The 60,948-nt window shown below is 41.4% G+C and overlaps 3 protein-coding genes across 6 annotated transcripts; 1 reads left to right on the top strand and 2 right to left on the bottom strand.

The window, feature by feature from the left end:
- Positions 1-5,266: 5,266 nt before the first annotated feature.
- On the bottom strand, positions 5,267-8,477 carry gcsha (glycine cleavage system protein H (aminomethyl carrier), a). Its single transcript, XM_083916554.1, has 5 exons — positions 8,324-8,477; positions 8,045-8,127; positions 7,495-7,558; positions 6,418-6,549; positions 5,267-5,803 (listed from the first exon to the last, which is right to left on the bottom strand). The coding sequence occupies exons 1-5, from the start codon at positions 8,472-8,474 to the stop codon at positions 5,706-5,708; spliced, it is 528 nt and encodes a 175-aa protein (XP_083772680.1). The 5' UTR covers positions 8,475-8,477; the 3' UTR covers positions 5,267-5,705.
- A 2,582-nt stretch (positions 8,478-11,059) lies between these two features.
- fam107b (family with sequence similarity 107 member B) lies at positions 11,060-29,704 on the bottom strand. 4 transcript variants are annotated; one of them, XM_083916767.1, is made up of 4 exons: positions 29,519-29,704; positions 15,137-15,308; positions 12,242-12,398; positions 11,060-12,024 (listed from the first exon to the last, which is right to left on the bottom strand). In XM_083916767.1, the coding sequence occupies exons 2-4, from the start codon at positions 15,262-15,264 to the stop codon at positions 11,905-11,907; spliced, it is 405 nt and encodes a 134-aa protein (XP_083772893.1). In that variant the 5' UTR covers positions 15,265-15,308; positions 29,519-29,704; the 3' UTR covers positions 11,060-11,904. The 4 variants fall into 4 exon arrangements, with proteins under 4 accessions (XP_083772893.1, XP_083772892.1, XP_083772894.1 ...); XM_083916766.1 differs by having other exon boundaries at positions 29,523-29,700; XM_083916768.1 differs by lacking the exon at positions 29,519-29,704 and adding an exon at positions 24,707-24,729.
- A 14,117-nt stretch (positions 29,705-43,821) lies between these two features.
- elapor2a (endosome-lysosome associated apoptosis and autophagy regulator family member 2a) lies at positions 43,822-55,616 on the top strand. Its single transcript, XM_083916267.1, has 22 exons — positions 43,822-44,050; positions 45,402-45,522; positions 46,798-46,987; positions 47,065-47,212; positions 47,958-48,047; positions 48,727-48,832; positions 48,952-49,104; positions 50,027-50,115; positions 50,212-50,392; positions 50,492-50,620; positions 50,999-51,089; positions 51,204-51,306; positions 51,397-51,534; positions 52,729-52,992; positions 53,094-53,267; positions 53,365-53,551; positions 53,747-53,843; positions 53,941-54,042; positions 54,153-54,279; positions 54,558-54,736; positions 55,013-55,181; positions 55,271-55,616. The coding sequence occupies exons 1-22, from the start codon at positions 43,952-43,954 to the stop codon at positions 55,337-55,339; spliced, it is 3,006 nt and encodes a 1,001-aa protein (XP_083772393.1). The 5' UTR covers positions 43,822-43,951; the 3' UTR covers positions 55,340-55,616.
- The last annotated feature ends 5,332 nt before the right edge of the window (positions 55,617-60,948 follow it).

Below are 60,948 nucleotides of genomic sequence, written 5' to 3'. Positions count from 1 at the left end.
GTTAGAAAGACGCTCAGGGAAGTTCTGGTGGGCAGAGAGGATCCAGAGGGGTTTTTTGCGATGTGCGTGTCGGCTCTGGGGCACCAGGAGACCCGCTCCCGGTTTCCGTCCCTCATTCAACCCCTGTCCACCGCCAACAGCTCCCTCCACTCCATCCTCACCTCCATCCACAAGGATTATTTCTCTAAGGTCAGTGGGTGTTTGTGGTGGAAATAACGTTGGAGCAAGTTCTTAAGTCTGGGTTACGAAGTGGTTTAAAAATACCTAAAAGAAGAGAATGTGTGTTATTTATATAAATGCAAAAAGTTGGTCTGATGTGTCTTACTTACCCCAAAACTGCATTTAGGGTTTCTTGACCACTACGGGAGGCAAAAAGGCTCAAAAAGCCAAACTTGTGAGTGAAGTTGTCATCGTGGCTAACATGTTAGCAAACGACTAACATTAGCTATTTAACGTAAACATTAAGTAGCTATATGAGGGATATTGGTGTTCAGCGTTGCTTCAGGACCTCCTGAAGATTGTTTGGTCACTTTTTTAAAAGTTGTTTTTTTCTCTTCCAAACGTGAAAATATGCATGACTGAATCCAACATATTCGTTGTAAAAATAAATCGTCATATTTGTGAAAATAAGAAACATTTCATTTACACAACATTGATGTCAGGCTTACTGGCTATTGGGTAAGGGGTAAGGTAGCCACACCTCTGTGCCTTCCACATGTAGGCCCGTGTTTAACATATAAATAAATATGTTTTAATATATGAATTTGTCAATATTATTATTTGAATAGCTTATTATATGTGTGTATACAAGCTTACCACCAACCAGTGTTCTTACAATATCATTAGAAAAAAAAATACCAATGCTTAATGTCACTAATTACAAACTGTTTAAACTTATTCTGGTGGATTAGAACTCTGCTCACCAGGATTTTGATAAGAATTACTTGTCATAATAATATTTATAAGTACTAATTTGTGTACTAATAAAAATGGTTTGGTGACTTGTCATCGCTAGCCCAATGATTATAGACCAGGGCTGCCCAATCCTGCTCCTGGAGGACAGTGGCCCTCCAGGAGCAGGATTGGGCAGCCCTGCTATAGACAGTTGTTTTAACAGTAATAATAATAATAATGGGTTGTTCTAATTAAATTTTAGACTCAAGATGACGAACTGGAACTTGCATTGGCTCTCTCTCTACTGGAAGTGAAAGAACCCCAGCTGTCCACCTCTCAACCAGAGTCCCGAGTTCAGCAGCATGGAGACGGGCGTAATCAGAGGAGCTCTGTTCAACTGACCTCTGTATCTCAGCCTCAGGCGAGCAGCCACATCCAGCTAGCAGATGTAGTTGGCAGGAGAAAAAACACCAACTCACCACAAACTGGACCCTGGGTCAAGGCGAGCCCACCACAGACAACCCAAAAGACTGAGAGTCAGAAAAGCACACATGTTAACAAATATAAAAAGGAGTCACCAGAGGCAAATCAGACTCTGTATGTTTCCAGATTGCCTGGTTCATTTTCCAAACAAGACATGGTTGAAGAAGGTGACCAAATGATGAATGAGGGAGATTTGACTCAATCAGAGAAACCAAAATGCTCTAAGAACAGGCGCCAGCGGCGTAAAGGCGCTGGCCACAGAAGCCAGCAGGTTGTAGGTTTGCCCCGCTCTCCATCAGCATCGCCACCTGTTCTGCTGTGGTTCAGGAGGGACTTGCGACTCGGGGATAACCCTGCTCTCATTGGCTCATTGGAGGTTGGTGCACCTGTCATCCCTGTCTTCATCTGGAGCCCCGAAGAGGAGGAGGGACCTGGGATCACAGTAGCTATGGGTGGAGCTTGTAAGTTGAAATAGGAATCAGTGATTGTGGCAATCTGTCAAAGCACAGTGTATCACTGGTCGCTGTGCTTGCTAATACCTTTTCATAAAGGAATAAAGCTTATTACTACTTATTGGAAGGTTCCTGACACATCTTTTCTCTTAACAGGTAAATACTGGCTTCATCAAGCCTTGTCTTGTTTCTCTTCATCTCTGGAGAGAATTGGCAGCAATCTTGTCTTCCTCGAGGCAAATGGATCTTCTCTGAGTACCCTTAAGGAGCTACTAAAGGAGACCGGGGCTAGAACAGTCTTGGCAAATGCCCTCTATGAGCCCTGGCTGAAGGAGAGGGATGATGGGGTGGTGTCAGTCCTTCAGAAAGATGGTGTTGAATGCAGGATGTTCCACTCGTACTGTCTCAGAGACCCTTACTCTGTCAGCACAGAGGGTGTGGGACTAAGAGGTTAGTCACAAAATTAATTTGGTGCTCTGAGCTTGTGTTAATATTTTGCGGTAAATATGAAAGCTTAAAATCTGTATACTCATAAAAACTGATTGGCAATAATGTAATTTTACAGTGACCTGTGTTTTCTTCTCTTGATTTAGGAATAGGTTCAGTGTCTCACTTCATGAGCTGCTGTAAACAGAACCCAGGGTCTACATTAGGGGTGCCCCTGGACTCTCCTGCATCTCTCCCCACACCTGCTCAATGGCCTCAGGGTGTCTCTTTGGGCACGCTAGGCCTGGCACGCATGCCCCGCAGGAAGGATGGCACAACGGTCAGTAACCACAGCAGAGCATTCCTGTAGGGCCAGGCTATATAGATCATAAAGTCCTCAATATTTTCTTGTGTTTGTTGTGGCATTCAGATTGACTGGGCAGCTAACATCCGACAATCCTGGGATTTCAGTGAAGAAGGAGCATGTGCTCGACTAGAGGCTTTTCTGAATGATGGTGAGACACCTTGCGTGCATATCTTAAAACATATCATACACTGTTTGGAGGAACGTATGGCATTGATCTAACAGTATTGTATGATTCTTCCTTGTGTCCTAGGTGTGTATAGATATGAAAAAGAGTCAGGCAGGGCAGATGCCCCAAATACCAGCTGTTTGTCTCCCTACCTTCACTTTGGTCAGCTCAGTCCACGCTGGCTGTTGTGGGATGCCAAAGGGGCACGCTGTCGACCCCCAAAGTTCCAACGCAAACTGGCGTGGAGAGATTTGGCTTACTGGCAGCTGACATTGTTTCCAGACCTCCCCTGGGAGTCCCTCAGACCTCCATACAAGGTAGGTATTGGGAACTGACACCTCATTGACGCTTAAGCATAACATACACTATATGTTACGCATAAATGCAAAAAAAGAATTGTATAGAGTTGAACTAGCCTTGACTTTCTTCATCAAGATTTAAAAACCTATATCACACTATGAAGAACCATGTTTATTACAAAGCATTATCTATCCACTGGTATTTGCAGGCTCTGCATTGGAGCAGTGATCGTGGCCACCTTAAGGCCTGGCAGCGAGGGCAAACAGGCTACCCACTGGTGGATGCAGCCATGAGGCAGCTGTGGCTGACAGGCTGGATGAACAACTACATGAGACATGTGGTGGCATCTTTTCTCATAGCATATCTCTATCTGCCCTGGCAAGAAGGCTATCGCTGGTTCCAGGTGAGACGTGCAGGGATACAAGCACAAAATGCGCTAACGTATCATTATCATATAGCAGCAGCACAGTATAATCAGTACTACTTACTGAATGTATTTAACATTTACATGTGTTCAGGACACTCTAGTGGATGCAGATGTTGCCATAGATGCCATGATGTGGCAGAATGGGGGCATGTGTGGCCTGGATCACTGGAACTTTGTCATGCACCCCGTCGATGCAGCAATGACCTGCGATCCCTACGGCAGCTATGTTAGGAAATGGTGTCCTGAACTTGGGGATCTGCCCGATGAGCTTATTCACAAACCCTGGAAATGTCCCGCATCCATGCTTAGACGTGCCGGTGAGGAAGCTATCATGTGCTGTCCCAAAAAAAAAAAGAATTTTCATTTGAAATATGCTACCCACATTATACAGTACCACACCATAACATACAAATCTCCTTTCCTTGCTATTTTCGCTACTTAGGTGTGGTGTTTGGCCAGACATATCCTGAGCGAATAGTTACAGACCTGGAGGAGCGGAGGAGTCGATCTCTGCAAGATGTAACTCTGGTGCGGAAAGAGTTTGGACAGTATGTGGACAAGCGCTCAGGCTGTGACTTGGTACCTTTGCCGCCACGCCTGGTCTCTGAGGCTTTGGGCGTATCACACAGGGATGGGGGTGTGGTGACAGAAGGGAAGCAGTTCCTGTTGCCCGTTATCACCCGCATGGAATTTAAACACCAGCTAGAAGATCCAGATTCAGATGCCGCCTCTAATCCCTACAATGCTGTTCTAAAAGGATACGTGAGCCGCAAGAGGGATGAGACCATTGCCTTCCTTAATGAGAGAGACTTTACTGCCAGCGTGATGTTCGAGGGAATTCAGAGAAAGGAGAGGCTGGAGAGCGATTATCACAGAATCGAGGGTCTCCCTCGGCCTCCTGCACCTCGGGGCAGGGCCAGACGAACTCCAACAGCCAAGGACAGGTTTTCTATAGTACCTGGTGGGGCAGTCTCCTCTCTTAAGTGACGCAGATAGAGACTGAAAGTTTACAGGTTCTAAGGGACCAGAACAATTGTCTTTAAGTGCAAAGATAAAGAACACTACTACTGTGGACACTGTGGATGGAGTTAGGATAAAGTATTCGTTTCAAGACATCTGATACAATGGCATTTTACCAACCCATGTAAAAAAACATTGGTCCGCATCAGCCAATATGCTGTATTACAATACAGCTTATTCTCTTCATTGCCTATAGTCTGCATGTTTGAACACACACATCTGAGGTCTTTTATAAATATACAAGTACATTGTTGGGTTTGAGTTGTAAGTGAGGGAAAGGGCATTTGGTGTGTCTTAGCAGATCATTTTAAATTGAAGCCTATTTTACAGTGTGTTCAAACTGATGTATACAGCATCAGGAAAACGTAGTTGTCAATGTTTGTTTCCAAATACTTCCGTCAGGTTGAAGGTGGTTTCAGGCTCCAATCTTGTTTTAAATTTTGGTTCAGGGTCTACCTTTTTCTTTTTTATATAATAGGTGACTATTGTGGAAATGTGTGTGGAATGAACAGGTGGGTTGACTGAAATGGTTTTCAAATAATGCAAATGACTAAATTTGCATATAGCATTTATATTATGACGCTCTGACAGAGTAAATTACCCTTCCTATGTCTGTGTTATACCAAAGATATTGTGTAGATATGAGTGAAACTACATGACAAGCAGTATTTAAAAAAATCTGTCCACAAAGTCTAAAATGGGAAATAAAACATTACAAAGAAAACACAATGTCTCAGGAAATGTTTATTTTCTAATTTACAGATGTCAAACATGCAGTGTAGACCAACATGATTATTAATACCATAAAGACCAAAGTGCTTTTTAAAGTATAACAATGTCCTACGACATAAATTCAAGTTATCCTTTAACTGAAATGTGCGCAGACCTTTCTTAGTCTCTTCTGTTTGGGGTTTTGAGGCTGCAACAACTCAACATTGGATGTCAGTCCAGATTGACAGACCCCTAAAGTCAGTCTTTAATGGTAGATAAAATGATTCCTAATGATCACAGTTCTACAACACTGGCAGGTCAGCAATCTAGAGCTCTTCAGATCCACTAGTAGGTGCTAAGCATTGTGTTGTAGCTGACACAGGCACAACTTATGGATCTCCCTGCCAGTGGTGTTTGAAAAGGGAGGAGGGAGCATAGCACTTATTAGAAGCTGTTAGGTTAGTCCTCAATGGAGCGGATGTATCTCTCATAGGCGGCTTCATCCATTAGAGTATCAAGCTCGGCAGGGTTGCCTATGGTCATCTTCATCAGCCAACCTATATTGAATATAGATTTAAGGTCCATATTAGTGTTTTTAGGTACTTTCTAAGACAAAAGATATCTCCTATTTCACTGCAAGCCCATTCTCAGTGTATGTTCAGTGGCGGCTTCACGTTTCTACATCACACTTGTAAACATTGAATACTGGACTAGGATTTGTGACACCACAACTAGTTTGGAAGTCAATCCTTTCAGCAGTGAGATGTGGAAATAGTTTTCTCCTATCAAACTCTGCACATAAATCATTCAGGAGGAACAAGATTTGACTGGAGGGGGGCTTCAAGCCCTGTGTTAAAACTCTCACATTAGACTAAAATACACTTTCACTTTCCAATTCCCTTTTGAAATAACAGAAGGATCTAAATCAGGAGTCTCAATTTAATCCAGTAAAGGGCTGCTGTGGCTGCAGGATTTCCTTCCAACCAAGCAAGATCACAGCTGATCCAACAAATCCAACTGTGTGAAGGCGATTCGGTTGATTGAATAAGTCTAGTCACGTGTGTTCTTGCTTGGTTGGAATGAAATCCTGCAGCCATAGCGGCCCTTTACTGGATCAGTTTGAGACACCTGATCTAAATGGACTGGACGATGTATCTGTATGTGTGCTTACCATCTTTGTAGCAAGATTTGTTCACTAGACCCGGGTTGTCTGCCAGTAGTGCATTGACCTCTACAACTTCTCCAGTCAAGGGGGAATAGAGCTCACTGGCAGCCTTCACACTTTCCAGAGCTCCAAACTCATCTGTGACAGTAGATGTTAGAAAAAAAAGAACAAAATCAGGTCATTTCACAAGCAAACATTATTACTAAGTTATGTTGACCTTAAGATAGGTGTTTTGTGGCTCGATGACAAACACCAGTGCTACAGTGCTGCATTCATTGTACAAACAGGTGGCAGAGCTCAACACAAGGAGGTAAAGATGATGTAGCTCTCTCTACAGCCTGTTGGATAAATATATTTATGTCTTTAAACCAACAGGTAAAATAACCTAACTTTCTGCATGTGATATTTGATACCCTTACGTTGAACTAAAACATTTGATTTTAAACTGGCAGAATAAAAGAAAACAGTTTATACAATTCACGCTTGTGCATTAAAAGCAAGCGTAGGGACCTTATTGTCATCAGTTGAGCAATAACTGTAGCGACAATGAAAAAAAAATCACAATCAAGCATTACTATGTTGATCAAGAAAGTAGACATATTTTAAATGCTCACTGGTGTGATACCTTCTGAAAATTGTATTGCATCATGACCATACAGTTATAAAAAAAAAAAAGTGCAAATCCAATAACATGCATGTTAGGCATGCACATAGTGCGGGGCGACTGGTGGAAGAGTGGGTCGTCCTCCATTCGATAGATCGGCGGTTCGCTCCCCCGCTCCGCATGTCAAAGTGTCCTTGAGCAAGACACGGAACCTCGAATTGCTCCCCGAGCTGTGCATGGGTGTGTAAATGTGGTGTGAATGGTTAGATTAGATGGTATGTAGATGTCTGTGTGAATGTGTGAATGTGACAAGTAGTGTGAAAGCGCCTTGAGTAGTCAGAAGACTAGAAAGGCGCTATATAAGTACAAGTCCATTTACCATTTGCACAAGAGCAAGCTTCATTCCTTTAAATTCATACTTTGCAAGTGTGCAGGCTACTGTAATGTTAGCCTGAGCCACACTGCCCTGTACTTCATACCTTGCTGAGCCAGCTGTGTTCCCACCTCTGGCAGTCCACAGTAAACTACATCTCCCAGAGCCTCCTGCAAGAGGTAGAAAGCAAGGTCAAAAGGTAGTGGCATCTTCAGTAGATGAAACTGACATAACTAATTTGATCATTATCATAGCAAAATACTATATCCATAAAAGGATTTGGCTTAACAAACTACCCTCCTTATATATGTTTAAAGATTCAGATTTTAAATCATATTTTACCACTATTGAAAACTTAAAACTCAAAAATAATAAAGTGGTACAAACTATTAGATTATTGGGGCATTTCAGATTTACTATCTCGGTTTAGCAGACCCCATACATTTATGTTTTTTTTTATTATTCTATTATTGCCACATTTATAAATACAATGTTGGTACTGTGTATAACTCTGGCACATGTAAGAAAAGTAAACTTTATATTGAATATGTTCAATTAAAAAACCCTAAACAGATAAACAAAGAAAACGTGTGCATGTGCGTGCGCAAGTGCGTGTCCGTGTGTGAACCACGAACGCGCACAACCCGTGAACTTACTTGCGCAAACTTGCTTATACCGACGGTCCCAATCCCGTCGTCTTCTACTCGAATCCATTCGTGCTTGTCTGTGAATTTAAGTGCTGCAAGATAACACAACAGACTCAGAACACAAAGAGCCTCCCACTAGAAAAGTTTGACAACCGGAAGCAAACACGGACAGACATGCAGCAGCAGAGTCGCCAGATTCCGTGTCCTTTTCTCTAGCTAATGTTACCCTCTAGCTGCCGAAAACGTGAGCTAACATGGTACAATCAAACACATCCACGGAGGGAATACCTGCTGTCAATCGACTAGAGGTGGCTAGTGTTCTTCCAAAGTAAGGTGTAGATGCCAGCCGCAACGGTGAAAGTGTTGCCGAGCGAGTAAATAAAGGCAAAGCAGTGAAAAAGTTCGAAGACAGGGAGCGGAATAGCCCACAGGCCGCCATCTTTGTCGCTTGCTGATGAGAGCACGGGTCATTTCTTCTTCTGTGGGGTTTAATGGCATGCGGCATCAACGGTGTTGCATCACTGCCATCTTGTGGAGTTAGTCCTACAATGACTGTTGTTTTTTTGTTTTGTTTTCTTCTACTGAGTACTGAAAAGTTGAATTCACACTCCCCACATTGATCAACTTGATTGGTATCTTCTTGAATTTTTTTATACCTATTTTTTCTGTTTTATACTGTTAAAACAGACACTTAACAGACACTTAACTGTCATTCGTTATATTAATGACATCACACGTTATATTAACGTACCCAAATCACAGGTGTTATATTAACCCCCCCCCCCCCCTTTTCACTGGACACTTGCACATTACCACCTGCACATTACCACCTGCACTGGTCATACAAATAGTCACTTATATTTCATGTTTATAATTCAATGCCATATGTTTAGTTTGCTAGTGTTCATGTTTATATTTATGTAGGCACTGTCAAATCAAGTCAAATTCCTTGCAATGAAAATTGTCTGAAAAATAAACCTGATTCTGATTCTGATTCTGATTAACATAGTCTAATATTGTATTTTGCCTCTGTTATTGATGCTTTTGTTATTTGCACCACACTGTTATGCTGCTGTAAACACTGTCAATTTCCCCACTGTGGGACTAATAAAGGATTATCTTATCTTATCTCACACTTCCCTGAGATGTCCCATTTTCTACCTCATAGGTCTAGTTATTGGATGTTTAAGATCCTACTTTTACCACATTGAAAAAGTCCATTATCCAATTAAAAACTCTTCCTCCAATTCCCATTAAATGTAACTTTAATCAGAAGCCCCTCCTTACGTAGCATATCATATGGTTTTCCTACATTAAAGAATGCTGCGGCTACTGTTTCTTTACTATACAGTCCATAATTAATTAAATCCTTCTGCAATTAAATGCATATTTCATCTCGTCCTGGCACCATTCTAGCTTTAGCAAGCACTATTTTTTCCTCTCCCAAAGCCAAATCTTTCTGGCTCTTCTTCCCAACACAGACAAATAATTACAACTGTGTACTTTTTAGCTACGCTTACGGGATGGATCTATGTGCGGATGTTCTTATATATTCCCATAGTCTATTATCAAGAGTTTCTGTGGTCATATAACGATTACCCTGACTTAGATATTCATCAGTCTTTCTTAAACTTCTCCCAGTTACCTTCCCCAATCACCTTTTTTTCCCTACCCATGTCCACTTCAGCCACTGATACATGAATGTTTATTTTACATACGACTGGATAATGGTCACTACCTACAGTTCCTTCTTAGTAGCTACTTTCCAGTCAAATAGTTGCATAATGGTCAGTCTTCTGACCACTCAAGGCACTTTATCACTACTAACCCATTCATACAGTCATGCATACATTGATAATCTAATAATTCAAACCACATTCACACACCTATGTGCAGCAATTTGGGGTTCAGTTTCTTGCTCAAGGACACTTCGACATGCACAATGGAGAAGCCAGGGATCGAACCAGCAAGTTAATCTTGGACCACAATCAGGTCACCACAGTGCACCACTCTCTCTTTTATACACACACTCCTGACGTCTCCTTGCCCACAAACACGTGCCGCTGGTTTTTAGGTGGTCCATCTCTTTCGGGGTGTTCTCCTGTTCCTCCTTAAATCAATTTTATCTAGCGAATCTCCTATTCCCTGACCTGTTTTCTCACCCCCCCACAAATAGTCATGTGCACTGAAGTCCCCACACCACACAATGCATGCCCTACTTTGCCCTCCTGTTAAGCCTAACCCAGTTTTTGTTTCAAATACAGATTGATATCTGACTGTTGCAGTCTGTGAGCAAAATCAACATCATCTCCAGACTAAGTAAGCAGATCTTATCACATAAGCTGTTTTGATAGGCGTACTGCTGTTCTGTTACTTTTGCATCATATTCCATTTAGAATATAAAGACCACTTAAGACTAGTTAGATAAGTCCACAGACTCCGGCAGCACACAAAATAAAGAAAAAATAAATGGAACATGTTAAAATTTTGTTTATTTAAAAGAAGATTCTTGAGAAGAACACTGTTATGTTGTTAGAAATCTGATTCTTCCCATTAAAATAATAGCTTTCACCTCTCAAGGGACCCACATACCATCATTTTAGACCCATATTATTGTGTGTGATATTTAAATAACCACTACACATGCACTCAACATCCAAAGTTACATGGTTTCTCACATTGTGTAACCACTTTGGAATGTGTGTATGTTAATGCCTACAAAAGCTAGTTAAATTGTTTTGCAGATAATGGCCACTTTACTTCAGATTCACTGATTTCAATGATCCATCTGCACTTCTATGGCTCCATTGTAAATACAAACAAAATACTGCAGTGATTAAGTTCCAGGACACTTATCAAGAGTTGTTTAAGGAACTACGCAGATATCTCAAGAACTACTAATCAATTATAGATTTTATGACCGGTGGCCTACATGTGTACGCTTACTACCAACTCCTTTGTTCATAAACACACAAAGACTGATCAGACAGGGTTCAAGGCTTATTCTTATTGACCACCCTAACAAAAACTTAAATTATTTATTAAGTAACACTTTTATTCATACAAAACAACAGAATATATAAAGAAAAGGTCACTCTCATGCCTGGGAGTTCAAAATTGCATTAGCTGAGGAAATAGCATGTTTGGAATTGAAAAACAAAAAAGCAAACGTGAGTGTTTCACACAACCATACACTCCCTTTGTCCTGTTCTGGCTTCATAAACTATGCTGTAAAACGAACTAAAATACAGAACGACTAAAGAGTGTCCTCTCTATACCTGGGCTAAAAGCTACAAACATAAATAACAAAAGCACATTTGTTTGGCTTTTACATTACACAGCTTCAAGAGTCCATCCAGTGTCCACTTTTCCTTAACTGATTCTGAAGATGAGAACAAACAAAACAACAATGGTAACGACATCGATAACAGTAAAGAGAATCGACAGCTTGCTGTGGAGATAGGAGTGAAAACAAAGGGGATGAAAAACTCCTGTGTGTATGTGTGTTTGGTTGTTTCTCCATCAGCGCTCATTGGAAGCCTATTCGCCCTCGTTGAAAGGCGTTTAACATGTAACATGTCTGTGTTAGGTCCCTCCTGCAGGGGGTGCTGTGTCCTGCTGGATGGGTGTGAGGGGCAGAGGCGGTCTGTGGCAGGCAGACTGAGGGGGGTCTTTAGTCTGTAAAGTCTCTCTCCTCACTGTGGGAAGGAACAGCTAGGTTGGGAAAGCCAGGAAGTTCATCTTGGACCACGGTCAGGTCACCACCGTGCACCACAGACAACACACTCTCTTTTGTACACACACTCCTGACGCCTCTGTGCCCACAAACACGTGCACAATCAGCCAGACCCAGACACCCCTGCTGGTTTTTAGGTGGTCCGTTCCTCCCCGTCTGTTTCCTGCTTGGTCCTGCGCAGGTTGCTCTTCATCTTCACAAACTCGGGGGTGTTCTCCTGTTCCTCCTCATTTTTCTGTTGCTCTAGTTCCAGCTGCAAGAACACAGGCATTGGCAAATTCAGATAAAACAAATTATAGAGGTGACAATCTGTTTATAGCATCTATAACCACCAGCTTGTTTCAGCTCTCAAGGTGCAAAACAGGGTTGGATAACTTTAATCCTTGTCTTCTTTTGTGATCAAAAACTGTAACAATATACATCCATCAAAGTGCTAGTGACAGTTTCTTTGTATGCTGTCAATCATTTACCTGCTCTAGTTTCTGTTGTCTTTTCATGAGCTCTATCTCCAGGTCACTCCTCTTCTTGTGGGCCTCCTGCTCCTCCTTCTGAGCCTTTAGAACTTGCTCCCTCTTTCTCTTCTCCAGAACCTTCTGGAGCTCAGGTTTGTTCTGAGGAGCCAAACCCCTGTGTAGAATCAGTGAGACAGCATGTTACTAAAATAAAGCATAATGAACAACCTCTGATGACACGGCAGGGCCCCACTAAGAGGGAGATTATTACATTCATATTCCTGCGTAGCAGATTATGACCATGACCTCATTCTAGTTTGACATGCAGATCTGTAGTGGATGTTCTGGATTACAGATGTCAGCCGTGTTTCAGGAAAGTTTGGATTTTGAGGCCGATCACAGATTGTTCTACATTTACAAATTTGTACATGTGATGATAGCCAGCATTGGAACTGACTTTGCAAGAGGGTTGGAACCAAAGGCCTTTCCTCCTTTTCTCTCCCTTTTCTAAGTAGCAAGAACAATCCCAATATATCAACCGCTATCTTAAATTACCTAATATATTTATCATATGGAAGCTGTCTTTGGGTGATAAGTCATTGGGAAACCATATCTATTGTTACTTCACTGCCTTGGTTTGTACAGCAACAGTAAAAAGGGGAATTCTTTGTGTGAGCTAAAGTGTGAGCCAAAGTGTGAGCTAAAGTTTGAGCGTGTCTTGTGATGAAGAACAAAAATACCACATGTTATGTAATGCTCCAAACTCCTCCAAATTACGAGAAGGATGGGGGCTGAGGATGAGGCTTGGGGGAAGGGGTACTTATGACAGAGGGGGAACAGAGAAACAGCAGAAGCCAATAAACAGCAAAGCCCACAAATTATTAGGGAGGCACAATAAAGTGCACACAAAAAACAGAGCAGTGAAATCAGAAGCTATCAGGTCAAAAATGCATTGTTCATGCCATTCATTCATTCATTAATTCAATTTAAAGAACCATACTATCCATATTACTTAATCTCCTCTAGTTACTAATGTTCTTTTCGCTATGAAAGCCTGACTCTGCACAGGCTGGGTCTGCTCTTCAAAGAAAACACAGCGTGCCAAGCTGACTGCAGTTCAATAACACCGCCTTAATTCAATGCATTATTAAATTCTGAAGATTGCATAACCAAGCCCCCGGTGTTCTAAGGAGTGGGAGTTAATTAACAACAAGGCAGTACTTTACCTCTGATAACTGTTGCTGTTAAATGTCCCTTTTTTCTGACAGTGAGGGTCTTATGACAGCACTTAACAGGCTGATGCAGAGCAGCAGGTAAAAGACGTGACCGGAGGGAGGAGGGTCAAGGTCACCGAGAGCAATAAGACAGGCTATAAAAATGCGTGCTCATCTCTCCTTTCACTGTTTGCACAGTTTACATAATAACTGACCCTCCTATCCATGACCGCCTCCCATGAGCTCACCCTCTAGCAGACTAGGAAGAATGTGTGTTCAAAATCCCACACATCAATACCCCCATCTGCTCTAATGCTTCGCCAGTCTCTGTGGCTGAAGTTCTGAAATTTCTCACGTGTGTTTGTGAGTGTGTGTGTGTGTTTGTGTGTAGGATGGGTCACCACAGCTGAGGTAGCAAAGGCAGAGAACGGCCCTCAGCTAGAGACTGTTTTGTAATCTTGATTACATAACACATTTTTTTTCTCTTCATGCAGCCAATCCATCCATCCATGCATTCATCCACCCATCCCACCCTCCCCGCTCTCATCAGCGTGACTAATCCACTATGCAGGCAAGCTTTCTATACTTTTAGTGCACGACAGAAAGCCCAATCATAACAAGTATATCCCCCCAAAAGCCCACTAGATTTATCCCCCAGCCTCCAACTGATACTCCAGGATGTTCTCCGTCTAGACGACCCGTAACAATATTCGCCTGCATTTGGAACAGATTTGTTTTTTCAAATATTTGTTATTATATTTCCTTTATGGCCTCCTTATTGATGTCCATCCTTGCTTCTTTCCCATCGTTAATTAATGCCCTGCCTCCATCACTACAAAGGCACCTCACTCTTTGACCTGTTTAGGACAGAGCATCGCTGTTGTGATGTAACAGCTGTTAACAGTATGTGTGTTTACGTAGCTATTTATAGCTCTGGCACAAAGCTGCTGCCACTGTTTGGTGAGAGAAAATACAAACATATTTAGTGTCAAAATGGGGATCACAGGCCCCCAGTATGCATGTGCATTGAAACTGATGCGTGGATGCTCACACAGACTGAATTTAATCCTGTGTTGCATGATTCAGTATTAATATCAGCAGCCAGTATATCTGAATGACCTTTACATAACCTTTTTGACACACTAATGCACTTGGGGTTTTATATAATAGCTCCCTATGAATGTTTTACATTCTGAGCTTTACATAATACTGTTGCTGGAGGTTGGGGGGGACCAGTGAAGTCAACCACAGTGACACAATGCAGAAGCACCAGTACAGTCTGCATGGATACCATCAAACCAATTACAAGAAAGTAGCAGGGTTACTGTATTAACTCCTCTATCATTAGTAAACTAAATTATCCTGGATCTGGACACAGTGTTGTTTTCCCCTGTCGAACCTGTTGATATTGTTGCCATAAACAAACAAGGAGATGATGATCCAGAAAGGGACATCAATTATGAGGACATTTAGAGTGTTACCACCCCAATAAATAAATAAACCACTATCTATATTCGTAGGCATGAAAATGAAAGCTTATCTAAATTTGTTTATGTGCCTGAACCATGATAAAACTTCTAACTGTAAAATAAGAATCCCCGTCTTAAATGTAACCTGGGAATTACCACGTGCGTTTACCAGGAAGCACGAAGAACAGACAAAGGGAGAAAGGTATTGGAGTTTTTTACTGTCTCCTGACCTCTTCTGGTTCATGAGCAGCTCTCGGTGCAGGTCCTGGTGGTTACGGGAGTTCTTGACTGGGTTGATCAGCTTCTTGGGTTTGATGAGCTCATCACAGTCTCCCTCCAGGTAGTCGGGCTCGGCCATGACACTCCTCCCCGGTGACAGCGATAGACCAGGGTCACACGGATCTGAATGGAGAGAAAACAAATAAAAAAGACTTTCATTAAACCACTATGTCACTATGATTTGGGCGCAGATGCAACAATGGGGACAGAAATCTTCAAATCTGTGTTGCATGGACAAACATTTTCAAATATCTATTATTTCTCTTTTTAGACCTTGATAGGTGCACCTGCATGATCCTCTGGCACAAGCTCAGAGTTTTTTGAATAGTCTTCAATAGTCATTGAGGGACTCAGCGCTGGAATTACATAATTGTCAACACTGAGTGGGAACATTTCATTCCACTGTTAGAATCCATATGCAATATAATGAGTACTGTCAATACCAATTCAGCCACACCTTTCTGTAAGTATTTCAGAAGTTGCTATTATATTGGTATACTAAAGATTAAATCCATTGTTTTCATTGAGCTCAAACATCTATTCATAACGCCCAAATGTGGGAAAACCTTAATATTTTAAAAAACAAAGATATTCAGTATCTGGCAAGTATTGTATGCAAATTATTTCTTCCATTAATATACATTAAACCAGCTCATGTGTGAAAATCTACTATCTACAGATCAAAGGGTCCCCTTTCAGGCCATTATAAATAACTGGGATACAGCAAGTTGGACCAATGCCTCATGTTAATCAGATACAATATCACCACAGTCAATAACTTTTATGGCAGCACAGTTGAAAATGTTCCCACTTGCATCCGTCTGATGGCTCACATGTTCCATTTAAAATAAAATACATTTAAATAATAATCAGGAATTATCAGGAATCTTAAAGAAAAGTCTAAAATGATGTTAAATTTAGCACATGCAAGACTAAAACAGCTTCACTTTTATCTACGGTTTAAAAAAAAGGCAATATTGCCTTCACTCACCCTGCAAATGAGGAAAAACAGGGAACCTGAACATCGTCGTCATCTCTGCTATTTTGATACAGAAGGTATTTTCCAGGAAAATGCTGTTAAAACTCTCTGTCCTGTTTCTCAGTATGTTGCAGAGCCTCACACAGGAGAGGTGCTTTGTCGTGCACAGCTGTCTGCTACTGAACTGGTTGGAGTTTGAAGTCTGTTTTATAGCTACGCTCACAGTGTCTCTCCCCCTCTCTCTCGCTCTCTCTTTTTGCGCCCTCCCTCGCCTATTCCCTCCCACTCACTTCCAATGTACATCTCTAGGCAAAGAAGAGTTTATAACCAATTTTTCCCTGAAGGACCTTAACTGATTAATGAATATTCCTGTTTGTCACTGGAGCTTCGTTGTATTTTCATCAAAATAGTCCCCTATAGATTTGGCGTCAAGTGTTCTTTTAAAAAGCAGTAAATTGGTGTAATAGTACACAAAATTAGCTGAGATGAGATCAAAGTCACATGCATTCACACTGATGGTCTGTGGAATGACGCAGATTTAGAAACAATCACGTTCTCAAATGCCTATGAGTGAGTCTCTCCCCTCTGCTACTGAAAACATGGAGTGATGTTTTGGAACCTGAGCGGACCAATCACAGTCATCAGTGATACCAAAGATGCATTTTCCTGCACGTGCTAGACACAAAACAAAGGCGGGGGAGTGTGTCCTCAGAATCAAAACATACATGCTGTAATGAGCCAAAGACACCACTAGAGGTCGATGTTCTCGCATTCCAGAAACTAAACCATGTTAGTTACATAACAAAGAAGCCTAAGATAAACACGGTTTGTGGGCGCACACTGCAGAACAAAGAGGGAGAAATAACACACAATAAATACGCTTGATGGACAGTGGAATATGTTGACAAATGGAAATGCTGCTTTTTCCAGTTGGTTGTACTCTACAGTCACAGTGATGGGTAATCCCTTCTAATCTCAGATTAGTAACCTTTTAAAAATTGCGCTTACTAACCCATGTGCTATTCTAATTCATAAAATCATAATCTTAAATAACACAAGTTTAGCGTCAAGTTTTGAAAAGAAAATATTCATGAATCTGTTCATATAAATAAAGATATTATAGAGGTTTAAGTATTTTCATCTGCATGCTACATCATCGGCTATAATATCATTGGGAAGATGCCAGACAGTGCATTTTGTGACACAGCCAGAACATGGTGACAGTGTTTGTGCATGTGAGATGGCAGAGGTGGGCAGAGCTGCTTGTGGCTGTAATCAGGGGCTGCGTGTGAGCACACGTGCTGTGTACATCAAAGGCGGTTTTTGTTAATACCGGTGGTAGGGGGTAGAGGAACTTACAGACTGGCAGTGTTGTCAAAGTGTCCGTTAGTTTAACACATCTGCTCCTACTTCCTTTGTGCCCCAAGGGAGAGGGGAAGTGACATAGGGAGTTCAAAAGGAACCTCAAATTAAAGCCCTGGAACCTCTTTAATTCTGCTTTATCACTGGTAGTTCTGCATATTATTGTCAATGTCCCTTCTGTTTTTACTTAAAAGCCACATAAAGATAACATGTGTCACTATCAGTTAAAAGTCCAACACCTAAAGAGCAATATAAAGTAGATAACAGAGTTAACACGCTCCAATGTTGGTCAGATAAAGACCTGCATTTAATGCACAGTTGTGCCTCAATATCTGTCCTTCTACAGGGGACTTGCTATGTTGGGATTTCCGAATGACAGACAGCCACTTAAACACATAGATTGTAGTAGTTAATATCCCTGATATTGTACAGCAAAATGTGTACTATGGAAGCAGCCCTCCAAGCATGTCAGTGTGTGGATAACGGTACACAGTTTTTGGGACAACACTTCCTGCTGTTCCAGGAATCCCATTAAAACAGTTTGTTTACTTGTTTTGGAAACACACCCTTACAGCACAGACAGCGGGCAAACACAAGCCCCTTTCACACATGCACTGCAACACTGAAATTATCCACCACTACCAGGAGGAGCTGTTTGTGAGAATGCAAATCTCAGAATAGACCTGCCATTAAACAGACTTTAACCTGCCAGCTCCCTCCCTCTGTGTAATCTCAGTTTGAGCCCATGTGTGATTAGAGCAGGTCATAGTCCGTCCGGAGTATTCACACCGAGCAAGTGGGTGTATTGATGAGGTTTTTAGCATGTGACTTGTGCAAAACCAGAGGAAAACTAACATCTGAGGAGGGTCATTTACACAAAGATGCCAGCAAAAAAAAATCTCACTGGACAGATGAACAGATGTGTGATATTCTGTTAGTAAGGGTGGATGTTACTGCGGTGTAATCTGTATCATGTCCTACCTCCTGCACACTCGCAGCACCATCCCTTGCAGGCAAGGCAAGTTTATTTGTAGAACACATGTCAACAACAAGGCATTTCAAAGTGCTTTACATAAAACATCAAAAGCATTGGCATGGATGAGCTACATGTGTGAAAGGGCGGATGAACGGACAATGTCCAGACATTGTCTAAAACAAATATAAGAAAATTACTGCTACATACACAGATGAAGAGCCCAAAAGACCTGGATCTGATGTCCAAGAGAAAAGGTGCAGCGTATAGAGGATTCAAATGTCCAAGCATTCAGGAAAAAACAATGGGAAAGAAAGGAGAGAAACTGGGTCAGGGGAGAGTCTAGGGATAGGAGAAGAGGGAGTTGGCAAGTTGTAGACAGCTTTCCTCTGTTTACTTCACTCTCTCCCTGACATCTACATGACCGAAAGACTGTGATCTCATACACTGTGAAATGTCACATTTTTGAAGCAGCCAGCTACAGGAAATATCTGATTAAGTACGTAAGAAAAAATAGAAAAAAAAGTAGTACAGAAAGTTAAATCCCTGTAGTGGCTGAAACTATTGCTCATATCATGCTCACACACAAACTTTTCTTTTAACTGTATAACTGTGGAAAGAAACTTTTGGCAGCTTTAAAAGTTTAAAAAATAACTAAGTAATTGGATATAAAATGCTTGCTAAACATGTTTGTAGTGACAGTGTGTGTTTGAGTGAAGGTTGCATTAGAGCTGATAGACAGATACTGTAAGACGGCACTGTACCAATTGATTGCATCACCGTGGCCAGCTCTGCTTTATGAGCACACACAAAGACTTGCATTCATAATACGGACTCATTTCTCAATTGCCCCCTTAACTGTCATCTTCTCTAAGTCGCCATGGAGACCTACCATCACCCACACTGCATTCAGTGACACAGCATTCACCAACAGGAAGGGGCTGCTGCCAACTAATGCTGACATCTTAAGCCTTCCAATGGGCATCACTGAAGAGATATTCATCAACCGAAACACACTCACCAAAAAAAGCCCTAAAGCAGCTTTAATAAAAAACCTTTACAACAAAATAGCGTCAAATGACTGTCTAATGTGAAAAGTGTTTCTCACAGTTATAAACTCACAGAGAACTATCTCTGACTCTGCTCTTCACCTCAGTTTGACGGTTTTTTATAGCTTCTTTCAGCTTACTGTTTAGGTTTTCCAGACCACAACTTAAGTGTTTTGGTTCCCTCTCACCATTCTCATAGTAGTGTTTTGTCCCATCAAGCAGTCATAGTGGTGTATTTAGCATTATTGGGTTATTAGATATTGATGCATGAAAAGCTTTCTTCCTTGTGTAACCCAACATTGAAAAGCACAGATGGGCAGAAAGACTAATGATGGGGGATTTGTTTGGAGAACCTAAATTGGCTATTATCTGCGCTTTTCTTTCGGTTCAGTGCTGGGAAGCAGAAAAACAATACTGTAAGTACTACATGAAAGAAGAACAATTACAAAACGTGGATTGTAACTGACATAGAGGATAAGAAAGGTCGATAACTTTATTTTGGGATTAGTGCCAAGATGGACAGACTGGGTAAAAAACAGAGAGATGACATGGTTTCGCTCTCATAAGTCAACAGTGGCCTTGTTGGAAAGAGAAAATGATGGGCAAAGAGAGCAGCTGGTGGCCTGCTTCACCATCTGACCCCCCTGTCCTCCTTCAAGATACAAGCGCAAACCATCCAGAGCTCTACACAGTGTGGGGTTGGGCCACTAACTGTCATTGGTTGTGAACACATGGCTGACCACACCCACTCCATCATGAGCCAGACAGTATTTGTTATACACAGTATCCTGCATAAAAAGGTACACAGGGGCCAGGCTTATGAAAAAGGACTGATTATTATTTAAGCATCCAGTTTAATGTATGCTGCTAACACTAATATCTAACATGGAGAAGGGACCTGAATCTTGAGAGACAAAGTCAATTCATTTTTTAACTCATTCGTTAATAGGAAGCTTAAAAAGCAATGCTGTGAGAAGGCATACTAAACTAGACTATCCATATTCACTTGATATTAGCTGCAGTTTCAGAGAGGTATACATTTCCCATTTATGTTCATATACTATATATATATATATATATATATATATATATATATATAAACAATGCAGTGACATAGAAGTACTTATATTGTCTTTATTTTATCAATGCAAATATTAGTCATAGGCCCCAAAGTGCAACAAGCTTGTCAAAAAACAATCCTTGTTGAATAAACAAACCTGTGAACTCTCACTTAATTATTGGACTGAAGTACAAGTTTGAGGCTCTTCTCCTTTACTTGAGTAATTTATTTTCATGCTACTTTATTCTTCTACTCCACTACAAATCAGTGGAAATATTCTACTTTTTACTCCACTGCATTTATCTGATTACTTTAGTTACTAGTTACTTTACCAGGCTTACAAGTACATATGAAACATTAGTTTATTCATCAAAAATTTGACTGACACAAACTAACGTAACATAAATGCAGAGTAGCATGATTTTTTATCAACTTCTCCTCTTTACACGCAGATATGGCTGCAGAGTAAACTCAGGCCTCACAGTGACAGAAACATAACACTTCTCTGGTGAACTGACGGTTTCCTGTGTCAACTTTTCTTTTTTTCAGAGTAGAAAGAGACGTTGATGTGGGGATTTAACCACGGATTTGACCAAACACAAACGAACAAACAGAGCAGAGCTTAGCGAGCTGCTGCCAAGAGGATTCAGAAACCCACAAGAAGAGCGTGGAGCAAGTCTCCCAGCGCGCCGGGATTTGACGCGCTGAGACGTAGCGCTGAGACGTAGCACTGAGACGTAACGCTGAGACGCAACGCTGAGACGTAGCGCTGAGACGTTATACTGAGACGTAACGCTGAGACGTAGCCCTGAGACGTAGCGCTGAGACGTAGCGCTGAGACGTAGCGCTGAGACGTAGCGCTGAGACGTAGTGCTGAGACGTAGCACTGAGACGTAACACTGAGACGTAACACTGAGACGTAGCACTGAGACGTTATACTGAGACGTAGCGCTGAGACGTAGCGCTGAGACGTAGCGCTGAGACGTAGCGCTGAGACGTAGCGCTGAGACGTAGCGCTGAGACGTAGCGCTGAGACGTAACACTGAGACGTAACACTGAGACGTAACACTGAGACGTAGCACTGAGACGGACACGAGAGAGGACAGCGGTCATGAAGGCTTACGCTACGTTGCACCTCATGAATCGAACGGTACACAAGTATACCGAACCGTGACATGCGTACCGAACGGGACGGATTTTTATATATTTTCGGTAAACCGTTCCACCCCGAATATATATATATATATATATATATATATATATATATATATATATATATATATATATATATATATAACCAAGCGGTATACAATATATACTTACTTTCTTATATATAAGAAAGTAAGTAAATATATGAAGAAAAAACATCTGCTGGCTTTGAATCAGACTCACATTTAACATTTTCTTGTATCCCCTTCTTGTCCCATATAGTTCCTCTTGTTCACTCTCTCTGTATCTTTTTTTTGGGCCAGATCCTGTCTATTCCACTCACAGATGGGAGGTCCACCCCTCAGGGGAAATTGCATCATCAATACCCCTAAAGCAACCCCCACACCCCGTTCTCTCTCTCACACACATACCATTTCCCCCCTCACGGCGTGTTACAAGCTGGGCAGATCAGAGCGTGAGTCTCCTAGCCTTCCTGTTAATGAAGCGGCCATTCAGCCATACAGGGGAGGCCCTAATTAAAACACACGATAGCTGAGCTTTTAACCGACAGCTGTGGGGGGATGGAGGAGGGACAGCAATGTGCAAGAGAGAAAGTAACAGAGAAAGTGAAGGAGAAGCAGAGAGTTGGGGGGCCTAGTAGCGACAATGAGCTCATTTCCCGTACAGGACCTGCGTACGTGGTCATTTACAAGCCTCCCCCATGATGTCACATAAATCATTGTGGGCAGTGCAGTGACGTACATGTGCACATATCTCGAAAGGATAGAATCAAACAATAGAAACATGCGTTTTCCTGTCGTGCACATCTTGAGATACATTCAAAGTCAGTACTGTCAATTATAAACAAAAAGCCTGCATACCCACATCATTTGTTTTAAGTCTCGTACTCTATGTGTATATGTAAGCAAATTAATGTGCAAGTTTCCATCAGGGAAAAACTAACGTGCCAGTGCATGCCAAAAAAGGAGCAGCCAATGAGATAAGAAAAGACATGAACACCATGAACTAGTCAGGAGCATGTAAACCTTTCTGTCTGTTCACAATGCTATCAATAGTTTCCATAGTAAATAGCTCTGATGTATTGTTACTACCAGAAGATGATAGATTGGGTAGCGAATGAAAATGTGATGCGATCGTTATTCGAGTATATTTAGACTACAAATACAGCTGAGGTTTACAGCATTTGGCTAAATTATGAGATAGTGCGATAGAGAAACTAAGACGGACAGAGAGTAAAAGGGAAATGGTTCAAAAGTATACTTGGGTGTTTGGGGGGTTGGGATCTGTTTTTTATTTCCTGCCTTGGAGTAGGGGTCTGGAGCAGAGGGGAATATGAGCTGGGAAATTCTGTATTGACCTCCGAAAGCACCCACAATACTGATGATGTCACTAGGGAGACGCGGGAGTATGGGAATTTACAATCAGGGTTTTAGGGTTCATAGAGCACAGATGCTCACCTATGCACAAACACTCACACAATCAAAGTACATCATGCGAGGAAGGCTTGAGCTGTTTGGCTTTAGCCACGCAGTACTGCATGTTTGTGCGTCTGTTTACTCTGATGTCTTTAAAGGAGTACTCTGCGTCATGATGAAAAGTAAACACCCAAACTCCTTAGTACGCCTCACAGCCAGGAGTAATACTGATACAACAACATTGTAATCACTGCACCTCTCTCCTTCTAACTTAGTTCTCATCTCTTTGGCTACGGTAGGTAATGTTTACTCCTCTGGGTTGATATTAGCTGATTGCAGATAAATTGGTGTTGGTGTACATACAGCATAAATATATTTGCTATTTTTGCGATAACTTTGAGAAACAGTCAAAGTTTTCTTTAAAACAAATTCGGCTCATATGTTATTATAGTATTACTCAGGAAATATTTTCTATCACAAACGGCTTTTCTAACTAATCTTGTCATGATGTTGAGGCAGTGAAATTGTAGTTGAAAACTACCCCACCACACAAAGGCCTTTGTTTTAAACCTGACATTAGAGTTTTAGAAAACAAGCTGAAAAAGAAGAACCTCTATAAATCTTGTTTTTCATTTTTTTTAAAAACACATTAATCGGGCAACTAGTAAGGATGCCCCCTGGGCGCCTCCCTAGGGAGGTATTCCAGGCTCGTCCAGCTGGGAGGAGGCCTTGGGGAAGACCCAGGACCAGGTGGATCTCCACACTGGCCTGGGAACGCCTTGGGATCCCCCAGTTAGAGCTGGTTAATGTGGCCCGGGAAAGGGATGTTTGGGGTCCCCTGCTAGAGCTGCTGCCCTGCGACCCGACCCCGGATAAGCGGATGAAGATGAGATGACATTAATTATTTTGGCTACGATTATATGTACAATGTAAATGTGATTCTTTAACTTAAAAACAACCATTACAGCTCTTAAAAATGTTAGTTTAGATGCTGCAATAGTTCTTCTTCAGGCTTTTCTTGATGGAAAATATGTTTTCACTCTCCTCCTGATTGACTGTGGCAAGAGTTTAATGCAGGTAGTTCATCCAATCACCGGCCAGGAATGTTTTGAGAGTGCCTGCCATTTCTCAAACAGTTTCCAATGACAGCTTCTTAGATGGTGCTGTGTAACAAGCCATCTCACGAGTCCAGTTATATGATTCTGGTGTCTGATTGGAATCACAGTGTTGTGATCTTGCTTTGGCAATGGTCACGTCTTGTGGCTGTTCTTCACAAATCTGTGTCTGTGTTACTTTCCATCCCTCTGCGTGTCATGCATCTGTGGGATAACCACAATGGCTGCATTTGGTCTTGTCTCGTTACAACGCATGTTTGACTGTTTCCATATCTGGCTTTTAAGAGTTGATTGCAATACAAGCAAGTATCCAGATCTGTGAGTTGACATGCCCTAACAACATGTAACTGACATCTTTTATTGTTAATATAATGTTACTCAGATAAGCATAAACTTACCATGTTAATCTGTGATCTCCCCCTTTGAATTTTAACATGCCTATGTTGACGGTTTGTATCGAACACTAACTGAAGTTAGTGGCTCATGCACAGTCCTGTTACCACACGTTGTGAGCTCCGGGCTGAGGCAGATTACAGAATGAATAGAGAGGATTGAAAAAGCACAGACACCACTTTTGAGTCACGCTGTGGGAATGTGATGAACCTGCAAAGTGATTATTGCTGCGAGCACACAGCAGCATATACATGCAGAGGCATGCACACACACACACACACAAACACCTATACCCTGAAATATTTGAGTGACAGAAGCATTTGGATGCACGCAAAGTGCACTTTTCCTTAAAAGGTTAAAATCAAACTGCTTACTCACAGCAAATTCCGAACACATGTGCTGAATAATTAGTGAGGGGGTACAGTTTGGGGTCACACCTGTCAGTCAAATACAAAAGGCTGGTCTATACTCTATCGCAGCTGACACTGACACATGGCCCTGTATGTATATGTATAGGCCCTATGAAAACAGGTGGACTGAGACAGATGCACAGAATCCAGACTGTTTTGCTACGTAGACACACCCTAAAAAGGCAAATTATAGACAGAGCACAAGCATGTTTCATGTGGCTCCTCCTCACTGAGACTTAAACATGTGCTCATATGTTGCGCTCACATATCACCCTTTTAATTGCAGTTCCAATATCTGTCTCCATAGTGGTGTAAAAGCCATATAGTTAAAAGGCCGGCGCCGTTTCATCTGGTTCAGCATTGTGAAGTGCTGCTCAGTCATAAAGGAGGAGTCTTTGTTATGGCGCTGCTGTCTGTTCCAGTTCCAGATTCAAAGCTTTGTGCTTTACTGCTGCTTTTTCCTTATGGAGCAGAGTCACGCCCCTCCTCACGTCTACTGGCTGAGCCCAGCTGGGAGCTCAATTCTCATTGGCTGGGGGGCACACTGGGGAGGATTTGGGAGGTTCTCCTTTGTTTACATGCTAGTAGAGAAAACCCCAATAACAACTGTTACCTTGGGCAACCAGACAATCTACAGTTAGCCAGACAGAAAGGCCGACACACGGGTGCAAGCTGATCATGTACGCACACACGTTTTATGAGGTATCAAGGTGTCCAAAAGAAGAGTCTTTGTTCTCTCCTCCTGATTCTATGCTTTGTGCTTGACATGACTTGAAATACACGGCATGTACATGCATATTTTTACTTTGGATAGTAGGCAATCATGTGGTCTCATTGTCTCGTGAAACTTTCCAAAGCCTGCATGGGTGTACAGCACACTCTGAGAGCCCTGTTGGCTTCAGGCCTGTAACAGAAAGAAGTGGCTCTGTTCTTCCGTTGACATATGTTCCTGTTTGTGTTTGTACTAAGACAGGATCATATATCTTGATACTGACTTACAAAGAGCTTAATCCAATTCATGCAGCTCAGACTCCCAATTTCTCTATACTTCAACCTAACAAGCTGCAAGGAGGAAGGCATTTAGAGTCCGTGTGCGTGCCATCCATTCTCCAAGACTACACAAAGTGGTCAGCACAGTAATGGTGCTTTATTGAGATTGAAGCTCCAGCATAACAACAGGAAAATCAATGGGGTTCTTTGAGAAGCTGAGTCTGTAGGTGTGTACGCGAGTCTCTGTTTTAGTCTTTGGAACGCATATATATCTTATCTTAAATCAACATCCAGTCCTGTGCCTGCTCAAATAAAAGTATGTCAAACCTGTGCGCACAACCACACACAAACACAGAGAGAGAGAGAGAGAGTCAGGAAACTCAATACCTAAATCGTGACATCATAATCTAAAACCATGGCAACAAAACCCACAGCACAGTGTAAACAGATCCTTTGTCCTGTTGTAGGATTCTGTGATTGGATCGCTTGTGTTTTCATTGCATCATAATATTTAATTCCGCCTGCATGGAGAGGGGTGGTATAACATGAGTGTCTGTCAAAAACTGGCAAAACAGATTATAAAAACCTGCACCTCAAAGCCCAGATTCGCTGTCCATTTGGACATGAATTCACTCAACCATGTTTGCAGGATTAATGATGCGTGCCAATGCAGTACAGTTCTACAAGGCTGTAGAAATGTGCTGGTAGAATTAGATATTGCATCATGTGCCAACAGTTAGCATCAAATGTAGTTTCAGATCATCAGGGTTTCCTCTCAGGAAGTGACAAGTCGGGGTAACAAACCACTCAGACCATATTTGATATGTGGTAGTATTTAGCAGAGATGATACTAACCAGATTCTACACATCTTGTGCCCAGTTTAGTTAGTGGAATGTATGACAATTATTGTGTGAAAAAGCAACTAAAACTCTTTTTTCTACCCCTGGAAAATAACTATTTTATGTCACAAGACTGTATTAATTATGACGTTAGTAACAATGGTCTTTGTTTCAGGTGAGGTGGCCCAACTCAACCTTAAAACACCCTGATTAGATATTGCCAAATTTAAGTCATAACTTTTTTTTTTACAGTGTTTTAATTTGGCAAAGTCCTGGCCTGGATCGTATGGCTGTTTAAGTTAAGACAACATTGAATACTGCTGTGTTTGTTTTGTGGGATTAGAACGACTGAAAACATCATATTCAACATCATAAGTAAGGTATTGATAAAAAAGTATTGTCTCTGCAGCTGTATCAAAAAGCAAGTATTGTAGTGGCAAATTAGCTAAATACAAAACAATACCTAGCCCTTGACACAGTTTTTAAATGATGGAAAAGGGATCAACACACTGCAAAAATCAGTGTATCCCTGCAGGCTGGAACTGGACAGAGTGGAGACATGTTTGCTTAAACCGTAAGGACTCCACTCTTAGTACAGAGACCCTCTGAAACCTCACTCTGTGTTTACATGGCTCATTACAGGGGGAAAGACTTCAAAACATTTGCTACAAGGTAGTCTTTCACCACCAGTGGACAAAATGTCTAGTAACGGAGTTTGATCATGAAACGCACAGCACAAGCACACAGTAACACTATGTCTCGTGCAGTGTGGATCTAAAGGATCAGTGTGTTCTGCTGACTAATGAAAATGTTGTGGCCAGACAGACCAGCAGGACTGTGGGAGATAATACTGTCAACACATATGTGGTTGCCAGTTACCTCTCCTGAACACACACCCATTCCTGACCCAAATACCTTGCTTTTCTTGAGGTCAGGTTGAGACCCGACATGGACGCCGATTGTATAATGATACATCTGAGAAACGCACCAGAACCACTAATGGACACGTGCTATTATAAGATGGAAACTCAGACATTTCATTCACATATTTAAATTCCTTTGAGCGCAATAATAATAATGCAGAGAGCAACCCAGTTGCAACACCCACCACACATATTCAGTAACTGCATCAGCCCTTACGGGAAACAGAAGACAGCAAGAGAGGCAGCATAAACGAGAAACAGGAGAGAGAGAGGAGGGAAGGAGGGAGTTCAAAGATCAGAAAACAGATGTAAATCGTTTAGCAAACTCCCCTCTAAATGACTAACACATGTTCGAGAAACTTTCCCCTCCTTGCACACACACTTTTGAACGCTCTTCACCTAGACAGTACGTATAACACACACTCATTCATACCACCTGCTTTTGTCACTTCTCCTCTCACTTGAACACATCTGATGAGTAAGAATTAAACTACTTCACATGTAAAGCTGCTCAGTCGTATTTGCCAGGCTGCTAACACACACACACACACACACACACACACACACACACACACACACAGACACACAGACACACACACACACGCTGGGTTAAGCCCTGTTTGTTTAATGTTGTTAAATCTTGTTAAAGTTTGACAGCAACTCCCTGAGGCTTTTTAACACAGTATAAAAGGCACTGTGGAAAAGAATGTATTGCCAAATAACATAACTCATGCAAACACACACCTCTTCACATGACAGTTGGTCTATGCGCCTGATGACAGCCCAGGCCAGCGTTTCAGCTCTGACTGAAGCCATGTGCTTTGACACAGAAGGCATTGCTGTGCTATTACACACAGTCTTACTCACACATGAGGCATTCAGATACAGGTCATCGGTGAAATATGGTCTGTCCTGATGCTGTGTGTGTTTCAATAATGGGCCTCTTTACAAGAAATAAGATTATATTTTCAATAGACTATGGTGCAAATAAGAAAAACAGCAACAAACAAACAAACAAACAAACAAACATAGAACATAGCGAGGGTCGTGTTGTAAATATCATAAAGCTCACTGAGGCAAACATGTGATTTTAGGGGACAGATGAATCATCTTGACTTGGTTTAAAAATAGGAGTGATTCTATATTTGAGGAGAATTGTGCACATATGTTGCCAACTGTAATATCACATGTGAACATAAGCACTAAAAGCATCTTCTCTGAACACCTCAGACACACTAGGAATAATAAACACTGATTTTTGTTCTTCTTCTACTATTCTTCTACCAGAGTACAAATGATCAAGTGCCCTGTACGGTATCAGTCTGCTACAAAGTAACAGTAGTCTGTACATGCTGTACAACAACCTCAACGTGTTTGTTCCCCACTGTCCCGTCGGCTACAGTCATGCGCCGCAACAAAAGGAGACAATGAAACAAGAGTTTGTATTCTGCAATCTCATTCTCCCTTTCCTCGGTCTTTTCCTTTTTATCCTCGTTACTTTCCACTTTGTTTTTCAAAAACCTCCAAAAACCTGCTGCTTCTGCCGACGGGAGCAGACAGCGCCGTGCTGCTTTTGTTAGTAACGCTCTTGAAACAACCTCACGAAAAAAAAACAAAAAAAAAAAACACGAGCTCCAGACACACACATACACACCTACCTCAAAGTCGACCCCGACGCGACTTCTCCAACTCGTTGTTGTTTAATATTTCAAATGACAAAGTGTTCCAGGCCACATTGGTGCGTCTCCGGATCACTTCTTTAAGCTTGAGGTGTGTCTGCGAGACTCTGCTTTTGTAAACTGCTCTGTGGCTGTACCGCGCACACACACACACACACACACACACGTACACACACACACACACATTCACTCAGTCAGGACCCATTGAAAATGTAAATTTCAGATGGGTGGGAGGGATGGAGTGACGTCACGAAATGACTCCTCCTCCTCCTCTGTCTTCATCAGCTCACTGTGAGATGAGCGGGGACTCCTCGAGCGCAGGGCGGGGCGTGGATGAAGGGGAGCGCGCACCCTCACAAACACGCGCACACACATAAACACGTTTCCATTTTTCATAGATATCCGTGTCAGCCTTACTAAAAAGTGTTCAAACCTGTGACGTCTAAAAAAAGTGACGTTTTTTTTCTGTAATACATATGTATTATGTATAAACACCATCTATCTATTATATCCAAAATAAGCCTATGTTAATGGCCAGTTGTAGGCTACTTTATATGTTATGTATATATATATATATATATATATATATATATATATATATATATATATGTATTATTTATTTATGTCCCCAATGAAGAACACAAGCTAAAACACTTTGGTCTGACAATCAAGTTTTAACCGTCAATGTGATTTCTTTGACATGTGATTTAAGCTGCAATAACTGAATTATATATTTGATCCCGTCAAGATAAAGTCTCCATTTTCTTCCCATTAAAGCAGCACTATAAATATTTAAATGTGTGTGTGTGTGTGATGTAAATCGTCTTTCTTAGTGGCAAACCCAATATCACCCATGCAGCTGCCGTTCTCCTCAGCTCTACAGAGTGGTTGGCACAACATCTTTATGTCCGTATTATGGCTACGACTTGTCTTGCTGCCCCCAGATGGGAAAAAAAAGCCGTATAAGTAACTTTAAGGAATCTTATCACTATCACATGTATTCTTTTCTGTATCATCTTGTTTCAACTCCTCAGTGAAGCCATATATTGTTTAAACATGAAATATTCAGACCAAAGAGTGATTTTTATATTTATAGCTGCATTATTCCACCAAGTGCAATATTCCAGATGTGCTGTGCATTATATTTATACACAATCCTCCAGAATGCAGCCGGACTTTATGGTTTCTTTGGTAAGTTTATGATTGCCCTATTTTGTGGGTTTGAACAGTCTGCATGACATTTGTATTTACTTGTGAAAATGGTGTCCTTCAAAAATGGATGGTTCTTTTTTTCTTTAAGAACTCAAGGGTGAAGCTTGCAGCACCCCCTCAGGAAGATCATTCATTCTTCGCTTTGATTACAACAGATCAGCCTGCTGTCTGTTATTGTCGCAGACGGAATATCCCGGGCATTCTTTGTGATGAAGAGTAATCTGCTTACTGATGAAGGGTCAGTGGATCTGCTTATCCACTACCCTTCTGTTAAATCGGCTCACTGAAACCCCTAGTTTCAGGGTGCAGTATACGTTGTATCAGGGGGCATACATCCTTCTTTGCTACATCTCATTGGGTTTAAACTCTGTTGTATAAAGAGCCAAGTTGCTGAACAATTACCGGAGCAGGCTTACTGGAAATGAGAAAAAGAACAGAAAAGGACCGGAGGGTTCGGTTTGAAATCTAAACATGTGGGAGTTGGGGGCAGCAGCGAAGTAAAACATTCCTAAGGACCTTCTCATAATTTAAGAGAGGGGTGACTAAGAGCGCTGAGCTGAACAATAGGATGAGTCATGAGAGGGTCGCCTCTGACAGAGAGGACACTCCCTCCAGAGACCACCACACTCAGAGCTCCCACCATGCAGGAAACAGATGTGTATGCAGTGTACTGTATGTGAGAAAGAGAGTAAAAGCTGTATGAGAAACCCAAAGTCAGAGCAATAACTATAGTGTTACCATCCTTCACTGTGCCCTTTCCTGTGTATTTCTGTTGCTTAAGGGAATAATTCAACATTCTAAGAATTATGCTTGTGTGCTTTCTTGCAGGGAGATTGGACAATTGATACCCTGTTTGTACCCTGTATATGCGGGTAGAGCTGACTAGCTTAGCATAAACACTGGAAATGGGAAAACACCTAGCCTGCCTCTCTAAAGCTCACTAATTAGCACACTATTTAGGGTGCTGCAGTAGTGAGTCCTAAAACCCAGAAATGAGTAAGCATTTTTGCACTTCTGGTTTCATCATCTATATGTCAATGGGCATTTGGTATGCCTGAAATAAGGTCTGTGGTTAACACAAGTTTAGGAAATGTTCATGTTTTGTTCTAGGACATCAAATACATCAGTAAATACCAAATTCCGAAGCTTGTATGTGTCTTAATAAAGGCGGTTGTTAACAAGTGGTTGAATGAGACTACAAACGTCATCACGCCGAACATACAAAAATCCATTGAAACCTAGTGGTGGCGGTAGTGGTAGCTTTTTATTTCTGGTGATTGCATTTACCCTTCAAAAGTGGTCTTCATTTGTGAAGATTATCTTGCTGAACAAGATAAGTATCATGAACTTTAGTTTGAGCCACTTTCTACAATGATCCAGTGGAAAAATCCCACCGATTCATGGTTGAAGGAACCAAGGCGATCTGATTTGGCCTACAAAATACATCATCCTTGCAGCACTGTCTTTTGTTTGTTTAATCTGTACAACAACTTAAACGTAAAATCAACAATTTTGTCATCCAGATCCTAACAAGAAAAGGAATGCGTGTATTTCCCAAAATGTGGAACTATTATTTAAACTTAAATTTGAACCGTAACCTAAAATAATAGAACAGATATTACCTAATCTATTTACGCTCTGTTTTAGACGGACTGTTTGTCTAACTAAAAAAAAACACTTTCGCTTTTCAAACTCAAGTTATGTTAAATTTATAACCTTTACCACTGTAGGAAGACAGTACCTTCCTCTGCTATGGCAACCGGCCTGTGTATATGATGCAACTTCTCCAATGTTCAGCAGAGATATTGCATCTGTCTGTGGTTTCCGTTGAAGTTTCATCTTCCTATAAACCACAACTGAGATGAAGAGATTGAGAGGGACAGTTGCATTGCTGGGACACGCCCAAATACTGGTTTCAAAACCTCCATTTTACTGCTCAAGAAAAGACACATAATTCCTGTTAAAACCACTGTGCTCTTTACCCTGAATATCTCATTTTCTGTGATGCATGTAGTCAATGGGATATTGACTCAATATGTCCCTTGACTGACCTGTGTGGACACATGTCAACATAGAGTCCATATTTCGAATACATCCTTTTACCGTAAATAAAGGCTGATTGAGTGAAGCGGGCAGGTTTGGACCACGAAGGTCAAGTTGTTCCCTCTTCCTGTGTGTAAATGGGGGGGGGGGGGGGGGGGTCCTTGCTCAGTGTCACTGCCTGGAAGTGGAAAGCTTCACTGCCTCCTCCTCTCTATCTCACACTGCTGGTATCTAAAGTCTAATTTCTGAGACAGATGTTTCTGTTATCATCCCAGGGTTTCCCACAGTTCTTGTGTGTGCATGTGTGTATGTAGGTTTGTACGTGAGGCCCCTTGTTTTTTCTTTGTCAGGCCTCCAAGGGCCTCCACTTTAAACAGGATATGGCAGTTATCTGAAAACCATGGTGACAGAGAGGCCTTCCTGTGAGTGAGGGCAGTTCCCAAAACTGATAATAGTGAATCTTTTGGCAAAGGTTTGGGGCCTATTCTTTTCTGGGAAAGACATACATATGAGATAAAGATGGATACGTGTACCAAATTAACTGAAGAACTCAGTGGTGCGGTTTTTGTTTTTTAATGATGAAGTGACACACACACAATGACAAATAATAGGATTATACATTGCTGTTGTGGAGAATGCAAAGCCATACTTAACACTACACCAGCACAGGAAAGGAGTACATAGTAAATAATTGCATGTAATTGTAGTGTACATAAACACCACGTGTGTGACCTACTTCTGAATGACTGGGGGTTTACACCAGCTGTATACCCACCATATGCTGAAGCAGTGTGTGTGTTCAAGAGCCCTCGGTTAAATTTGAGATACTTGTTGAAATCTCCGTCAGTCCATATTTTGTAACATCAAGCCACCGTTTTCTCACTCGTCCCAAACAGACTTAAATAATTTTTTCCACTCTGTTTTGATCCTCATGTCTGACCCAGCAATAGTTAGGGCATATAACCTCAGTGCACTGGTGGAGAAACCACAAGATAAAACTCCATACTGAAGTAATATTCCACATTTATGAATTGTGTTTTGGAAGAAATTGACAATTAGATCACTGTAAGCAACTCCGCGAGTTGTGTGCACATAACAAACAGTGTCTGTGCAGGCTGTTTTCGCAGCTTTAATAAAGCTGTATGATTTTTTAAAATAAAATCTGTCTGACACTCCCACTGTCAACCTGTCTGTCTCTGAGATGTGTTCTCCAGTTCTTGGGGTAACGTAATGCATTCTGCTCCTTCTGCCTGTCCCTCTTTTCCCTGTGAGTGTTCAGCCAAAGTTCAGCTAATTCAATCACTGCTGGATGACTCACACCACAGTGTCCCTTTCAGCACAGATGCACAGACACACACAACGCATGCACCATGATGCCTGGCTGGATGAGGTTTGTGAGGTCAGTGCTGCGTCAGCCTCTCAGAGCACTTGTGAAATAATCTCTTGTTCCCTTGGCTTCCTTCCCCACCCACCCACCCTGTCTCTGTTTTTTTTTAACCAGCCAATCCACTGTCATGCTTTTTCATTTTCTCTATTATTGATATTCTTTGTCATTCACTGTTCTCCTCTCTGTATTTCCTGTCTCTTGGTGTCTCTTTTTAATTCCAACCCAGACATTTTCCCATCTGTAAAAAAATAAATAAATCTGACTCTCTGTGGCCTATTGACACTTTCTTACTACAACCGAAGACAGCATAGACAGGGTTTTTTCTTACTTATTATTCATTACATATAAGGTGAATTTGATCACAAGTTCCTTCGATTCAAATGAAAAACGATCCACTCAAGCATAGCAAATGGGGAAATGACAGACTGCATGCTATTTTCTGCATTTGCATGCCTGCGTGCATGTCCGTGTTTGCATGTGTTTAGATGTCATGCATGTAAGCACATGCAAAAAGATCAGGATACAGTCATTTAACTGCAGTCCTTGGATACTGTCGCAGAGACTGTTATTACTGGTCAAGCCACCCAGATTTATTGAGATTTACTCTACACAGTCTTTCCACTTAGCCTAATGACTGCCAACAGGAGTGAGAGCAGATGGCTGTGTTACAGAACAGTGAGGGTGAAATATCCACAATAATGCCCAATACTTACCATCTCTATTTTATCACTCAAACCTCAGACACAGTAAGTTTATATGTGTCTGGGATATAAATCCTTGCAGGACACTTATGAATCGATACGCTGCACATGTTCAAACTATTAAGAACACTTATTTTTTCATGGATACACAAACAACTCCTGTACAATTTTGAAAAAGAGGCATGAAAAGACTTTAATTCATGGGAATGTGCACACATATGGCAACAGACTCGAGCACTACCTCACAGCACTGACATAAGCAGGCTATGTGGATTTTTGTACGTCATTCACACAAGTTGATCATAAACTATGTAGAAACAAAACAGACAAGAATTAAGTTTGAATACAGACCTGAGTAAACTCTTACAGGAGACATAGGAGAACTATGTATCCCTCTCTCTGTCTGTCCACTTGTCCGTCTGTCTGTTTGTGTGAATAAGCTGAATAAGCAGGATTTTCAACACAGAGAGCAGGAAGGCTCTTCCAACAACACGCACCCACACACACCATGCGCGCAGGAAATCAAGGTCAGTGTAACAATTGTGTGTGTCAGAGAGAAAGAGACAGAGGAGGTGCTGTGCTTACATTACCCCCTGGTGCATCATAATCTCTCCCATTTTATCCTTGGTGGAGGGTTGGGGGGCAAGCTTGTATTGTTTAAATATCTCTCATTGGAATAATGAGACCTCAGTTGTCAGGCTTACTGTGCACTTTGTGTGAAAAACAACAACTTTTAGAGAACCTCATCTAGCAGATGTTCTCTTGTTTTCTCTTCTAGTGTGTGTGCATGTGATGGTGGCACAGTTAAAGAAGTTAATCCTTTAAAAGCACCCAAAGCACTGTGCTGGGTTAGTAAACCATTAATGGCTGTGTAGCTTGGTTAACTTGTCTGCCCATATACAGACCTTTCATTACCTAAACACGTGATATACCGTATACCTCAAGAAAAGCATGGGATATTGGATATGCTATACTATATGTATGCCTTTGTAAAAACTTTTATATAATACATTTTATATTTGATTTGATTTGATTTGATTTGATTTGATTTGATTTGTTTGATTCATTCATATTGACATTTTTGAGGCTGCAGTGTGCTTTTGTACAGGACTGCATTATTTTTTAGATGTTCTTATCTCCCAACCCCCACTCCCAAAATCTATAATATGTAATATTATTATATAAAAGCCAGAGAGATTGACTGCAGACTCTCTCTCTCTCTCTCTCTCTCTCTCTCTCTCTCTCTCTCTCTCTCTCTCTCTCTCTCTCTCTCTTTCTCTTCACACTTTAGCCACAAATGTAGACACACTATGCACTTAATCACATTATTAATCAGCTACTCAACTCTATCCTTTTACCCATCTGTAGCCCCCCCCCCCAGTGCTTTGCCCCAAGACTCATCGCCAAGGTAACCGCCAGCACTCAACTCCTCCCAGACATCCTGGCAAGGTGAGTGAACACATGATGCACACACACACACACACACACACACACACACACACACACACACACACACACACACACACACACACACACACACGCACGCACACAAATCGTAAATACACATTGACACATTAGGGGCACGACCAGATCATTTCCTCATACAGAGACTAACTTTTTTTTTTCAAATATGTCCCTCCAAATAAAAATCTAAGTTATTTTTCCATCAACAGAGGATAGCTCCAGAACTTTTTCCATTGTTAAATCTGTGCCCAACAACAACTCCAGCACGCAAGAGCAGGAGGTGGAAAAGGGAGCGGAGAGAGAAGAGAGGAGGAAGCTTGTGTTGTTTTCCATACCTGATAACCTTCCATCCTCTCCTGTCCCATATGTCTCCCTACCGTCTGACCTGTCACACTCCGTTTCCTGGAATTCTGATTCCTGAGGGGAGTGTAAGGGAACATAAAGGAATACTGTCAGTCTCTTTAAGGCCATCACTGAATAACAAACACATCAATCTAATGAGCACATTACCAGTCACACATCAAGTACAAGCCTGCAAGAGGCTGAACAAAGCAATATGTAATTATGAGGCGAATGAAAAGGTAAGACCAAGTATCTTAGCACAATAACTAGTGTCTTTATATTGCTATAGATGGCCAAGGACTCAACAATGGACTCATTTTATCTGCTAAATATCTGTGTGCAACACAACAAGGAAGTACTATCAGATACAATTTGAATACAGTGTCAAGAGACACAATGATTGTTCTATGAGGGAATGTTCTGTTTTGAATATTTCTCAAACCACCCCCGTTTGCATAACAGTAATCTTTTACTATTATGTGTGGCTGTCTGCATGTGTGAGTGTAGGTGTGTGTGTGTGTGTGTGTGTGTGTGTGTGTGTGTGTGTGTGTGTGTGTGTGTGTGAAAGGGAGTGATACCGAAGAGTCTGTATGCTTTTTTATTGGACAATCTTTTATGAATCATATAATTGTTCTTGTGTGTGTACTGTGCTGAATGCTCATATAGGACAGCTGTTTTTGCTCTGGATAGTGGAAGTGTCCCATAAACATGTCCTGCCTAAAGGGAGGGATCGGAGATAAATGCAACAACCGTATTATCTCACACTGATATGGACACACACACACACACACACACACACACACACACACACACACACACACACACACACACACACACACACACACACACACACATGATAAAGCCTCAGGCGATCAAAGCTACATCTGTTGCTGCACTAGATATCTTAACAAAGACACTACTGATTAAGTCAGAGATTTGTGCTCTGTGTAATGACACGCTGAACTGGACATGTAATAACCTAAAAGTCACTCACACACTCCTACTCATTTATTTTTTTGGCCATTTCACAATATATCACTATTGCCAGTATTTTCAGCTTTAGTCCTTTGAGCTCTTCAAATGACAAAGGATTAATTAGCACCTCAAGGGCACAAATCACTTTTGTCTGTGATTTATGAGGGGTCTGTTAAGAAGATGGAGCACTACAAGGGGTTATACACATGCTCAGTTATGCCTGTGCTCCAATGGATATAGTTTTTGATCTTCCTCTCAAGCTCACAGTTCAACTCACACTTCAACGCCCATCAACCCTGGGTGTTACGCATGCTTAATATTTGCTTTGCTAAAGTAAATATTGTGAAACCTTTTTCGAGTTTCTACAGAAAGAGGCACATATTCTTGAAAACACTCCTTTGCACAATAATAGTTCTGTTGGGGGAGGGTATGGTTGTATACATTCACAGTCTTATAACCCTGGGAGGTGTCTGCTACATTGTGCAGTTGGCCAATGAGTGCTTTTGCTGCATTTTTATTGGGAGGCTTGTACAAGGTATTTAAAGGGTGCCTTTACGTAAACCGTTGAATAATAGTTTGCTCAGTGTTTTAGTTGGACAAGGAATTCTCATATCCAGCTTGTATCGACTACCCACAATAAACCAACCATGTGTTTAATACTTTCATGGCACATTCCTCAACTTAGACCGTAACACAAGTGACAATCCTTTGGCCTAACACGATCAAGCCAACAGATGTTCTAAACATCTGCCTGCTGATGACATGTCTCCCTCCGGATGAAGTAATCAACAGTGTAAATTCCAGGGATTCCTATTAAAACCCGCCCCTCCCCCCTCTTACTCATCTGCAGTTTCCATTGCTGATCAGCATTATTGATCACAGACTGAAGAGCTACATAATGTGTCATCCTCTTCTTGGAATAGGGAGGAAACTGTTGTACAAGACTGTGGTTGGCCAGTTTTGCTAAAGACAAACAAACAGACACACATAATACACACACACAGAATACACACACACACACACACACACACAAACAAACAAGGGTACGTGTAAGTTTGAACATGAGCTCAGGACTCATTTCACTGACATCCAAGCCAGTCACTGAGCAGTCTGACCGCAAAGTGTGTGTGTGTGTGTGTGTGTGTGTGTGTGTGTGTGTGTGTTTCAGAGCTTTACATCTCATTGATAAGAAGATTTTGTTGTATTCTGATGAGAAGTGAATTAATTAAATCCTGACAGAGGGAGATCAGTGTCTTCTTTCAACCTACGGTGCAACTTAATTTGGGTTATATACCCACCTTGTGGTGATAAAATGTATTACATTAAATCGACACTCAACTGTAGTAGACTGGTAGATTTTACTCCATAATTTATTTGCCTACTGTGTAAATGATTGCTGTCATACTGAATTTCTATACTGACTTGAAAACAGAATCTATTGACCACAGCCTTCTTACCTTAGGCTGTCTGATAATAATAGAAGGTCTGGGAATTTGAGGATAGTTCAGCTCCAGCTCTGGACTAAACTCAACCAGCTCATCATCCTCTGAGCTCTGGGAGAGGCTACGGCAGGCCGGAGGTGACTCAAAGAATTTGTCATCATCTGTGTCCTGCAGGTGGCAGATAGAGTTTGACTTGGTACCATTGATTTTTATGGTTCTGGTGGAATGGTCAGAGATACAGCTGACAGTCCTCTGAGGCTGTTTGTGCTGCTGCTCCCGTGGGCTGCATGTCAGGGCTTCTGGCTGGGAAATAACTGGGTCTGATGTCGGAAGTCCATGATTATTTCTGCTTCGTCTGGAGTTGTTTGGCTCCTGAGCAGGTGCTGGATCAGTGTTAACATCAGATGGATTTCCAAAACAGTGGCCCAGAGAGGAACAAGGTAGTCCGTGCATGCTGGTTGATTCAGAAATGACCAAAACAGACAGTAAAGTAAAACCGAACTGCACTGACATCAGGTGGATCTGGAGTTTCCCACTGTATGGGGCAACATTAGGCAGTTCATCTGGAGTAGTGTCTTGTACACCATCAAACACTTTAGCAGCATATTAACAATAACCAGTAAGGAATACACATGATTTCCTTTAAGTGGGATGAAGGCAAATGCACTACAAAAGAACATGTCAACTGCTTCCACACAAAATAACATCTCTTTTTCCAGGGAAGACATTCAGTTTGATCCATGCCAATAAATATCCTCAATAGCTGTCTTTCATTTCCGCATGTCTTCTTGTATTGTCATAGCAGTTGCCCACTTGTCCAGCAGCAGCTGTATTAATCAGTTTATCCCAGACTTAACCTTAAAAGTCCAGACTCTGTCGGCCATCTCTCGGTCAGTAGGCCGATCTGTCATCACATCATTCTCACAGAAAACAGGTTCCCAGCCAGGTTGCTTCTAAGTGACTTCAACCTCTCTCTACGGAAGAGGGTCACTCTCTCGTCAGTCCTTCATAGTCCCTTGTCTGCCTCCCTGACAACCTATGTGTGTGAGAGTCTCAGGGTTTTTGTGTGTGTGTGAGAGAGAGTTACAGTGTGTCAGTGCTGGGTGTCTCATTACTTGACCAGGTAGTCCCTGGTCTGTTGTGAGTTTGGAGGCAGGGGTTGGGCCACAGGGACTCTAGTTACCATCTGATTCAGGGTCAGTTATTAATTTACTTGCCCTACACTTTCCTACTATTAATTAATGAACTCATCTGATCACAGATCAGTGGCCTAGAATGTAAAGGTTATTGGAGTGTTACAGATGGTTGAATATGAGAGTTCAAGTTACAGGCAAACACTGTAAGCGATAGGCCTCAGATGAGAAAGAGAAAGGGGGAGAGAGAGCAATAGAAAGGGAGAGAGAGAGAGAGAGAGAGAAAGAGAGAGAGAGAGAGAGAGAGAGAGAGAGAGAGAGAGAGAGAGGAGAGAGAGAGAGAGAGAGAGAGAGAGAGAGAGAGAGAGGGAGAGAGAGAGAGAGAGAGAGAGAGAGAGACCTTTACACAGAATGAGTGAGACAAGGGAAACCCAGCTGCCCTTGGCCCACGGCTACTTAAATATTCATACAATCACATAAAGCAGACTTGCATCAATAGTTTATCCAACCTTGTCTTCTGGTGAATATGTTTAATCAGGGGTTAAATAGCCTACCATTAAACTTGGTCAACATATAGTACAAAAGTATGTCTTGGCCATAAAGTATATGGGGGTTTCACACTCCTGAAAGACCTTCATTTCAACAAAATAGAAGAATATATTATATACAATTTGAATATATGCTTATGGGGATTAAATATCACATACAATGTTTCTTAAAGCTGAATCACAGGTGTGGTTTTGGTCCTCATACATTGGGTGGTAAGTTCAGATGACAAGGCTACAGTTTGGTGATAGAGTTTAAGCATAATACTCCAGTGCCCACAAAAATAGAACAATCAAGGAAAACAACCGAATTTACTGCCAAGTTTATTACAAATCAATGTCTGAAAGGACAAATTCTGTCAGATCAGTTGAAATGGCTCCCCATTATTTTAAAAAACCCTGCCTGTTGCTGCATCGGCAAAGGGAAGTCTCGTAGACAGCTTCTGCAATACTGGGAGTCCCAGGATCAGCACCTTGGACAGCGGTTGTGATGCCCTTTAATTGCATGTCATTGATGTTTAATTTGAGCAGGCAAATCGTATTGACTGTACTATTTTCTCTTGGACCACAACTGATATCATCATTGTAGATCATTATTACAAAATGTTTAATGCTACACAACTCAAAATCACCAAAACATTGAAATGAACCCATTTTAAAACAGTTTAAAATAAATCTGAACATCCTAACCTTCATAAAACATGTTGCATTTGACTGCATGAGTTTTGGCCAACGTCTATAAAGCAAGCCTATGTAAAATAACAAGAGAAAAATGACTTAAGTTTGTAAAATGCATAGATCTTACATACAGGGGCGTGATTTGAATACTGCAGTAAATACGATAAACTATTGATTGATCAGTTGTCATGGAATACATTTTGTACATATTGCCCACTCTAATCTTTATTGTAATTCTGTTGTAAAATTGTGATGTAATCACCTTGGACCAGGCATAATCTCCCAAACTGTGATCTCTTCCTGATGTTTGGGAAGATTGTGGTCTTATAGATGCAGGACTCAGTTGTTGATGTGCTGTTGGAGACACACCAGACATAAAAACAATCACATCACATAATGTTACTCGAGTGGAGCAAAGATAGATTAATGTCTGTATGCATTAACAAATGCTATTAATTGATAGGCTGGCAGACCTACATGCAAGGTATCTGCAGGCCCTGGGATATTAGTTATATTGATAAAACATTCTTGCATTTAGTTATTGGAGAGTAAACATGGGTAATAGAGATCATTCAAAATAGGTGTTTCATAAAGGGCTTTGTAGGCTTAACATATTCACAATTTGTGTCACACTCATCAGAAAAAGCTACATCTGTCATGAATACACAGAGCTGCCTGTCTCTCCAGCTTACTCTCTCACGCAGGAAGCTCTGTGTTGTTGTGAGTGTAACACACCCTGACAAATTGAACCACGGTGTGATCATGAAACATGCATGAGCTCTTTTGTCTCAGGATGTAAACAGAGACAAAGCTTGCACCAACTATTTAGAAACTTGAGGGGATAGTTGGGAATTAGTATTAGGGATAATATTTTAATGAAAAAACACGTGATAACTTTATGTAATGCTATGTATTAAGAGGTTTAAAGGTAACTTACAGTATGAGGGTAGAACTTTGTTAGAAAGAGAAGGCTGGATAACTTTTACTCAAAAGAATGGTGGAGCAGCTACCACTCATAGTCTAGAGGGACTAGACCTGACCACGATATAATTGGAGTTCCTTGAAGAAATAGAAACATGGTGACCAATCATCATTACACTACTGAATAACCACCATTACACTACACTAAACAGAGCATTGGGTGTTGGAATACACCTTGAATATACCCCTGAATATACAGTTTAGACCCATGTAGTGTTCACTTTACTCGATCTAAACAATACATTGGTGCAGCAAACTGAGTTAAAAATAACTGCGATTGTATTAGGACCTTATAATGAGGATTCACAGTTGCACACTATTTTACAATAATACCATTTCTTGTTTTACCTTATTTCACTCTATCACAGTATACTAGTATATTATCATTACTGGCACAGTTCATTGTGTTCATTTTAACCAACTATCCTCGTGAGGTATAAACTGACATCTCTTAAATTTGACCTCAGCCCCAGGTCCTGACCTTTGCAGCTGAGTACAATTCTGCTCACCAAGCCAGACCTCCTGACCACCACCTGAGAGTTGTAAATTCAAGACATTTATGTGTATGAAAATCATTTTATCTAGGAACGAAAACACTTTACTGAATGTTCTAATTATAGGCAGATGGATAATACACCACAGCCCATGTGATCCATTTTGCAGTAATGATGCAGGAAAGCAGGGCTCGGCTTCCCTCTGGTGGTCAATGCTATGGCCTACAATGGTTGGGATTTAAGAAAAATACACTGCATTTTACCTAGGCTATTTTCAAGATAAGACAAAATGCAGCTTGGTCCTTTAAAAAATATCAATGCTCAGTTTGACAGCGACATTAGTGTATAGCCGTCTTCAGTAATAACCTCGATAGATACTGTGAGCTTGCCTTCAATGCTTGATTTTAGGATATTTTAGGTAACTTAAATACCCGTAGCTTACACATCATATTGCGCACCATCTTTAAAAAATAGTTTTGTCATAGCTACATGATAACAAATAATATTTTCCTGCCCTGAACGACGTCATAGTAGTGTCAGAGCCGGTCGTTAAAGGCACACACAGCTGCGTCAAGTCAGCAGATATGGCTAGAAAGATACCAGACTTATTAGTATTTTGCCTTCAAAATAAAGTGACAAAATGGTTCATCTTAAAAGAAATTGAAGCAATGGCCATACGAAGAAAAGAACATCATAATGTTTGAGAAGAAAACGGCAGGACAAAATAAACTGTTGACCAATCATTTCCCCCACACTTGCGACACGGCTTTTACTTTGAAAACGTCAAGCAGAAGTACTGGTTTATTCTGCCCAGCTTGAGTGTGATGAGGCAGACGTGGAGTGCACAGGATAATCGCAGGTGGTAAGGGTTACAAGCTGCTGACAAGAGGCGACGGAAGAAGGTGTCGACTGGTATCTGACCCAGCATTCATCCGGCTCTGGTTTATCATATAATTATCCATCCTGGATCGAGGTTGTTGTTGTTGTTTTCCTCCCCCTTGATGATCCACAATGCGGTCCTCCTCGGCTTGGTTCGTCGCCAATTGCGCTCTCATCCTTTGCACGCTCCGGTTGATTGACGGGGCCAAAGGACAGCGACAGTGTAGCGAGGTGAGAGATCGATCAATGCGGCTTCACCCTGTTTCACTGCCTCCGCTTTTATTGTTTAGTGCGCCCGCTACAGTGGGGGTGGCAATTAGAAAAAAAAAGACGCACAGATCAGGCTGCCATGGCTGCACACGCTGACAGTGAGTTGGTAATCCACATCATCAAAAAGGCTACGATTAAAAAACATGATCACACGTTTCCGGGCCGATTTATGATATGGTATAAACACTATTCCCTCATCATCATTTGCAGAACCCTTAAATCATAGCCCTCTCTGCAAAGAGAACAAGTTTGAACAACATGGGGGTGGGGGGGACGCCACTGAGTGGTCAGTGCTGTTCTGGCTGTTATCAGTTTCCTGCATGTTCTGGCCTTTCCTTCCCTGGTCTGGCTCGGCTCAACACCTCCTCAGTCCGGACTGGCAGCTTGAGTCACGCAGCACACAGTCCCAAGATAGAGGAGCAACATTCCATTTAAGTTATTGGCTCAAATGCATTCAGGAGTAGAGGCTCTCATGTTGAATTATGGTGTGAGATGAGTATTAAAAGTCTGTCATTTCAATAATTGACCACAGCTCTTGTACTGTGTGAGTCACAAAGGATAAGGAGTACAACATAGTTCTCACTACATTTCGTGTGTCTTGAATCACTGCATGTGTATGCTCGATTCTTCTCTCCCCTTTTTAGTGGGACTGAGCTCTATCTGCAGACACTAGTGAAAATCATTCCAGCCTGTGTGCACTATGGTGTCAAAATCTGGTTTGGCTCAAGGAGCAACATTATGTAAACTGTCAGAAATTAGGCCACCCTCCTCTGTAGACGGAAAGATGGAGAGAAGCTCTGTGTAGGCGAGAACATCAAGTTTAATGGTTTTCACTCCAGACCACAGATACAAACTAAAATGTGTGATTATCAAATGTCTAGGTGTTCATCCTGAAGATGTGATAGGCTTCTGGTTAAAAAAAAAAAAAAAAACCTCTACTGCCTGCTGCCATATCCCCCTGTTCCCATCGCCGTGGAGATGGTATGTTGTGTATCCAGGGCAGAAGAGTGGTTGTGACTTGTGAGATAACGCAGCGCAACAGGCAGTCATGTTTTGTAAGCCCTGAGCAGCTGGATACGGGGGTTAATTTCAGTGCTGGTTGCTAATGCAGGAGTACCAGTCATTTAGTCTGCTGTGTTGCATTGTCACCCAGAATGAGATGACTCAGGGCTCCGCTCTGGGTGGAGGCCTCTTGTGGTGTGATGTTTACTGACCTGCGCCTGGCCTACATTTGCTCATTGTTTGGGTCCAAGACTGTCGTGGTGACCAATTTCTTATGCAGATGTTTTGTGTGTGTGTGTGTAACTGGCAGACGGACTACTATTATGAATACACGGAATGTGACAGCACAGGATCTCGGTGGAGAGTGGCCATCCCGCAGAGCCCCGGGGTCTGCACAGGACTGCCAGAGCCAGTGCGCGGCACAGAGTGCAGTAAGTATTTGTGGTGTGTGTGTAAGAGAGTGAAAGTTGATGAGTGTATGTCACCTTCTTATCAGTAGACTGGAATTTCCACCACTATAACCCTGCTGACCCTGTTTGGATATCCTCCAAACCAACAACAGAGCAAGTATAGGCCAGTATACTCCCAGAGCAAAACTCTGTCACATAATTGCTCTTTACGAGGTGCAGAAAGTGGAGACAAATGTTGGAGGAACACCAAAACCTGTCCAAAAACATAATTCTAAACAATTAGAATAAAAAATAGTATGTTTCAGTATGTTTTGATGGTTTTGAATGGACATATTTATATAGAAGTCCATGTAATTAGTTATTATAGTATTTAGTTGTTATAGTATTTGTGCTAATGTTTTCACATGGAAACACATCTGCTAAGTAAATGGCGAACTTTAGGGAGTGTTGAATTCTTGTTTTTGTTGAGCGAGGGATACTCACAGACATCTCAATGGTGTGGTGAGATGTGCCTTATCATGATGGAGCCGGTAGACTTTAGTTGTGTAAAAGCACACTAATGTTCGACAAGGTGGTTCTTTGTTAGACCTCCCTAGAACAGGTTTGCCCTGTGCTGTCACGACAAAGCTTCACTAATGGCTCTGTTGAGATTATCATTAGTGAAATCTGTGTCTATTAAGATAATGGAAAGCTCACTCACAGAATAGGGGGGATGTTAATGGACACATAGATATTTTACAAATGCATTTTACACATGCATAAAATGGGAACTAGTCTCATGATAATAATAGAGATTCACCTTATTATAAGGTCAAATGTCTCGTCCTGAGGAATGTTTACTTCCCCATTGCTCGTGTCTATTTGTATCTTCATATTGAATCCTTTTGTTAAAACCCCTTTTGCTGTTGTGACATTTTTTCTGCTTCCTTCTTCCTGTTCAAACTCTTACACATTTCACTCGAAGAACACTGGACATTATGCCTTAAAGCATAATGATGCAACACAGTGGCATTTGACCAGCTCAGGTATGAGGAAAAGCTGACACTGTCAAAACATTGGCAGGTGGGGAAGACGTGGGGAAAAAGCGCAGAGACAGACATTGTGTGAAACAGGATGTAAGGATTAAGTTCCCTGATTGTTGGGGCTACAATATACGGAAGGCAGATGTGATTTGCATAATAATTTGTATGTACAATATTTGCAGCAGAATGCAAAGACGATTTAGAAATGACTTATTAAGTGTGATGTTGTTCTTCTTTCCATCCCTGTGTACCTTTTTCTCTCTGTATCCTCCAGCCTTCTCATGCGAGGCTGGGGAGTTCCTCGAGATGTCGGCTCAGGAGTGTACCCAGTGTGCAGCGGGGAGCTACTCCCTCGGCAGCGGTATCCGCTTCGACCAATGGGATTCCATGCCTGCGGGATTCAGTAGCCTGGCAACCTCACTTGAAAACAGTCCCAACGGAGATGACATGCTCACCTGCAACAGGTGTGTGGGTAGAACGCAAATCAAACGGAAATTTGGATTGTGAGTTTAAAATTAATTGAATATATTTCCCCTTGCAGTTCTTCTTGGGTGCCTCAAGGAAACTATCTGGAATCCAACAGGGATGAATGCACAGTCTCTCTAATCTATGCTGTTCATCTGAAGAAACAGGGCTCTGTCAGCTTTGACTACCAGTATCCAGACAACAACCTGTTGTTTGAGTTCTTTGTGAGTTTCATTATCTTGTTACTTCTGGGTAAATCTGTTTGTCTGCGAGATCTACCTGTTTAAGTGGATGCTGTTTGTGTGTAAACTGTTTTTATATATACACTGCCAATGAAATGTTTTTGTACTTCAGTATTTCTTTTGTCAAATCTCAAGCAATTCACTCATCATGAATGCCTGCAGAATGTAACGAGCACAATGCTAACATTAATAGGACAAAATTGATCTTACTAGAAATAACCCCAAATCTTTGGACATGAATGATGAATCGGACAACATACTATAGGATACTAGACCTATATCTTTGTATTTACGAATCTGTTAATCTTTATCATGGCGGCATACTGACACGTCATAGCAGGAAAAGCAATTATACATTATTAAAGGCTGCATTACATTACAGGTGTATGCTGGCTCACTGACATGGCTTACTGCTGGACACTTGAATATAAGAGAGCCATAAATAACGTTATTACTTGCAGCTGTGCTTTTTTCTGCTATGGCAAGTCAATTAATGATTCTCTTGATTAGTGCTTAATTAAATTAAATTAATTTTCCATTATAAAATGTCTTTTTGCACACAAATGACACACAATTCTGCCTCGAGACAAAAAGTCATAGCAATACTTCAATAATTTGTGCTGCGTATCAGTGCATGACTGTGTATTATGAATATTGTAGTTAGTTACCATAAAAGAGATTTGAGAGTTTCAGCTTAACACTCATGCATGATTTATGTGTGTTTTAGATCCAGAATGACCAATGTCAGGAGATGGATCAGTCTGCTGATACGAAGTGGCTAAAACTAACCAATCGTGGCGAATGGGCAACCCATACGGTACGTGTTGCTACCGTATAATGAACAATAGCCACAGATGATCTTCGACAGCTGGCCTTGGTCTCCCAAAATAAATGTGGTCAACTCAGAAAGAAATGGGTGGAAACAAGTAGGAGGGCTGTACACAGAAAGAGGCTGGCATCACTTGTTGTAGTCTCCAGTATTTTTCCAGTCATGCAGTAAAATGAGTTGCTATGTGAAGTTAAGTTCAGTTCTTGTACTGTGGGTAAAAAAATGGCAATTAGTTGTAGCGATGGGAGCAGTAGGTGGATCTTCTCAAACCGTTTATAGTTTTTCTTTAACTTATGGTCAAGTTTAGTGATATAACTGTTTATGTGGACTAAAATGTGGACATATTTACTTTAGGTTGAACTTTGGATGGGTCCAAAAAATGCATGGTTAATTAAAGGAAGTTTAGCAATTCAGTCTGCATAGATAGCATGTGTGGTAGCAGAGGTTTGTGTCTGTTTAAGTTAGCTGCTTTATGCACCGATCAAATTACAGTGTTCTCTGCTACAAATAATGGTTTGGTCTAATTTCCATATTTAGGCCAGTGCCGCCCACATTAAGCTTTATAATGACTCTTGGGTAATGTCATTAAGGCTACATCTATGTTTTATTCATAGTGTATGGCACCTGCCACAGCTTGACTGATAATACATGAAATCGTGTATTCTAGGTGAACCTAAAATCTGGCACTAACATCCTGTACTGGAGGACACGCGGGGTCCTGATGAGGACCAAAGGGTTGAAGCCTGTCTTGCTGAAAAATGTACAAATAGAAGGTCAGTGACACATTTCCATCTCTTTTCCCAAACATCTCGCTGTAATCAAGGACAAATCAATACACTTATTAAATATGTGGATTCCTGTTAGTTCTCTGTCTATAATTTCCTTCTACCAGGAGTCGCCTACACATCAGAGTGTTTTCCATGTAAGCCGGGGACGTTCAGCCGAGTCCCAGGCTCCACCACATGTGATCTGTGTCCTCGGGACACCTATGCAGGCCACGGTGCTAGCTCTTGTACCCCCTGTAACACTACCACTCACTATGCAGGTAGAAACATACTCTGACACAAAATGATGTATGACGACTAATGTCGAATCTTTGGCACAACCCAATGAAACTGCAGTGCAGTATAAAGTGTAGCCAAATTGTTATCAGCGCTGCTCACAGATGCATGTATCAGGCAAAGGCCAGAAAGACAGCTTGTCCTATTTTCAGCCACATTAGTAAAACTTCAGAAGAAGAAACTTGCTTGTTAGTTTAGTGCAGTGGGCTTGCGTGATCGCAAGGGAGTAGCAGATTTTGGCAGACGATTTAACGAGTATGCTCTTGTATTTTTCATAAAGCTATAAGACTATTATACTTACATTTGACACCTTTTGTTTTATTATATGCTATTTATGAGGATAAATGTAATGTACACCCAGATCACTCAACAGGGATTTACTAGGACACATTTCCACATGTAAGACAATGGCTGTACTAGACCTTGTTTGAGAGACTAGGCCAAATTAAACGGCCGCTCTTTTTCCCTTCTTCTTTATTTGCCTTGATATACTTATATCATCTTCACATCTTCAGGTTAAAATGCCTATTACATGATGTTGTGAATGCATGTCCTGTTTACTAAAGTCTCAGAGACTTGGCTGTAAGAAGGTTAGTGTATTCAACATCATTACATATTTAATTCAGTACACCTCTTTATGCACATTGTACGACTCCTTAGCTTCACTGCTGTGTTTCAGCAGAGTTTCCTTCCAAAGAGCTCTTCTTTAAGAGCACATTATTCTTTTCTATTCTTTTAGTCCTCATCTTTGTTCCCATCTTGCATCACATTTTGCAGCGGTATTTGTGGGGTTCTCTGTAAATTCTAAAATGTATTCTGCAGTTGCTCTTTTAAATGATAGCCACTTTATTTTCTTTTGCTAACAGTTTCTTCTGTTTTACCTTATCACCGCTTTTCTTTTCCAAGCTGAGGGATCCGCTTTGTGTAAGGACAGACCTCCATGTTCCAGGAAGGACTATTTTCAGATCCACACAGCGTGTGACCAAGAAGGCAAGGTGAGACCACCTCTAGATTAAATACCCAGAGAAGTCCCCTTGCGTAATCACAGTTTTTGTTCTTATCCATCACCCTCCATCACTGTGTGATTTCAGACGCAGGTCATTTATAAGTGGATTGAACCTAAAATCTGTCTGGAGGGTGTGACTGGAGCTGAGACGCTGCCTCCAAGTGGAGAAAGAGAGCCCTGCCCCCCCTGTAACCCCGGTTTCTATAACAATGACACAGCCACCTGCTCACCATGCCCACCTGGGACCTATTCCGATGGGATGAAACGTACTGAAAACGCTGTTGATTTATATATTATTCCTACCTTTCCCATTTTATGATCTATGTTTTTTTAAAATAGTGTTTTACATTGTGTTCATCCCCCAGCATGTAAGCCGTGTCCAGCAGGCACTGAGCCCACCTTGGGTTACGAGTATAAATGGTGGAATATTCTTCCAGCAAACATGAAGACCTCCTGTTTCAATGTAGGAAACTCCAAATGTGACAGTATGAATGGTGGGTATTTTGGCAAGGTTTGTCCAGTAGTGTTCTTTCTCTCTTTATCTTGGTCTTTCTCTCCCTACAGGCCTCTCTTAAATTAACATGGCAACATTATTTTTGTGGTATTGTATTATCATATTGTTTTTACACTTAGCCACGTACTTGTAGCTGTGTCCCTCTGTTTTCAGTCTGTGCGCTAAGCTAAGTCAGCTTGCTTTAGCTTTATTTTTACTGAGGCAAGAGTGGTATCCTCTCATCAGATTCTCTGCCAGAAAGCAAATACGTACATTTTAAACTTTTCCTTTAATGTGGATTAATGAGTTAAACCAGTCAGTGTTATTTGAATGTATATCTTTTAATGGTTGAGTAATGTGGATTTCTCCTGTATTTTAGGCTGGGAGGTGGCAGGGGATCATATCCAGAGTGGAGCAGGGAGCTCGGATAATGATTACCTCATCCTCAACATCCACGTTCCTGGCTTCAAGTAAGTACCGCCATGGTGTGTTTTTCAGTCTCCGTCATTCTAGTCACTCAACAGTCAACAACTTTTTTTGGTGACTAATTCTACTCTTTCACCGTGTTTGCATCTGGCCACCAGACTCCCTACATCCATGTCAAGTCATTCTGGCACGGAGTTTGGTCGCATCACCTTTGAATTTGAAACTGTGTGTGTAGCTGACTGCGAGTTCTACTTCATGATGGTGAGAATAGCTCCTGTGTTTGTTGCTACACACACATTATTATTAAGCTGATGTGGATGTGAACATGTTTTTTTTTTTGGTTTGTTTTAGGATGTAAACAGGAAAAGTACTACAGTGGTGGAATCATGGGAGAAAACGAAAACGAGACAGACCTACACACACATCATGACAAAGAATGCCTCGGTTTCCTACACTTGGGCTTTCCAGAGGACAAACCAGCCTTCAGATGTAAGTATGAGTTACAGTCACGGTCCCTGATATTGATTTACAGTATATTGTAGTTATGTTACAAGCATACTTATTTAAACCCCAGTCATGTTTTTTTCCTAAACTTAACCAAGGGTTTTTGTTGCCTCAACAAACTTAGTTCAATTCAGAACAGTGTTCCCAGTGTTAAAACAGCTACCATAGTGAAGCATCACTGAAAATCATGGAAACAATGATTTTTATGCTTCCTGGCTGGCAACAGCTATGGCTATTCTAGTGAATGCGATATGTCAGGAATCCCTGAATTTGGCACAAATGCCCACTTTGACTCAAGGAGGGACTAATAAGATTATGGAGGTCAAAGGCCAACGTCACTGTGACATCACATTTTTGGCCAAAAATGTCTAATATAAAAATTCTCAAGTAATGACATATATATCGCCAAAAGGTAATGTTGGATGTAAACGTTATCTTGACTGGTCAGCGGAGGCATACAACCACAAGGTGGTAATTCTCATCGTTTAATTTCTTTTATTTTGAGTTCTTTTTTCAATCGAAAAATCCATAAAACAGTTAGTCAATGGAATTATTTCTTTAAAAGGATCACCCAGCAAGTTCACATGTATGATTGCATTCAGGTTCATGTGCATAGCCACAATTTACATCTATGCTCAGCTGTAGAGGTCAGACCACTGGCCAGAATTTGGCCATTTGATCTTTCAAAAAGTCAGGAAACCTGGCCTGATGTCTTGTGATTCAACCTTCATACAATTATTGTCTTTTGTCCAGAAACAAGAAAACTTCCTGGCAGTTATTCTGAACTCATTCAGCATGTTCAAACAACTGGGACAATCTGTAGTCTTGTGAATCCACCCCACACTTGGTACACCTAACACTCCCTTCTGTGGGGTATTTAAGATGCAATCTGTGGGGGTGTTATTGTTTAAACCAAACCACAAATCAAACACACTACTTTAGCACTGTGGTCACAGAGGTGAAACTTGAATCATTAACTTGTTCTGTAAAAATCGCCCCGTTTTGCAGGAATGTGGGCATTTCAAATGAGGACAGAAGTTCATAAAGTATAAAGTACTAATACTCTATGTTGTGATCCACTCATGTGTAGTGGTTGGTGTGACAGTAGAGTTTCTTTATAAATCTTAAATTAGCAGAATCCTTCTGTATCTTTTTTGTCTCTCTACGGTGCTCTCTCAGGCACGCCGTTATGTCAACGACGTGGCGCGAATCTACTCCGTCACAGTGAGTAATGCGGTCGACGGGGTGTCCTCCGGGTGCCGCGCTTGTGCCCTCAGCACCCAGCCCTCCAGCTCTACCTGTGTGCCGTGCCCACCTGGACACTACATAGACACGCACACCAGCCAGTGCACAGAGTGTCCACCTAACACATACCTCGTCCCTCACGCCACGCCGGGACCAGACGCCTGCAAACCCTGTGGACCGGCCAGCAAGAGCGACAAGGTTTGCTGATGTGGAAAGGAATGAAGCTATTCTTATCAGTTTTTAATGTTTTTTAATAACACACAACCATATACCTGTATTTATTTTTATTTTTTTTACAGCACCACAGTTTTTGTTACAGTGACTGTCACTTCACCCACACGGAGGGTAATGTCACACTGACTTATGACTTCAGCCTCGTTGGGTTTGTAGGATCACTGATGAATGGTCCGAGCTTTACCTCCAAAGGAACCAAGTACTTCCACCACTTCAATATCAGCCTGTGCGGAGGGAAGGTGTGAAGAGATGAAAACACACACACACACACACAAGCAGAGACAATCCAATCAAAAGTTTGTTGTATGAATGCATCGCTCTTTTTGTTTGTTTAAGGGTCAGATGGCGGTATGCACAGACAATGTAACAGACCTTTCGATCACCGACTCCCAGAGAGAGAGAGGCGAAGGAGCCAACGCTGTCAAGACCTTCATCTGTCAGTCAACAATAATCCCAGCTACTGGACGAGGCTTCCACACAGCGCTCGCTTCTCAGTCCATTAACCTGGCTGACACATTACTTGGTTAGTGACCACAAGATGCAAACAATGGTGGTGCGGCAGGAAGCGATTGGGTGTGTTTTGTACTGCTGTCATTGCTTTAAAAAAAAAAAGATATGACAAGAAAAGGTTTGTCCTTCGTGCTCAGAGAGAAAAACAAAGACACATTAATTGTACTCGCACACATTAAAAATATCTTTCTCTGTATATTATTAACAGGAGCGACAGTTGATAGCACACTCGATGGAATAAGGGCGAGGCCAGAGCTGTACCCCCGGACCTCCAAGAAAGTCCCTGATGTCAACTTCTACTACAGGTACTTCTATAATGTCTGATTCTTTTTCCTATGTCAAATGCAGTGCTCTAAGGTTCTGTCTTGCTTTCTGTTTTTTTTTTTTTTTTAAATTGCTAAGATCCTTGGAGACAACCTCATCTTGTGAGTCAGGTCGGAGCGCAGTGCTGACCCTTCGTTGTAACCCAGAGAAGAGCACTAAAGGAGTGCTCTCAGTTCCCAGGTACTACATCTCTGTCACTGTTTCTCCAATTCCCTGTCTAGTATCACATGTAACACTTATCTATGCTGTGATGTGGTGGAGAAGTGACAGCTTGTGTTTGGCTGTTACAGTCAGTGCCCTGCAGGAACATGCGATGGCTGCACCTTTCATTTCTTATGGGAGAGCTCGGGAGCTTGTCCTACATGCACAGAGAGAGACTACCATCAGATAGAGGGAGCTTGCAAGGGAGGACACCAGGTGTGTGTGTGTGTGTGTGTACATATGTAGAGTTAGAGTTTTGTTTTGGTTGTTGTGTAAAGCACATTGGATTTGAAAGTAAACAATGTGCTGACTTTCAGCCTTAATTTGAGGGTGACTGTCTCAAGTTTAGAGCCTAAAGTATACCCTCCTCCGAACACTGTTGAGCCAACATGGATGCAAATACCCTTAAAGCTGAAAGTTAGCCCTTTAACAGTCTTTGTTTCACTTGAAATGCACCATGCTGGAATACTATATGTTTGTATGATCCTCCTCAGGACCTGCTGTATGTGTGGACTGAACCGAAGCTGTGTATGGGAGGTATGACCTTGCCTGAAAAGAAAACGCTGCCATGTGAGGGTATGGAGTTCTGGGTACGGCTCGGTGCAGGGATGGGAGCTTTCACCGCAGTGCTGCTCGTCTCCCTCACCTGCTACTTCTGGAAGAAGAACAAAAGGTATGATTCCGTCTTTTTCTTCTTTCCTGTCTTCTTCCTTTGCCATCACCTGTACTTCATTCCTGTATTCCTTATTAACTTCACTTTCTTTCTTACTTGATCTCTTCCTCTCTTCCAAACTCCTGTTGTTTAATCCCATCCCTCCTGTCATGGTTTTCTTGTCAGATCACAGTTTTTGTCAATATTCATGATGACAACATCAACCCCCCCCCCCCCCCCCCCCCACACACACACACACACACACAGTATTGATTCTGTCACTTGTCTCTTTGCTAGGTTGGAGTACAAGTACTCTCGGTTGGTGATGTCTGCCAATAAGGAGTGTGAGATGCCAGGAGCTGACAGCTGTGCTGTGATGGAGGGAGAGAACGAGGGAGACATGGAGGATGAAATCGTGTACACAAAACCTTCTCTGCTTGGCAAACTCAAAGCCATCGCATCCAAGGTGAGAGTCCCAGCATCATTGTGCTTTTTAAAGTAAGAAAATAAGTAATTTATAAAATACTGAAAATTAATGTTTGTGTTTGATTCTAGGGAAACGGAGAGAACTATGAACACGTGCAGCTAAACTCATCTCATTCGAAAGCGTTGGTATGGAGCTAGAGAGGTGGTAAAGAGTGGGGAGAGATGTGACCCTCAAGAGACTTTCCATTGAACGACCCCTTTAAACCACCCCCTTTATGAGCCTTGGTACATGGATTACCAACTGTGTGTGTATATACACAAATATATATATATACACACACATACACACACAAGTCATGCACCTAGAGCCAATTACAGAGAAGTCACACAAACATGGTGGCCTTAAAGCTCGGTACGACGGAGCCGTCCAACTCAAAGCATCGTGCAGTGAAGCAGGTGTGTGTGAGATAGACACTTCCTGGTAATATTCTGATTCAACCTGATGTCAGAAAGGCTGTTAGAAGAGCTCAGGGTTAGATAAGGACCTATTTGATTGATGATGTTCTGATTTTGTTTATACTAATTTCAGTATGTGTGGTGTTTCACTTGTTTAGACAGCCATGATGTTATTAGCCATCAGGATCAGTATGGTGTGTGTGTGTGTCCATCTCCCATAGACGTTTACACAGACTGCTATATTCTGGCCATATAAAGCCTCTATCTTCTCATCGGTTTGTTTATTTGCTTAGTTGAAATTGTTGTGATGAGGAGAAGTGTTCTGCTGACCATGCTAAAATGAAGATGTCATATTATGCGGATGCGGTTGTGCTGTTGACTGTCTATGTACGTCAAATAAATAATGATGTATTTATGTATAAATGGACCCAGTTTGATTGCGTATACTTCCATATCAGACATGTAGAATAAAATGGAATCGATTTTGACACAGTGGTCACCTGATAAATGTTACAGCATTTTAAACTAAAGATCACCTGATGCATGATTTATATCCACAACTGTGGTAGTAATTGTATAGTCGGTAGATATTCATCTATCCAAGTATTTGTGTCTTGTGTGGCCTAGAATTATTCAGTGATTCAAAAGCCTCCGTCTCTTTGCTTACTAAACAATTTGATAATAGTACAGTTCTTTGGCCTGCCTTTATCCAGCAGCTGTGATATGTCAGTGACCTAAAATAAGCAATATATTATCCTACAAGCTGAGAGAAATCTTATTTAATATAATTTAACATGATGTATTACTTACAAAATGCACATTACACAAGTCACCACCAGTTCTGGCTCAGAATTAGATACCTTTTAAGGGTTTTCTTGTATTTCAAACAATATGACCTCATGATAAATGCATTCATTATGTAACCGGCAGTTGTTCTGCAAACATGGGTATGATTACTTTGTCTGAGCTACACAATGTTATAGTTTAAGGATGTTGATATATAGTATCTGTATGTCATATTACTTTACACAGCTTAAGTGAAAAGGTATGAGCTTTCAGTGTGGGATCCATTTCACGTTTCAACTGTAAAATAGAACGAGTAATATTCAACATTCATTCAGCACAATAATATTCATTGGGTGGGACACTGTGACTGATTCAATTTCAGATTCTCACTCAAGTTCCAGCAACACTTTAAGGGTTAATATTGAGAAGATATATTAAAGAAGCTCTATCCATCTATCCATCTATCCATCTGTCCATCTATCCATCTATCCATCTGTCTATCTGTCTATCTGTCTATCTGTCTGTCTGTCTGTCTGTCTGTCTGTCATCTCAGTTTATCTTAAATCTGGCTGTAAAAGATCAAAGATATTGTGGTGTTTTTAGGATTTATTTTCTAATATTACAACTATATATATTGTAGTAGCCGTTTGTCAAACAAAAAAAGTTTCAAATCAAACTTTAAATCATACTACAAATCAAAGGGCCACTCTTGCACCATGGGTTGTGGTCTACAAAATGTCGAGTTTCAACAAAAGGGTGGTTTATTTAACCAAAAAATGAGCAAACAAAAGAACGAAGAAATATTCATGTGCCTATCCCTCTCCGGTAAAAACCAGTAGCCCACGCAGGTGCCTGCTGGTCTCTTAAAATCTAATCCTAATTAAAGCAACTAAATTAATTAAGAATAATCAAAACTAACTACACACTAAACAGAATACTGAACTAAAGAGCACTCAATACTAACACATGAATAAATATCCCAACATATAAATATTGTTTTGTTTTAAGATTATTCTTAAGAGCTCACATCGCTCAGCTCTTTGCGGGCCTTCAGTGGGCTGTCCTATAGAGGGCAGTAGAAAACAGAGAAAATAACTTATGTATTTTCCTTACAAGATAGTATTAACTGAACTGCTAGCCAACAGTGGTGGAAAGTATCTAAGTACATTTACTCAGGTATTGTGCTTACAATACTGAAATACTTGTACTTTACTTGAGTTTATCCATGATATTGTACTTCCCCACTACATTTATCTGACGGCTACACTAACTGGTAGCGTTTCAAGTTAACATCGTGCTTAAATAACATAGATAATCTTATAAAATACAATGTGTTGTTAACAATTAAATGAGTGGTTCACAACCTTTTTTGCTTGTGTTTTAGCAGTTTTAGAGAAAAGTGGTTTTGTATGTAAACTTCTCAGGTTGTTTCATTTAAATAACTGTTTCAGGTCAAAAAGGTAAAAGTATACAACATTTTACCCCCAAAGTCCAAAAAAGAATTGTGTGTAGCAGTACGATGTTATGTTTTTTCTTTTTTCCTACAGCAACCCTTCAGATAGATTAACACCACCCTACACACTGCTCATCAGTATACGCAATCTAATAATGTCATAATATATATATATATCAGTCACAGGTCACACTTTTGAAAAATGACCATACTTTATCCTGACTTTGTTTATTAAATCCCATCTTTAATGTTAAACATGTTGTTTTAAGTGCACTTACGCCCCCATGGCCCAAATAGTTCAGTGCGTGTGTGGCATTAGAACGAGCTCAGCTCCAACTTGATTTATATAAACAAAATCACCCAAAATGTCACTTATGCTCCTCTGGATCTCACAGGTCTGAGTTCTTCCTCCACCACTTCTAGCCAGTGAAGCATGTATGCAGGGTACTACTTTAATAGGGATGGAAATTTCTGGCTACGCAGTATATGTGTGAATGTTATTTTTGTAATGACCTGTGCCTACCACCAGAGGGCGACCATTGACTGGCTACAAGAGAAGAGTCAACATGTAGTTGTGCAAAAATAGGAACTGTAGGCACTATGATGGAGCCAGAAATAAGAGACGGGGGCAGAAATTACCTGCGAGCATTTGGTACTGTACCTGCGATATGTTCCATGAACTGAATCAACAACGAGACAGTTTAGCACAGAAGACTACTGACAAACGTAGCTTTAACTGTTACTTTCTTTTGTTTATTTTTGTCTTTCAGTCTTTTTTTGAAGAGAGTGAGCCTACACACTGGAGTGCATTGTCCTAAGGCAGTGGGCTCTCCAGTAGATGGTTTAATTGAAGTGCCATCACTTAGGGAACAGATTAGGCAGGAGTGTTAAAGACGTCTTTCAACATTTGCCAACACACGCTATGAATAGAGCATGTGTGTGTGCGTGTGTGTGTGTGTCTATGTGTGTGTGTGTGTGTGTGTGTGTGTGTGTGTGAAAGTCGTGGTACTGTCGCTGTAGAGACAAATCTCTTAACACTTGCATTCGATGCTCAGATGTTATAGCTGAGATTTATAGACTCGCTGAACTACTTTTTTTTTTCTCAGCAGGACTGACTGGACACAGAAGGACGAGCAGACGACACCAGCTGTTTGCGTGTTGTTATTTATTATGATGTCATCACAGCCTCTTTATTGCATGTTTCATAAACATGGATCTATTGCTTTGATTGACCAGTTCCAGATTTCAGCTCGACCCCAGTTTTATTTCGGTGCAGAGATCTTGTCTTGTTTCGAAGCCTAGAGGCTAAGGACACATTCTGTGTATAGCAGGGGGCTACAGCGTAGAGACTTTTGTAAATCACATGGCAGCTGGCAGAGGCTGAATAGATGAACAATGTCCATAGTGGATGGCTAGTTGTTGTGAAAGGGATATTCATGAGGGAAGCCAATTAAAGACGCTTCAACAGAGAGTTAGTGGATACAATATATGATAAGCTGAGTACAGTGGAGTGACAAAGGTGATGTATTTCAAAGCGATGCTTTTACTTAACATGTGAGTCCCATTTTTATTTTACCATACACACTCCAACCCCTTTATCTACCTTCCACCTTATCCCTTCTCCAACCTCCTCAAGGCTGCTTCATTGGCATGTTCTGCAGTGGGCACCCAGATCTAAGTGCTTCAGTTTAAATTTGGGCTACCAATCTGTTGGTCTGGCTTTAGGTGGTCTTGGCTGAGGCCGACTCAGCAGCAAGTTTCACACATAGAGTGGGGATGAGGCGGACACAAGGTTGTGGGGGAAAGGCTGAAAGGGTGAGGTTGGTTTTGAGTGAGGGGGTCAGGGGAAGAGTGTGAGACTGTTGTCCAAGACCAGTCCCCTGTACTAAATAAGACGAGAATCAGGGTTAAGTGCTCTATTTGTGTGGCCATTAAAAGCTGGGAGTAGAGTTCTGGGCCTTGCTGAGCCAGATCTCATCAGTCACTGCCAATTTGAATCACAACCAGCAACCCATTTTTCCTCTTTCTATTCCTCTTCTTTCGCCCTCTCCTCACCCCTCCTCCCACCCTCCTCTCCATGCAGACAAATAGACATTCCGGCAGCGGATGTGGCGCTGGTTGTCCATAGCAACCTGCCATGCGGGGTGTATCTTGTGGGAGCAGGACCACTGTGTGAATGGCTAAGCTTTCTGCTAACAAAGACTGCGAATCTCTGAGATGCTTTGAGCTTCCATAGAAGCGCTGTGACTTCTGGGCTGTGGGAGTGCTTTACATAATCCAGCAGCAGCTCCCCTCTGCTCTGCCACATCGTTTTCTCCTCCTGCTCTCTGCACCTAACACATAAGCCCCAATGTAGGTCGGCTCGTCTTGGCACATCCTCTAAAATTCTTTCAATCTATCATTCAGTGTGATTATCACAGGATGCTATTGGAGACCGGCTGTGCAAAGGTGTAGACCGGTCAAGAGATGAATGTTCAACAGTTCTGCCTGTATTCTCTATAACAATTTAAACATGGTGTAACTACATTTAAAATGCAAGTCTGGGGAAGCAAATAAGTGATTCTGATCACATATTTTGTTAGAAATATCAAGTACAACAGTCACTTTATTTTAGACAGCATATTATAGTATGCAACCATTTCAGATCACTTTATTAATAATTTACTACCATCCTAAATGCAATACATTCTTGCATGAGAGGCCACTCTTTAAAATTAAATATGATATAGTGCTAAATAAGTCCACTAATTTAGGCTATTTTGATTTTTTATTTCTTCCTCATAAAAAACGTTATTCATGTTTGCGTAATTTATTCCCTCTGTCTCATAACTGTCACCAAGCAGAGTCTATAATCTTTCAAGCCACAAACAAAGAGTTTGATGGGATGTTTTGATAAATGTTGTGTATGTTCTGCATATGACTTCTACTTTAACACCCTTTTGTTGGATGATGGGATATGCCAGCAGCTGATATTGTGTGCTCTGCTTCCTCTCGTGAGCCTCTCTGGGACTGCTGAAGCCAGCTGCTCCACTGTGCCTCTCAACGTCAACACATTTAACACAGACATGTAAACTGCACACTTCAATAAGTCGACAAGTCAATGACTTCATCT

Source organism: Echiichthys vipera (assembly GCF_963691815.1).
Source record: "Echiichthys vipera genome assembly, chromosome: 7".
Taxonomy (NCBI): domain Eukaryota; kingdom Metazoa; phylum Chordata; class Actinopteri; order Perciformes; family Trachinidae; genus Echiichthys; species Echiichthys vipera.
Note: the sequence above shows the minus strand (reverse complement) of the source record. Positions and strands in the feature narration are given on the sequence as shown.

What these genes read in the sequence shown, in the direction of transcription:
- fam107b (XM_083916765.1), bottom strand. Translation starts at nt 16,219, where the DNA reads ATGACGACGATGTTCAGGTTCCCTGTTTTTCCTCATTTGCAGG. An exon ending in CTGCTCATGAACCAGAAGAG is followed by an intron (nt 12,399 to 15,136) that starts GTCAGGAGACAG and finishes GATTCTACACAG; the next exon opens with GGGTTTGGCTCCTCAGAACA. An exon ending in GACAACAGAAACTAGAGCAG is followed by an intron (nt 12,025 to 12,241) that starts GTAAATGATTGA and finishes GTGTTCTTGCAG; the next exon opens with CTGGAACTAGAGCAACAGAA.
- elapor2a (XM_083916267.1), top strand. Translation starts at nt 43,952, where the DNA reads ATGCGGTCCTCCTCGGCTTGGTTCGTCGCCAATTGCGCTCTCATCCTT. An exon ending in GACAGCGACAGTGTAGCGAG is followed by an intron (nt 44,051 to 45,401) that starts GTGAGAGATCGA and finishes TGTAACTGGCAG; the next exon opens with ACGGACTACTATTATGAATA. An exon ending in ACCTGTTGTTTGAGTTCTTT is followed by an intron (nt 47,213 to 47,957) that starts GTGAGTTTCATT and finishes TGTGTGTTTTAG; the next exon opens with ATCCAGAATGACCAATGTCA.
- gcsha (XM_083916554.1), bottom strand. Translation starts at nt 8,474, where the DNA reads ATGGCGGCCTGTGGGCTATTCCGCTCCCTGTCTTCGAACTTTTTCACT. An exon ending in CTCTAGTCGATTGACAGCAG is followed by an intron (nt 8,128 to 8,323) that starts GTATTCCCTCCG and finishes GTTATCTTGCAG; the next exon opens with CACTTAAATTCACAGACAAG. An exon ending in GTATAAGCAAGTTTGCGCAA is followed by an intron (nt 7,559 to 8,044) that starts GTAAGTTCACGG and finishes TACCTCTTGCAG; the next exon opens with GAGGCTCTGGGAGATGTAGT.